The following is a 72,089-nucleotide window of genomic DNA, read 5'->3' as shown; positions in this document are numbered from 1 at the left end:
CTCTCTATCTCTCTCTGTCTCTCTCTCCCTCCTTCTCTCCTTCTTTCCCTCTCTCCCGTCCTCTCTCTAAATCTAAATCTCCCACTTTAATTCTCTTTCTGATGAACATACACACTCACACAAACATACATTGACATAAGCTGCTCAACTCATGGAACAGAGGTTAGTGTCAGCAAAGACGAGACAGGAATGAAGAAGACGAATGACAAAAGATGGGCGAGACAAGAGGAAGCTCTTTATGGTTTTCCAGGGTACATTTACACACACACACACACACACACACACACACACACACACACACACACACACACACACACACACACACACACACACACACACACACACACACACACACACACACACACACACACACACACACATGTGTGCTGTGTTCTGCTTGCATTGCATTTGTCCCTCAGCTCCTCCCAAGCTGTGAATGAGTTGCTCCTGTCCAGAGAATTCCTCCCAGCCTGGGTCTCCCCCCCCCCCCCATTTGCATGTCTATGGGGTTTGCTATGTTCACAGTAAACACATACAGATCATAACGTGCGGTACATGTGTCTGCATCAGCGTGCTGTTATTCACGTTCCCCTACCTTCCACATAATATAACACTGTGTGTAACTTTAATACTGTGTGAAACTATCATACTTTGAGCAACTGTAATACTGTGTGTAACTATGATACTGCATGTAACTAGTTCTAAGTGGTACAAAACATGACAGATGCACATCTGACATTTTCTTCCATGTGGGGTTCAATATCAAAATCCAATCACAGTGAGAATCATGTCTACCCTGACACTCGTCAGTACTGACATACACACAACTTACTGTGTGCAGGAGTGTGATCTAAATGTCCTGTTTTTAAAACAAAGTGGGCCTTTGGGGGTCTTTTTTTAAACATAATGATTAATTGAATACCTAGATGCAACTTTTATACATAATTGCTTTATGTGTCCATTTATTTCTTATTCGTTTTGTATAGTTTGGTTTTATGTATGTTTGTGTAAGGATTTGCGACATACCAAGAAACAGGTTTGGACACCAGCCCGAGTTGTCCTGAATTATTTAACATCTGAATTTTATCTCAGCATGTTACACTTTTATGTCTCTTCCCATTAATGTTTTGTGTTCTAATGTTGTGAACATTCCTTTCATGCTGCAGTGAACTTGTTGCAGCGCGAGTTTCAGTGCCGGAACCTAATCCGTCTCCTCTCAATTCACACTGCATGTAATATCCAGCGTGCTGCTCCGTTCGTTCGGCCGTAAGCATCCCGTCGCCGGAGCGGTAGTTCTGCGGAACCGCGGGCGCGTTTAGCGCGGCACACCGCCGCGTGAATCCTACTCCCCTCGCGTGCACGCGCATATAGGCGCTTCAGATGATAATCGCAATTTCCATAGTTTCTATGCACAAATAAGGACTAATTTTTAATGATCTACCACAGGAAACGATGCAGCATTATCTATAATATAGATTCTATATCCAAATAAAGACACTGATTCACGGGTGTTAAATGTTTTAAATAAAATGTAATGTACGAGATTGGTTGTTACCGTAGCACTCAGGAGGATCGAATGCCTTTCAAACTAAGAATTACGAGAACAGTAACACACTTGATATACCGAAGTTCACCTCCGACTACGTGACCTCGCCGTTTTACTTTGTTCTACGTCGTTACTGACAACCGTGCATCTTGTATATCTTAATAATGACAACCTGACTTATTATATTTTTAATAAGATAAAATATAAAATAGACAAATATTACCTACATACATATTATTATGTAGCTAGGACAAACCTATGTGCTCAGTGAACTAAGTTATAATCACAGTACTCGCACCCATCCCGATTAACAGGGGAATATACATTTGGCAATAACAGAACACCTGCCAAAGTTATACCCCCCTCATGATCTCAGGTTCGCAGTGTCATCGCTTTTGTTTTGGTGACTTATCTGCATGTGTAGGTCATACCATGTAAAGCACATGTCTCTATGTTCAACAGAGGTGGGTTTAGTATGGGGAGTATTAATTTGGCAGTACTCTTACAACACCTGCCGAAATCGTACTCCCCTCATGATCTGAGGTTTGCAGTGTCTGACTGACATGTCTTTTGTTTTGGTGACTTATCTGCATGTGTAGGTCATACCATGTAAAGCACATGTCTCTATGTTCATGTCACGTATGACCGTGCCCCCCTCCGTTAGCTGTCACTCCAAACTCCCTCGTGTCTGTGTTTCGTACCTGTTTACCCCGCCCGCTCGTTCGTCTCTGTGATTACCTTGTTTGTTACCACGCCCCGTGTTATTACCGTCACCTGCCCCTCGTTAGATTCCTTGTATTTAAGCCCCTGAGTCTCCCTTGTCCTTTGTCTGGTATTTTGTGTGATTGATTTGGATGTTTGACTGTTTGCTCATCGTATACCTGGCCGTAGTGTGTTCTTGTTTTTGATTCTTTTCTGTACTCGTGTTCCCCTGTCGTTGTTATGCCCGTGTTTGCGTGTTATACGGACTGCCCTCCTGTTATTGACCCTGCCTGGCTAAGCGACGACGATGATGGTAACTCCTTTAATAAATCTCGCTCTTCTCAGCGATTGTGTCCGTCTCCTCGCTCCGTGGCGCGAGCCACGTTACATAATACCAGACCATACAAGGACACAGCGAGAGAGCGAGACTCTGGTAAGTTCAATCGCTGTAATGAGATGTTGGCTGGTTTAATTCGGTTCGACTCTCCGGTATTACCGCGTGAACGAACCAGAGACAGGAATTCCCCTTGCGCTGTGGGTACAGGGGAGTCTCGTCGCTGTAAAAACAAGGCGAAATCACTTTCGGTTTCTAGCTTTAGCGACGAGCTCCCTGATAAGCGCTACGTGTCTGCCCGACTCGACACACGCTACAGGGAGGAGCAACCTGTAGCGCGAGATTCGGGTAGACGGAATGAATGTGCAGACGAGCGTTGGCTTGGCTCTCGGTTGGCTTTCAAAAGCCATTGTGAGCTCCCGATACCTCCGACGAGGTGGAGTCACAATGAAAGCCACCGAGAAGCAGTTGTGTCTGTATGTTCTTCCAGGCGCAGACCAGACCGGGGAAGGAAGACCACGCCCCCGGTTCAGAGCCCCGCCGCCACAGCGCATGACATCGTCGTCCTCCCGGAAGCCGCTCCCCGAAGGCCCCCCAAGAAATTTTTGGGGGGGAGTACTAGCCACTCAACCCAGGAGTGGCCGGCTCGGACCCCCGGTGACGTCAGTATGGCGGTCACGCCCCCCGAGGACGTCAGTATGGCGGTCACGCCCCCCGAGGACGTCAGTATGGCGGTCACGCCCCCCGAGGACGTCAGTGTGGCGGTCACGCCCCCCGAGGACGTCAGTGTGGCGGACACGCCCCCCGAGGACGTCAGTGTGGCGGACACGCCCCCCGAGGACGTCAGTGTGGCGGACACGCCCCCCGAGGACGTCAGTGTGGCGGACACGCCCCCCGAGGACGTCAGTGCGGCGACTCCGCCCCCCGAGGACGTCAGTGCGGCGACTCCGCCCCCCGAGGACGTCAGTGCGGCGACTCCGCCCCCCGAGGACGTCATGTCACGTCTGCGGCCTGTTCCCGCGATCCCGAGGAGGTCGTCCACGCCGGTTCCTGTCCCCGCTGCCCGTCGGCAGTCCACGCCGGTTCCTGTCCCCGCTGCCCGCCTGCCGGTTCCTGTCCCCGCTGCCCGCCTGCCGGCTCCTGTCCCCGCTGCCCGCCTGCCGGCTCCTGTCCCCGCTGCCCGCCTGCCGGCTCCTGTCCCCGCTGCCCGCCTGCCGGCTCCTGTCCCCGCTGCCCGCCAGCGGACCTCGCCTGTCCCCGCTGCCCGCCAGCGGACCTCGCCTGTCCCCGCTGCCCGCCAGCGGACCTCGCCTGTCCCCGCTGCCCGCCAGCGGACCTCGCCTGTCCCCGCTGCCCGCCAGCGGACCCCGCCTGTTGCCCTTGGGACTGTGCTGCCCCCTGTTGGGCGTGGACTTTGTGTTCCCCCTGCTCCACCATGTGCCTCCTATGTTCCGTTGCCCGTGTTCCCCTTGCTCCCTGGTCCCATCCCTGGTTTTGTTTTGGTCCCTGTCCCCGTGGTTGTGTCTGTTCGTGTCCATGTTCCTGTTCCTGTGTCTGTTTCCTGTGGTGTCATCTCTGTCCCTGTCCCCATGTCTGTTCCCCAAGTTGTCACCCACCTTGTGCCAGTGCCTGTCTCCGTTGTTCATGGTGTCTTTGCCTCTGTGTTTGCCTCCGCCCTGTCCCCTGGCCCCGCTCCCGTGTCTGTTCCCGGTCCTGTCTCGTCTGGCCCTGCCCCTATTCCTCGCCCTGGCCCTGTCGGGTCTCATTGTGTCCCCTGTTCTGCCCAGTCCCTACCCGGCTCCTGGCCAGGCTCTGCTCCCCTGTCTCCAGTCCCTGCCATGCCCCTGGTCCCTTGTCCTGTGTCCCGTGGTCCCCTGCCCTGTCTGCCCTTGCGTGCCCCGGAGTGGCACGCCTTGAGGGGGAGTACTGTCACGTATGACCGTGCCCCCCTCCGTTAGCTGTCACTCCAAACTCCCTCGTGTCTGTGTTTCGTACCTGTTTACCCCGCCCGCTCGTTCGTCTCTGTGATTACCTTGTTTGTTACCACGCCCCGTGTTATTACCGTCACCTGCCCCTCGTTAGATTCCTTGTATTTAAGCCCCTGAGTCTCCCTTGTCCTTTGTCTGGTATTTTGTGTGATTGATTTGGATGTTTGACTGTTTGCTCATCGTATACCTGGCCGTAGTGTGTTCTTGTTTTTGATTCTTTTCTGTACTCGTGTTCCCCTGTCGTTGTTATGCCCGTGTTTGCGTGTTATACGGACTGCCCTCCTGTTATTGACCCTGCCTGGCTAAGCGACGACGATGATGGTAACTCCTTTAATAAATCTCGCTCTTCTCAGCGATTGTGTCCGTCTCCTCGCTCCGTGGCGCGAGCCACGTTACATAATACCAGACCATACAAGGACACAGCGAGAGAGCGAGACTCTGGTAAGTTCAATCGCTGTAATGAGATGTTGGCTGGTTTAATTCGGTTCGACTCTCCGGTATTACCGCGTGAACGAACCAGAGACAGGAATTCCCCTTGCGCTGTGGGTACAGGGGAGTCTCGTCGCTGTAAAAACAAGGCGAAATCACTTTCGGTTTCTAGCTTTAGCGACGAGCTCCCTGATAAGCGCTACGTGTCTGCCCGACTCGACACACGCTACAGGGAGGAGCAACCTGTAGCGCGAGATTCGGGTAGACGGAATGAATGTGCAGACGAGCGTTGGCTTGGCTCTCGGTTGGCTTTCAAAAGCCATTGTGAGCTCCCGATACCTCCGACGAGGTGGAGTCACAATGAAAGCCACCGAGAAGCAGTTGTGTCTGTATGTTCTTCCAGGCGCAGACCAGACCGGGGAAGGAAGACCACGCCCCCGGTTCAGAGCCCCGCCGCCACAGCGCATGACATCGTCGTCCTCCCGGAAGCCGCTCCCCGAAGGCCCCCCAAGAAATTTTTGGGGGGGAGTACTAGCCACTCAACCCAGGAGTGGCCGGCTCGGACCCCCGGTGACGTCAGTATGGCGGTCACGCCCCCCGAGGACGTCAGTATGGCGGTCACGCCCCCCGAGGACGTCAGTATGGCGGTCACGCCCCCCGAGGACGTCAGTATGGCGGTCACGCCCCCCGAGGACGTCAGTGTGGCGGTCACGCCCCCCGAGGACGTCAGTGTGGCGGACACGCCCCCCGAGGACGTCAGTGTGGCGGACACGCCCCCCGAGGACGTCAGTGTGGCGGACACGCCCCCCGAGGACGTCAGTGCGGCGACTCCGCCCCCCGAGGACGTCAGTGCGGCGACTCCGCCCCCCGAGGACGTCAGTGCGGCGACTCCGCCCCCCGAGGACGTCATGTCACGTCTGCGGCCTGTTCCCGCGATCCCGAGGAGGTCGTCCACGCCGGTTCCTGTCCCCGCTGCCCGTCGGCAGTCCACGCCGGTTCCTGTCCCCGCTGCCCGCCTGCCGGTTCCTGTCCCCGCTGCCCGCCTGCCGGCTCCTGTCCCCGCTGCCCGCCTGCCGGCTCCTGTCCCCGCTGCCCGCCTGCCGGCTCCTGTCCCCGCTGCCCGCCTGCCGGCTCCTGTCCCCGCTGCCCGCCAGCGGACCTCGCCTGTCCCCGCTGCCCGCCAGCGGACCTCGCCTGTCCCCGCTGCCCGCCAGCGGACCTCGCCTGTCCCCGCTGCCCGCCAGCGGACCTCGCCTGTCCCCGCTGCCCGCCAGCGGACCCCGCCTGTTGCCCTTGGGACTGTGCTGCCCCCTGTTGGGCGTGGACTTTGTGTTCCCCCTGCTCCACCATGTGCCTCCTATGTTCCGTTGCCCGTGTTCCCCTTGCTCCCTGGTCCCATCCCTGGTTTTGTTTTGGTCCCTGTCCCCGTGGTTGTGTCTGTTCGTGTCCATGTTCCTGTTCCTGTGTCTGTTTCCTGTGGTGTCATCTCTGTCCCTGTCCCCATGTCTGTTCCCCAAGTTGTCACCCACCTTGTGCCAGTGCCTGTCTCCGTTGTTCATGGTGTCTTTGCCTCTGTGTTTGCCTCCGCCCTGTCCCCTGGCCCCGCTCCCGTGTCTGTTCCCGGTCCTGTCTCGTCTGGCCCTGCCCCTATTCCTCGCCCTGGCCCTGTCGGGTCTCATTGTGTCCCCTGTTCTGCCCAGTCCCTACCCGGCTCCTGGCCAGGCTCTGCTCCCCTGTCTCCAGTCCCTGCCATGCCCCTGGTCCCTTGTCCTGTGTCCCGTGGTCCCCTGCCCTGTCTGCCCTTGCGTGCCCCGGAGTGGCACGCCTTGAGGGGGAGTACTGTCACGTATGACCGTGCCCCCCTCCGTTAGCTGTCACTCCAAACTCCCTCGTGTCTGTGTTTCGTACCTGTTTACCCCGCCCGCTCGTTCGTCTCTGTGATTACCTTGTTTGTTACCACGCCCCGTGTTATTACCGTCACCTGCCCCTCGTTAGATTCCTTGTATTTAAGCCCCTGAGTCTCCCTTGTCCTTTGTCTGGTATTTTGTGTGATTGATTTGGATGTTTGACTGTTTGCTCATCGTATACCTGGCCGTAGTGTGTTCTTGTTTTTGATTCTTTTCTGTACTCGTGTTCCCCTGTCGTTGTTATGCCCGTGTTTGCGTGTTATACGGACTGCCCTCCTGTTATTGACCCTGCCTGGCTAAGCGACGACGATGATGGTAACTCCTTTAATAAATCTCGCTCTTCTCAGCGATTGTGTCCGTCTCCTCGCTCCGTGGCGCGAGCCACGTTACATAATACCAGACCATACAAGGACACAGCGAGAGAGCGAGACTCTGGTAAGTTCAATCGCTGTAATGAGATGTTGGCTGGTTTAATTCGGTTCGACTCTCCGGTATTACCGCGTGAACGAACCAGAGACAGGAATTCCCCTTGCGCTGTGGGTACAGGGGAGTCTCGTCGCTGTAAAAACAAGGCGAAATCACTTTCGGTTTCTAGCTTTAGCGACGAGCTCCCTGATAAGCGCTACGTGTCTGCCCGACTCGACACACGCTACAGGGAGGAGCAACCTGTAGCGCGAGATTCGGGTAGACGGAATGAATGTGCAGACGAGCGTTGGCTTGGCTCTCGGTTGGCTTTCAAAAGCCATTGTGAGCTCCCGATACCTCCGACGAGGTGGAGTCACAATGAAAGCCACCGAGAAGCAGTTGTGTCTGTATGTTCTTCCAGGCGCAGACCAGACCGGGGAAGGAAGACCACGCCCCCGGTTCAGAGCCCCGCCGCCACAGCGCATGACATCGTCGTCCTCCCGGAAGCCGCTCCCCGAAGGCCCCCCAAGAAATTTTTGGGGGGGAGTACTAGCCACTCAACCCAGGAGTGGCCGGCTCGGACCCCCGGTGACGTCAGTATGGCGGTCACGCCCCCCGAGGACGTCAGTATGGCGGTCACGCCCCCCGAGGACGTCAGTATGGCGGTCACGCCCCCCGAGGACGTCAGTATGGCGGTCACGCCCCCCGAGGACGTCAGTGTGGCGGTCACGCCCCCCGAGGACGTCAGTGTGGCGGACACGCCCCCCGAGGACGTCAGTGTGGCGGACACGCCCCCCGAGGACGTCAGTGTGGCGGACACGCCCCCCGAGGACGTCAGTGCGGCGACTCCGCCCCCCGAGGACGTCAGTGCGGCGACTCCGCCCCCCGAGGACGTCAGTGCGGCGACTCCGCCCCCCGAGGACGTCATGTCACGTCTGCGGCCTGTTCCCGCGATCCCGAGGAGGTCGTCCACGCCGGTTCCTGTCCCCGCTGCCCGTCGGCAGTCCACGCCGGTTCCTGTCCCCGCTGCCCGCCTGCCGGTTCCTGTCCCCGCTGCCCGCCTGCCGGCTCCTGTCCCCGCTGCCCGCCTGCCGGCTCCTGTCCCCGCTGCCCGCCTGCCGGCTCCTGTCCCCGCTGCCCGCCTGCCGGCTCCTGTCCCCGCTGCCCGCCAGCGGACCTCGCCTGTCCCCGCTGCCCGCCAGCGGACCTCGCCTGTCCCCGCTGCCCGCCAGCGGACCTCGCCTGTCCCCGCTGCCCGCCAGCGGACCTCGCCTGTCCCCGCTGCCCGCCAGCGGACCCCGCCTGTTGCCCTTGGGACTGTGCTGCCCCCTGTTGGGCGTGGACTTTGTGTTCCCCCTGCTCCGCCATGTGCCTCCTATGTTCCGTTGCCCGTGTTCCCCTTGCTCCCTGGTCCCATCCCTGGTTTTGTTTTGGTCCCTGTCCCCGTGGTTGTGTCTGTTCGTGTCCATGTTCCTGTTCCTGTGTCTGTTTCCTGTGGTGTCATCTCTGTCCCTGTCCCCATGTCTGTTCCCCAAGTTGTCACCCACCTTGTGCCAGTGCCTGTCTCCGTTGTTCATGGTGTCTTTGCCTCTGTGTTTGCCTCCGCCCTGTCCCCTGGCCCCGCTCCCGTGTCTGTTCCCGGTCCTGTCTCGTCTGGCCCTGCCCCTATTCCTCGCCCTGGCCCTGTCGGGTCTCATTGTGTCCCCTGTTCTGCCCAGTCCCTACCCGGCTCCTGGCCAGGCTCTGCTCCCCTGTCTCCAGTCCCTGCCATGCCCCTGGTCCCTTGTCCTGTGTCCCGTGGTCCCCTGCCCTGTCTGCCCTTGCGTGCCCCGGAGTGGCACGCCTTGAGGGGGAGTACTGTCACGTATGACCGTGCCCCCCTCCGTTAGCTGTCACTCCAAACTCCCTCGTGTCTGTGTTTCGTACCTGTTTACCCCGCCCGCTCGTTCGTCTCTGTGATTACCTTGTTTGTTACCACGCCCCGTGTTATTACCGTCACCTGCCCCTCGTTAGATTCCTTGTATTTAAGCCCCTGAGTCTCCCTTGTCCTTTGTCTGGTATTTTGTGTGATTGATTTGGATGTTTGACTGTTTGCTCATCGTATACCTGGCCGTAGTGTGTTCTTGTTTTTGATTCTTTTCTGTACTCGTGTTCCCCTGTCGTTGTTATGCCCGTGTTTGCGTGTTATACGGACTGCCCTCCTGTTATTGACCCTGCCTGGCTAAGCGACGACGATGATGGTAACTCCTTTAATAAATCTCGCTCTTCTCAGCGATTGTGTCCGTCTCCTCGCTCCGTGGCGCGAGCCACGTTACAGTTCAACAGGGGCTGGGTTAGTAAGGGGAGTATATTTTTGACAGTACCAATAGAACACCTGCCGAAATTATACTCTCCATACTTTATTTTTTTGGCCCACCCCATCCCCTCCATCTTTGGAGGACAACTTTGTTTTTACGTAAACATCAAATGAAAACAATAATATATAATACAGTACAACTGTATCCACACAGGAGATGAGAGAAAAGAGGGGGAGAGAAAGTAAAAAGGGAAAAGACTTAATAGCGAGGATAGAAAACTGTGACAACATTCCCCCATGAGGCCAGAGGCAGGCAGAGAAAGACCAGGGAATCCTACCTGTCCACACCCCCTACAGGAGCAGTGGAGACCCAGGGCCGCACTTGACTGGACTGGATTCCTGCTGTTCACACTAGAGCACGAGGCTGAAGTTGGTTACTTATTCGCAGTTTGAGATTCGTTTGGTTACTTATTCGCAGCTCCGTATTCGGCGGCTGAAGTTGGTTACTTATTCAAAAAGGGTGTGTTCACGATGCGTGTTTGCTGCGCACTTTGTTTAAAAGCGATAGATTAAACGTTACATTAAACGAGCGTAGGAGCAGACATTTAAGAGGTTATTGTTTCCCATACTGATTTTGTGAATGTAAAAAATAAAAATATAATGAAAGCATTTCATTTGTAAAATGGTTTCTATTTCAAGTCCTTTCAATTGTATGCAATTTGTACATGATGATTGAATTCGTCAGCATTTCTAACGTAAGGAAACATATTCTTAGATTTGAAAACTAAAAACACAGAAATGCTGTTCTAGAACACAAATAATCGGAAGAAGAAATACCAGCACACAACATGGCATATTGAGCAGTGGACAGATAGGTGAACACATTTAAAGGGGCAGTTTCAGAGGCTTATTGAAAGCCTTATTAATGGTGGGCCAGAGAAATAACAAATGCATCATGAAGACAGGTCACTCCCTAAGAGAGGAACCTGATTTTAGCCTGATCCAACATCATTTTATACCTCAAATCTAACTGGAAACACGGCATATTGAGTAGGTAAGCGCAGAGAGCGCACAGGTGAAATAGTTCAGAGGGGCAAATTCAGAGGCCTGCTGTATGCCTGTAATGTATTGGGCCGGGCAAAACTCAATTGTATCATACACAACTAGTTCCTATATGTATGAGGAACCTGTTTTTGGCCTGGCCCAGAATCATTTTATGTGTCAAATCTAACTGGAAACATGGCACATTGAGTAAAGTGCACAGGTGAAATGGTTCACAGGGGCAAGTTCAGAGGCCTGCTGTATGCCTGTAATGTCTTGGACCAGACAAATAACACATGCATCATACATAACTATTTCCTATACGTATGAGCAACCTGATTTTGGCCTGGCCCAGAATCATTTTATGCCTCAAATCTAACTGGAAACATGACATATTGAGTAAGTAGTTAAGGTGAAATGGATCAGAGGAGCAAGTTCAGAGGCCTGCTGTATGCCTGTAATGTCTTGGGCCAGGGAAAACTCAAATGCATCATACACAAATAGTTCCTATATGTATGAGGAGCCTGAATTTAGCCTGGCTCAGAATCATTTTAGCCCTCAAATCTAACTGCGAACACGGCATATTGAGTAGTTAAGCACACAGGTGAAATGGTTCACAGGCTTAAGTTCAGAGGCCTGCTGTATGCCTGTAATGTCTTGGGCCAGGCAAAACTCAATTGTATCATACATAACTAGTTCCTATATGTATGAGGAACCTGATTTTGGCCTGGCCCAGAATCATTTTAGCCCTCAAATCTAAATGGCAAAATGGCATATTGACTAAGCGCACAGGTGAAATGGTTCATAAGGTGGATTTCAGAGGCTTGCTGTATGCATGTAAGGCATTGGGCCAGGCAAATAACATATGCATCATACATAACGCTTTACTATATGTAAGAGAAACCTGATTTTGGCCTGGCCCAGAATCATTTTAGCCCTCAAATCTAACTGCGAACACGGCATATTGAGTAGTTAAGCACACAGGTGAAATGGTTCATGAGGTGGATTTCAGAGGCTTGCTGTATACATGTAAGGCATTGGGACAGGCAAATAACTATATGTAAGAGAAACCTGATTTTGACCTGGCCCAGCATAATTTAATGCCTCAAATCCAACTGGAAACATGACACATGGAGTGGTGCGCACAGGTCAAATGATGCAGAGCAGCAATTTAAGAGGCCTGCTGTATGCCTGTAAGGTCTTGGGTCAGGCAAAACTCAAATGCTTCATAAATAACACGTTACTCTATGTACGAGAAACTTGATTACACAAAACAATGAAAGTTAAAATTATGATCTCATTCTCATATTTACTTAAAAATGTCTTGCTGCACTCAAATTTAATGAATAAATATAAAACCTGACGCCGAGTTAGGGATCTTTCCTTGATTCAAGTACTTGATAGTCAACTGGCGCCATCTGGTGGATCAATCATAGTTTTTCAACTCCTGAATTCCTTTATGAAGGCTCCTTCTCCCTGTACACACCTGCCTGTTTGAGGAAGGTACATACACCGCCTACATTATTAGGGATGCCATCAGACTCCCCTCCATTACACACCCCTACCTGCTGTAAGAAGTGAATCTCACACTGACAGTCTGGTCCTCTCATTTCACATATGAGTGTTGCTTGATTTCTGAGTGGATATAAAGTGCCCTCAGCTGCAGGCTTCTTATAGCGTAAAGATTACCTGTGTGATTTAAACTCAGTGAGTGGTTGTCATGCCCTCGGTACCTGTTTCCATTTCCCATTAGTCACATGCTCCCAACTGACCCGTCAGTCCAGCACTCTCAACCAATCAGGGCCAACTCCTGTGTTCCTCCAAGATTATTGAAGATACTACACCTGCTCCTAATTATAAGTATCTATTTAACCTGTCTGCATTCACATACTCATTATGAAGAACTGTCATGTCTCCTTCATGCATACTGATGTTGGACTTTGGTTGATTTGGTGTCATTTGCATTTGTTCATAATTTGTTTATTCTGTACACACATTATTTATTATAAATGTAAATTATGAAGTTAGTGAAGAACTTGGCAGCAAACAACATGATTAATTTACATAATTCAAACATGGTTTATTAGTCATCATTGAACAAGGGGAAATAATCTCCAAAACAGTCTAGAACAGCACACTCTCACTCCTCTCAGTCTGTCAGGCAGTGGAGGTCTTTGGCTCCTCCCATCTTCAACCGGTACTACAGGAGTTTGGCTCCTTCCACCTCCCACCAGTAAAAGAGGGGTTTGGCTCCTCCCACTTTCCTCCAGCTCTGCAGGGCCTGTGCCCCTCCCACTTTCTACAGCAGTGGAGGGCTGTTGCTTTTCTGACCCTCTCTTGCAGGTCTGGAAGCCCACTGCTTCCTTCTTTGCTTTATGTTCTGCCTTCTTCTCTGCCCTTTTCTCCTCCCACTTTCTCCATTGAGCCTCCCACACCTGTCTCTTCTGCTCCTGTTTCATCAGCCGTCTCTTCTTTCTCCCACACCTGTCTCTTCTGCTCCTGTTTCATCAGCCGTCTCCTCTTCTTCTGCGGAACCTGAGCCAAGAGAAAACTTGTTGAAAACTGGTTGAAATTCATCTGCTCTCTCTTTTCTCTTTTTCTCTCTTTTTCTTCATCTAACACACTGATTCTGGGTTTTATGTGGTGCACGTTAACATACACTATGCACTGTTTAAAAAGGCCTTAATTACATCAAACTATAATGGCATAATGGATTTAAGTGGTATTAATTCTGTAGAATGACAATGTCTGTAAAGTGTTTTTTTAAGACACACTTACGGATAGAGCTAAACACGTTTCCATGTCGCCTCTACTTCCTTGTGCTTTTCTCCGTCTTCGTGTTGAGCCAACCAATCAGCCTTCTCCACTTGCTCTTGACTTTGGGCCCATCACCTTTAGCAGCTGTTGTTTGTAACAACAGTTTTCTGCTCTCTCTCGCTCTGCCTCTCTCCCCAAATGGGTTGTTTTCTTTCCTCTTTTATTTTCTTCAATTCATCAGATGTTGTTATTTCTTCTTGAATTATCTCCAAATATTTTTGCAACAAATCATCGTCCTTTTTATTTTGAAACTTCTCCCGTCTTTTATCCATTTTCTTCCTTCCTCGTCTCTTTCCTTTTCCATCCTTCTCTGCATTTCACTAATTTCCTGTTCAATCTCAACCCATCTCTCGTGTTTGATGTTCGCAATAGTGCAACCTTTTTCTTTCATAGGCCATCTTTTCATTACATATTTCCATCGTCATTATGAACTTCAGGTATTTCAACTTCATCAGTCTCTCCATCTCTGTAACAAACAGGCACTAGCGTTAGTGTTAATATCTTTACTTTCTTTTCCTGATCTACAAAAGGGATTGGCCCCTTTTGGGTTGTGCCCTATGTTACTGACTGTTCTGGCTGTGTCTGCCACTCTCTCTCTCACAGTACTGCCTCAACACCTAATACACAATAAAACATGTAATAAATACTTTAACATCACACACATTGGCACACTTGTGACTTGAACATCAGTATCACCCATCCCTTCCCTCCTTCCCTCTCTCTCTCTATCTCTCTCTCTCGCTACTGACCTGAGCGGCGTCAGTGAGGGCAGCCCTGTTCTTAATCACAATTTATACAACAATTAGTTCGCACCTCACAATCTGATTTGTTGGGAAGTGTTCTATCCGTGCTGATAACAGCACAATTCTCACACTAAATCTGTGTTAGTGATAGGCAAAACTGTTCTTTTAGATGAACTGAATCATTAGGATCAGTTCACTAAAAAGATTCGTTCAAAAGATTCGTTCACCGCTTCGCGAAGTCGCGCACCTCTCGAAGTTTGTAAACTTCGCGCGCACCGCGTTTCAGCGCAATGAACAAGTCATGTTTGCCGGTTTCATACACCTGCACTTGTACGTCACTATAAAGGTCCATTTCTATATTTCCCAGCACGTTAAACTTAACTTAGTTAAATACATATACTCGAAATTATTCGAAATAATTCGCTTTTTATCACATTATTTAAACGCCCAATCTTAACGTCTTATCTCATGTTTCGTCCTGGAATTACAAGAGGCTCGTATTTGTTAACATAATACAGGAGAACTGTTCAGTCAGACAGATATTTGTTGTGAAACCAAGTAGTTACAATTTCAAGCATTTTCTTTACTTTAGTACTTTAGCCTAAATTCCAGCACTTTTCAAACCTGAAACACAATGCAACATTAAAATTCATCAGGTAAATGTTCATTCCCCTGTTTTTGAGGGGTGTTTCTTTATACTACCACATATCGTTTCGGACAACACTGCACAGAAGTTGTGCGCGAGGTGTGCGGAGTCGCGCGCTATGGTCACTCGCGAAAGTAGCCTATCCAGCCTGAACTGATACACGGCTGAACGGTTCATGTTTCAGTTTAGTTCACGGCCTCGTGGACCAGGAGACGAGAGTGTTGTAGAAAAATTATAAATAAAAAATTGCAATTAAATGTTGGGTTTATTATAGGAAATAATTACATTACAAATACAGTAATCCCTCCTTTATCGCATTCTGGAGATTCCAGAACTACCCGCAATAACGAAAATAGAAACGGTATATTTATTTAAGTATTTATACACTATATTAAGTCTTTATAAACCCTCCCCACACCTTTACATAAACCTTTCCCATTCCCTTAATAACCGTTCCCACACTGTTCTGTGCATGTGTGCTTGTCCAGCGAGCAGTCGTGTGTACAATCTCATGTAGGCGAGTAGCGTCTCAGGCAAGTGATGCTGGTTCTCGTTTCCGAGAGTAAATATGCACTATTTACTGTCATTCCTACTATTTTATTATTTATAACATTCCTTGTTAATTGGTAGAATTGGTACTTGTAATATATTTTTATACATTTTGGGATTTTGTCATGTAAAAAAATCATAAAATATATATTTTTTCCGCCGATCGAATTCCGCAGACAACAAAAAAGTGAAAACCCACGAATTATTTTTCCCCATTAATAACTTATAAAAACCCGTGAAAGAGTGAATTCACAAAAGTTGAAGCGTGAAGTGGCGCAGGACCCCCCCCCCTTTATCAACGCGGAATCCAATAGCGGAAGTGTTCGGCGAAGCAGTGTATCACCACTTCCGGTTTTCACCAGCCGCACGTTCAACATGGCGTCGGGACAGCTTCTCAAGTTCACTCTTGACCAGTGACGTGCACACATAGACATCAGGTGGTGCTAAAGCACCACCAACTCTGCCCTTTATCAACGAAAGTGCCCTTTTGAAACTTCGTTTTGTTTAAATTTTTTATTATTATTATCATTTTACTGAGGTCGGTTTGAAATGATCTTTAGAAAACCTGAGCGATTAAAAACAATGCCCTGAAATGAGCCACCATGTCACATATGGCCGCGGCCCCTCCCCTAGCTGTCACTCCGGATTCCCTTATGTCTGTATTCCGTGCCTGTTTATCCCGCCCCGCTCGTTTGTCTCCGTGATTCCTCGTTTGTTACCACACCCCCGTGTCATTGCCCGCACCTGTTCCCTGTTTAAAGTCCTGTATATATAGTCCCTGAGTGTCCCTTGTCCCTCGTCGGTTGTTTTGACTGTTTGGATGTTTGTACATGCTGTTAGTTTGTGTACCTGATCCCGTGCTTTCGTTTTTCTGTGTTTCGCCCGTTTATTTCTTGTTCTCTGTGTCTCCCTACCTGGTTGTGTTTCCTCGTGTTCATTATGCCCATCTATGCCTGTTTCTCTGACTGCCCTCCCGTTATGGACCCGGACTGGTTTTCTGACGATGATGATGGAATATCCTTTAATAAATCTCGCTCTTCTCAGCGTTTGTGTCTACCTCCTCGCTCCGTGGCGCGAGCCTCGTTACATAACAACCGACCACACAAGGACACAGCGAGAGAGCGAGACTCTGGTAAGTTCAACCGCTGTAATGAGATGTTGACTGGTTTAATTCGGTTCGACTCTCCGGTGTTACAGCGCGAACAAACCAGAGACAGGAATTCCCCTTGCGCTGTGGGTACAGGGGAGTCTCATCGCGGTAAAAACAAAGCGAAATCACTTTCGGTTTCTGGCTTTAGCGACAAGCTCCCTGATAAGCGCTATGGGTCTGCCCGACTCGATACACGCTATAGGGAGGAGCAACCTGTAGCGCGAGATTCGGGCAGACGGAATGAATGTGCAGACGAGCGTTGGCTTGGCTCTCGGTTGGCTTTCAAAAGCCATTGTGAGCTCCCGATGCCTCCGACGAGGCGGAGTCACAATGAAAGCCACCGAGAAGCAGTTGTGTCTGTATGTTCTTCCAGGCGCAGACCAGACCGGGGAAGGAGGAAGACCACGCCCCCAGTTCAGAGCCCCGCTGCCACCACGCATGAGGTCGTCACCTACCCTGAGGAGCTCCTCCCTCCTTCGATCCTGCCAGCCTCTCCCATAGAGACGCCCAAGAATTTTTTGGGGGGGAGTAGTGGCCACTCAACCCAAGAGTGGCCGGCTCGGGCCCCCGGTGACGTCAGTAAGGCGGTCCCGCCCCCCGGTGACGTCAGTAAGGCGGTCCCGCCCCCCGAGGACGTCAGCCTGGTGGTCCCGCCCCCCGAGGACATCAGCCCGGTGGTTCCGCCCCCCGAGGGCGTCTCACCCACGCCGGTTCCTGTCTCCGCGACCCAGGAGGGGTCGTCCATGCCGGTTCCTGTCTCCGCGACCCAGGAGGGGTCGTCCACGCCGGCGCCTGTTCCCGCTGCCTGTCTGCCGGCTCCTGTTCCCGCTGCCCGCCAGCGGACGCCGCCTGTTCCCGCTGCCCGTCAGCGGACCGCGCCTGTTCCTCCAGAGACTGTGCTGCCCTCTATTGGGCCCGGACTTTATGTGCCCTCTGCTCTGCCCTGTACACCTGCCTCTGTACCCGTGTTCCCCTTGCTCCCGTGTTCTGTCCCTGGATTTGTTGGTCCCAGTTCCTATGTGTGTGCCTGTTCGTGTCCTTGTACCCGTCTCTGTGTTTGTGTCTGGTCAGTTCCTCCAGGTCCCTGTCCCCGTGTCTGTTCCCCAAGTCACGACCCGCTTTGTGCCCATGCCTGTCTCTGTGGTCCATGCTGTCTTCACCTCAGTGTTTGCCTCTGCCTTGTCCCCTGGCCCCACTCCCGTGTCTGTCCCCGGTCCTGTACTGTCCAGCCCTGCTCCTGCTCCTTGCCCTGTCCGGTCTCCCTGTGCCCCGTGTACCGCCATGCCCCAGCCCAGCTCCTGGTCAGTCTCTGGTTTCTCTGTCCCTGCCATGCCCCGGTCTCCGTGCCCTGCTTTCCCCTGGTCTGTTCCTCCGGTCTGTCCCGTGTCTGCTGTCCCTGTCCCTCGCCGTGTTCCGTGGTTCCCTGTCCGGTCCTAGTCTGGTTCCTGTCCTGTCTGCCCTCGCGTGCCCCGGAGTGGCACGCTTTGAGGGGGGGTACTGTCACGTATGGCCGCGGCCCCTCCCCTAGCTGTCACTGTGGATTCCCTTATGTCTGTATTCCGTGCCTGTTTATCCCGCCCCGCTCGTTTGTCTCCGTGATTCCTCGTTTGTTACCACACCCCCGTGTCATTGCCCGCACCTGTTCCCTGTTTAAAGTCTTGTATATATAGTCCCTGAGTGTCCCTTGTCCCTCGTCGGTTGTTTTGACTGTTTGGATGTTTGTACATGCTGTTAGTTTGTGTACCTGATCCCGTGCTTTCGTTTTTCTGTGTTTCGCCCGTTTATTTCTTGTTCTCTGTGTCTCCCTACCTGGTTGTGTTTCCTCGTGTTCATTATGCCCATCTATGCCTGTTTCTCTGACTGCCCTCCCGTTATGGACCCGGACTGGTTTTCTGACGATGATGATGATGGAATATCCTTTAATAAATCTCGCTCTTCTCAGCGTTTGTGTCCACCTCCTCGCTCCGTGGCGCGAGCCTCGTTACACACCACCTCACACACACCCGACCTCTCTCTTCCTTTAACACCAGATGCGCTGCAGCAGTTCAGTTCAGCGAGGTGAAGGAAGCGTCTTCAGCACAGCACACACGCTCACAGATAGACTTCTTCTCCCGTCCCCACCAGCCAGGTCACATACACATCAAGTCAAATCGTACCGTTTGCCCTCTAAGCCCAACGTGAAATCATTTTCTTGTGTTGTAAAATGTCTCATACAGAACTAAACTACTAAGCATTTTTAGCCGACTGGTCACCTGATAAACTAGTCGCACTAGCCCAAATCAATGATAGATAACGTGAGGACGACCACATACAAATAATTAAGGTAGAGTTTGCAAATCTATGTGTTAAGCTGAACGTCTTCAGTTGTATAGGTCTTGGTAGGCAACATAAATTACATTCATTTGTGAAAGAAGAAACGGGAAGTTCCCCATTACCTGTGAAAAATGTCCATCTGCATTCATGTAATGACAACACTCAGTAGCCTATAACTCCTTCTCCTACTTTACGGTCTTTTACTGTCTTAATTGTAGGCCTATATTGATTTACTAATTGCAAAATTTATGCAACAAGGCCTGCAGACAGTGGAGGGTAAACAGAACTTACCTGAAGGACATGACTGTATATTGGATATTAATTATATCAGTTGGATGCGTGACTTTTTCTCCATTGAAAACTCACGTTTAGAGAATGTGACAAATAAAAGTCAAATTTCATTCAACATGTACTTGTAATTTTTTTCATAATGAAGTGTTCCACGTGCGCTATAAAGTGCCCTTCACCCCCCCCCCCCCCCCCCCCCCCCCCCCCCCGGAGCACTTGCCCCCCAAAATGTCTGTGCACGCCACTGTCTGGAATTATAAGTGTGTTGCTCAGTTTTTCTGTTACCGATGTATATCCCACACTAATGATCATTTCCGCACCGCCGTATACTCCGCCTAATGGCAGTACTGTAGTTCGATCGTCACCTAACAGGTGGAAACAGCCGACGATGCTTTAGCTGGCTAACAAGCTGCTTTTATTTGAGGGCTGCGGCGGGAACAACAATACAAGGCTCCGATACAGACATGGGTAAATGTCCATTCAGTGAAGTGGCTGGAGGATGAAAAATATTGTGGCTGACTGAAACATTCCAGTGATTCGTATGAGGCGTGATATGAACTTGCCGAAAAACATTCAAACTTGGTACAATGGGCTGTAAAGCGCTGGATTCTCATATGAAATCTGAAAAACACAAGCGATATGATGGCACTCGTAATAGTAATATGCACATCGAGTCATTCGCTGCTAACTGCAGTTTAACTGTAAGTGTCAAAAATTATTTGTCTACTGCAGGGATGCTCATTACGTCGATTCCTTCGCTATCGACCAACACTTCCTTCGCGATCGACCGGTCTGCTCTGACCGCCCCGGTAAGAATTTACGTTCGCTGCTAACTGCAGTTTAACTGTAAGTGTCAAAAATTATTTGTCTACTGCAGGGATGCTCATTACGTCGATTCCTTCGCTATCGACCAACACTTCCTTCGCGATCGACCGGTCTGCTCTGACGGTTGTATATACACCGCCCCGGTAAGAATTTACGTTCGCCACCCCCCCCCCCCCCCTGAAAATTTGTGGACACCCCTGGTCTACTGTGTAGGGCGACCAAACGTCCGTATTTCCCTCTGTCCCGGGTTTTTTTTTAAGTGAGGAAATGTCCTGGTTTTTTAATTACCTTAATTGGACCATTACAATTTAAATGTAAAGGCACTTGGGCACTGCGCACGGCGCTGCACGTGCCGTAATCCCCGAGCCGCGTCAAGCTTGGTTTATACATGATGCGTCGCGACCGGTGACGGTCATAATATTGCAGGTCATAATATTACAAAGCATATTCTTCCAGTGTTACAATACATTAAGCCATTGTGCTACAGCAAGCCACATAATGCCATGTAATAGTCAAATTGTTATGATAACCATACATTTTGTTTTTGTAAGCTTATCAGTCATATTTGTAAGGAATACTTACCCTTAACAGTACAACATTTCCACACTGCACGTTTGTGTGAAGAAATGTTTAATATCTGGAGGTGTAGCGATTGTGTCCCCAAATCCAATTTTTTTTTGTTTTGCCAGTCCATCATAAAGGTGCCACTGATTTCCACTCAGTCAATGGAATGATATAAAATGAATGTTTGCTCAAAGGTTGTAGGTTACTGCAGCAGGTATGTAGCTGTGAATAAAGACATTCATTTTATTAAATTGATGTTGGTTTTGTTGTGACAATATTACCATTTACATTTCCAAAAAGACCCTGCATTTCTGTCCTGTACTTTAAATTAAAGCCAAGGTTCTCAAACCAGTCATCAGGGCCCCCCAACCATCTATGTCATTTGGCTTAAAGGAAAAATGTAGGCTATCTGGGGTTCCCATCTTGCGTCCATTCAACTGTGTCCGCTCAACTGAGTACTCTCCCCTGCGTCCGCTCAACTAAGTACTCTCAACTGTGTACTCTCTCCTGTGTCCACTCAACAGCATCTGCTCAACTGCGTACTCTCTCCTGCGTCCATTCAACTGTGTCCACTCAACTGAGTACTCTCAACTGCCTACTCTCTCCTGCATCCATTCAAATGTGTCCACTCAAATGACTACTCTCTCCTGCGTCCACTGAACAGCATCCACTCAACTGAGTGCTCTCTCCTGCGTCCGTTCAACTGCGTCCGCTCAACTGAGTACTCTCTCCTGCATCCACTCAACTGAGTACTCTCTCCTGCATCCATTCAACTGTGTCCGCTCAACTGAGTACTCTCAACTGTGTACTCTCTCCTGTGTCCACTCAACAGCTTCTGCTCAACTGAGTACTCTCTCCTGCGTCCACTCAACTGAGTACTCTGAACTGCGTACAATCTCCTGTGTCCATTCAACTGTGTCCATTCAAATGAGTACTCTCTCCTGCGTCCACTGAACAGCATCCACTCAACTGAGTGCTCTCTCCTGCGTCCATTCAACTGCGTCCGCTCAACTGAGTACTCTCAACTGCGTACTCTCTCCTGCGTCCATTCAACTGTGTCCACTCAAATGAGTACTCTCTTCTGCGTCCACTGAACAGCATCCACTCAACTGAGTGCTCTCTCCTGCGTCCATTCAACTGCGTCCACTCAACTGAGTACTCTCTCGCATACTCTCTCCTGTGTCCACTCAACAGCATCTGCTCAACTGAGTACTCTGAACTGCGTACTCTCAACTATGTCCGCTCAACTGAGTACTCTCAACTGCCTACTGTAACATGCAAGAACTAGGAGAAGGACACAAATGCTTCTGAGAGTCAGATTTATTAGTAGGAGGGGGAGTTTCCTCCTGTCTCCTACTTAGATTGGCTCGAATTACTCTTGAACGGCGAGGCATTACATTCACATAAACACTCAGAGCTTTCAGACACCGAAACTCTGTGAATGTAACAGTAAAACTCTTAGCATGTATACTAGTACACAGATTAATCAGGTAACACCTCTCAGGCACAACAGAAAATACACATATGACGAACAAGTTCTTATACAACCAACAGACAAACAAAACACACTCTAGATGAAATATACAATAAACCGAAACACCGCCAAATAGACCTTACAAAAGAGACTAACCGTACTGACTAACACTCGAAGGACCATAACGAGCGAACTCAAGAATGATCACAACACCCAACATGGGACGATCTATAAAGCAACACAAAACAAACCTGATACTATCAACCAAACACCGAACACGCAATATTCACAGTTTAAATACCAAGGACAGGTCCAAATATCAAAACACGGGGAACAGAACATACGAACACTAGCAACAGTACACACCAGAATGACTCACAAGGAAGGACTGGGCACACGGGAATATAAACCAAACAAATCAGGACATTAAACGTAAACAGCTGATTGAGACTAATAATGGGCGGTAGGATCAGGGGGCGTGACAGAAGAACACTGCGGAGATGCAACTAAAACCAAAACTAAGGAAAACAGATCTCACCCAGGTTGGGGCGGAGCAAACGTTACAGTACCCCCCACAAAAGCGTGCCACACTGGGGCACGCAAGAAAACACCCCCCCCCCCCCCAGAGAACAAAGCAGGGGCCGGGGTACATCCAGACATCGAACCACCGAAGACCAATTACACTAAACCAAGGCAGGCACAAAACAGGCCGCCAACACCAAAACAAACCCAACACACCTCAAACCACTAAGGGCAACAACCAGAGAAAAATGGAGGGCAGACAGAACCAAAACCAGAAGAGTCAGCCAAAGGTAGAAACCACGACACAGGACGTACGAACCGAGATTCAACCTTAGGGGACTGGACAGGGACAGAGCTAGGGGGACCGACAACCGACGGAAACACCGTGTGAAAAGTTGGATCAGGTTGGGGAACAGAACCTGACGAAGGGCTGGACAAACCCGAACTAGAACCAGACCAAAGGGGACAGGTAGAGCACACAGGATCCAAAACCTCAGGGGACTGGGCCGTTGCAGACTTAGACACGGAAGAACAATCATGAACAGATGAAGAAAAAACAGAGACAATAATTTCAAAAATAACAGAAACATGGACAGGAACAAACCGAGTAACAATATGAGGAACTGACATAGGAACGGGGACACAAATTACAGAACCAAACACAACCACAGGTACTGACACTTGAACTTTTACATACTCATAAACAACAACTGGAACCAACAAAAACCCAGGAATAGAACACGGTAACATAGGCAACATGGGCAAGATCAAAGAACAGGTATTCGGAGAAACAAAACCAGTCCGAAGGTCAGGTGCACAGGCAGGCAAAGCAGTCCCTGCAGGTCCCACACAGACATGAGAAGCTGGAACGGGTCCCAAACAGGCCTCAGGAAGAGACTCCGGTCCCTGATGAGCCTCCGACTCACCAACAGGCTGAAGGTCCGAGGCAGGTATAGAGGTAGACCAGGAGCCACTCGGGGCCGGCGTGGCGACGGTGGAAGCCGGGGTGACGCTGGAGAGCGCGGCAGCCGGGGTGACGCTGGAGAGCGCGGCAGCCGGGGCGACGCTGGAGAGCGCGGCAGCCGGGGCGACGCTGGAGAGCGCGGCAGCCGGGGCGACGCTGGAGAGCGCGGCAGCTGGGGCGACGCTGGAGAGCGCGGCAGTAGCAGCTGCCTTCAGGGTCACAGGAGACGTGGAAGACCGGCCATGAGTCACAGGAGACGTGGAAGACCGGCCATGAGTCACAGGAGACGTGGAAGGCCGGCCATGAGTCACAGGAGACGTGGAAGACCCGCCATGAGTCACAGGAGACGTGGAAGACCCGCCATGAGTCACAGGAGACGTGGAAGACCCGCCGTGAGTCACAGGAGACGTGGAAGACCCGCCGTGAGTCACAGGAGACGTGGAAGACCCGCCGTGGGTCACAGGAGACGTGGAAGACCCGCCGTGGGTCACAGGAGACGTGGAAGACCCGCCATGAGTCACAGGAGACGTGGAAGACCCGCCGTGAGTCACAGGAGACGTGGAAGACCCGCCGTGAGTCACAGGAGACGTGGAAGACCCGCCGTGAGTCACAGGAGACGTGGAAGACCCGCCGTGAGTCACAGGAGACGTGGAAGACCCGCCGTGGGTCACAGGAGACGTGGATGAGTTGGCCAACGGGGAGACACTGGAGGAAGTAACAGACGAGGAAGCGCCTACAAGCGCGGAAGACGAAGAAGTCCCGGAGACCGGTTCCATGGTCAACAGAGCCATCACAGAGTCTAGCTGATCAGGCAGTAAGGCAGCCTTGGAACTAGGTTTACTTGCCAAAGGAAAGTCTTTGGAATCAGACAGGGGAATAGGGGGAGCGGTTGGAGTAGGGCTGCATAACCCTCGTCTCCACCCTACGTACTGGATCGGGTCATCACCCTTAGACTGGAAAGACTTTTGGCAACACATGAGGCTACTTTCTCTTCTCCTCTCCTTTAGGGGCAAAGGTGTACAAGGGACTGCCCTGGGTTTTATCCCTTCACCACGGACAGCTGGCACAGATCCCGCACCCAAAAACCAGTCTTTCAGAAACCGAAAGAACCCATCTACCGTCAACGCCTCCTTTCCTCGATTGGCTAAAACGATATCCGCCCAGTCTCGAGCCTTTCCTCTCAGAAATGACCTCACAAAAAGGACAAGAACGTCATCCGGCGGTCTCGGACACGTCAAATTTTGCAAATAGATCTCGCATTGCATTATAAAGACGTTAATCTGACCGCTCTCGCCGCTAAAGATACTGGGGCATGCCATTACTGAGGGAAGCACGACAGGTTTACCCAGAGGATCTAATATTAATAATTCCGACTGCAATGCGTCTAATCGGTCTGTAAAAGACATTTTCTCATCAACTAAGTCGGTCTTACCCTGATACAATACGTCCGGGCTCGAGTCCTTCAACGGAGTGGCTACCAAAAGAGCGTTATGTATTTCTCCCTCCACAACCGTAGAACTAACGTCAGACTCTCGCGCTGTGTCCGAAAATGGTGAGTCATTCTGTAACATGCAAGAACTAGGAGAAGGACACAAATGCTGCTGAGAGTCAGATTTATTAGTAGGAGGGGGAGTTTCCTCCTGTCTCCTACTTAGATTGGCTCGAATCACTCTTGAACGGCGAGGCATTACATTCACATAAACACTCAGAGCTTTCAGACACCGAAACTCTGTGAATGTAACAGTAAAACTCTTAGCGTGTATACTAGTACACAGATTAATCAGGTAACACCTCTCAGGCACAACAGAAAATACACATATGACGAACAAGTTCTTATACAACCAACAGACAAACAAAACACACTCTAGATGAAATATACAATAAACCGAAACACCGCCAAATAGACCTTACAAAAGAGACTAACCGTACTGACTAACACTCGAAGGACTATAACGAGCGAACTCAAGAATGATCACAACACCCAACATGGGACGATCTATAAAGCAACACAAAACAAACCTGATACTATCAACCAAACACCGAACACGCAATATTCACAGTTTAAATACCAAGGACAGGTCCAAATATCAAAACACGGGGAACAGAACATACGAACACTAGCAACAGTACACACCAGAATGACTCACAAGGAAGGACTGGGCACACGGGAATATAAACCAAACAAATCAGGACATTAAACGTAAACAGCTGATTGAGACTAATAATGGGCGGTAGGATCAGGGGGCGTGACAGAAGAACACTGCGGAGATGCAACTAAAACCAAAACTAAGGAAAACAGATCTCACCCAGGTTGGGGCGGAGCAAACGTTACACCTACTCTCTCCTGCGTCCATTCAAATGTGTCCACTCAAATGAGCTCTCTCTCCTGCGTCCATTGAACAGCATCCACTCAACTGAGTGCTCTTTCCTGCCTCCATTCAACTGCGTCTGCTCAACTGAGTACTCTCAACTGCGAACTCTCTCCTTCGTCCATTCAATTGTGTCCACTCAACTGAGTACTCTCTCGCATACTCTCTCCTGTGTCCACTCAGCAGCATCTGCTCAACTGAGTAATCTCTCCTGCGTCCACTCATCAGAGTACGCTGAACTGCGTACTCTCTCCTGTGTCCATTCAACTGTGTCCACTCAACTGAGTACTCTCTCCTGCATCCACTCAACTGAGTACTCTCTCCTGCGTCCATTCAACTGCGTCCGCTCAACTGAGTACTCTCAACTGTGTACTCTCTCCTGTGTCCACTCAACAGCGTCCTCTCACCTGCGTAATCTCAACTGCTTACTCACCTGCATACTCTCTCCTGTGTCCACTCAACAGCATCTGCTCAACTGAGTACTCTCTCCTGTGTCCACTCAACAGCATCTGCTCAACTGAGTACTCTCTCCTGCATCCACTCAATTGAGTACTCTGAACAGCCTACTCTCTCCTGCGTCCATTCAAGTGTGTCCACTCAAATGAGTACTCTCTCCTGCGTCCATTGAACAGCATCCACTCAACTGAGTGCTCTCTCCTGCGACCATTCAACTGCATCCGCTCAACTGAGTACTCTCTCCTGCGTCCACTCAACTGAGTACTCTCTCCTGCGTCCACTAAACAGCGTCTGCTCAACTGAGTATTCTCTCCTGCGTCGACTCAACTGAGTACTCTCTCCTGCATCCATTCAACTTGTGAACATTCAACCGCGTCCACTCAACTGAGTACTCTTTTGCATACTCTCTCCTGTGTCCACTAAACAGCGTCAGCTCAACTGAGTACTCTCTCCTACGTCCACTCAACTGAGTACTCTCAATGGCGTACTCTCTCCTGCGTCCATTCAATTGTGTCCACTCAAATGAGTACTCTCCCCTGCGTCCACTGAACAGCATCCACTCAACTGAGTGCTCTCTCCTGGGTCCACTCAACTGAGTACTCTCTCCTGCGTCCATTCAACTGCGTACTCTCTCCTGTGTCCACTCAACAGCGTCCTCTCACCTGCGTAATGTCAAATGCTTACTCACCTGCATACTCTCTCCTGTGTACACTCAACGGCATCTGGTCAACTGAGTACTCTCTCCTGCGTCGACTCAACTGAGTACTGTCAATGGCGTACTCTCTCCTGCATCCATTCAACTGTGTACATTCAACTGCATCCACTCAACTGAGTATTCTCTCGCATACTCTCTCCTGTGTCCAATCAACAGCGTCTTCTCAACCGGGTACTCTCTCCTGCGTCCACTCAAATGAGTGCTCTCTCCTGCGTCCATTCAACTGCGTCCGCTCAACTGAGTACTCTCACCTGTGTCCACTCAACAGCGTCCTCTCACCTGTGTAATCTCAAATGCTTACTCACCTGCATACTCTCTCCTGTGTCTACTCAACAGCATCTGCTCAACTGAGTACTCTCTGCTGCGTTGACTCAACTGAGTACTCTCAATGGCGTACTCTCTCCTGCGTCCATTCAACTGTGTACATTCAACTGCGTCAACTCAACTGAGTACTCTATCGCATACTCTCTCCTGTGTCCATTCAACTGTATCCACTCAACTGAGTACTCTCTACTGTGTCCACTGAACAGCATTCACTCAACTGAGTACTTTCTCCTGCATCCACTTAACTGAGTACTCTCTCCTGCGTCCATTCAACTGCGTCCGCTCAACTGAGTACTCTCAACTGCGAACTCTCTCCTTCGTCCATTCAATTGTGTCCACTCAACTGAGTACTCTCTCGCATACTCTCTCCTGTGTCCACTCAGCAGCATCTGCTCAACTGAGTAATATCTCCTGCGTCCACTCATCAGAGTACGCTGAAGTACTCTCTACTGTGTCCACTGAACAGCATTCACTCAACTGAGTACTTTCTCCTGCATCCACTTAACTGAGTACTCTCTCCTGCGTCCATTCAACTGTGTCCACTCAACTGCGTACTCACCTGCAAACTCTCTCCTGTGTCCACTCAACAGCGTCTGCTCAACTGCGTACTCTCTGTTGCAGTCCATTCAACTGCGTCCACTCAACTGAGTACTCTGTCCTGCGTCCATTTAACAGTGTCCTCTCACCTGCATAATCTCAACTGCGTAATCTCAACTGCGTACTCACCTGCGTGTTCTCTCCTGTGTCCACTCAACAGCGTCTGCTCAACTGAGTACTCTCTTCTGCATCCACTCAACTGAGTACTCTCAACTGCGTACTCTCTCCTGCGTCCACTCAACTGAGTACTCTCTCCTGCGTCCATTCAACAGCGTCCACCTAACTGCGTCCTCTCACCTGCGTAATCTCAACTGCATACTCAACTGCGTACTCACCTGCGTGTTCTCTCCTGTGTCCAATCAACATCGTCTGCTCAACTGAGTACTCTCTCCTGCGTCCACTCAACTGATTACTCTCAACTGCGTACTCTCTCCTGCGTCCATTCAACTGCGTCCACTCAACTTAGTACTCACTCCTGGGTCCACTCAACTTAGTACTCACTCCTGCGTCCATTCAACATCGTCCAACCAACTGCGTCCTCATACCTGCGTAATCTCAACTGCATACTCAACAGAGTACTCACCTGCGTGTTCTCTCCTGTGTCCACTCAACAGTGTCTGCTCAACTGAGTACTCTCTCCTGCATCGACTCAACTGAGTACTCTCAACTGCGTACTCTCTCCTGCGTCCACTCAACTGAGTACTCTCTCCTGCGTCGATTCAACAGCGTCCACCTAACTGCGTCCTCTCACCTGCGTAATCTCAACTGCGTACTCACCTGCGTGTTCTCTTGTGTGTCCACTCAACAGTGTCTGCTCAACTGAGTACTCTCTCCTGCGTCCTCTCAACTGTGTACTCTCTCCTGTGTCCACTCAACAGCATCCTCTCACCTGCGTAATCTCAACTGCATACTCTCTCCTGTGTCCACTCAACAGCGTCTGCTCAACTGAGTACTCTCTCCTGCGTCCACTCAACTGAGTACTCTCAACTGCGTACTCTCTCCTGCGTCCATTCAACAGCATTCACTCAACTGCGTCCTCTCACCTGCGTAATCTTAACTGCGTACTCAACTGCGTACGCTCTCCTGTGTCCACTCAACAGCGTCTGCTCAACTGAGTACTCTCTCCTGCGTCCACTCAACTGAGTACTCTCAACTGCGTACTCTCTCCTGCGTCCATTTAACAACGTCCTCTCACCTGCATAATCTCAACTGCGTACTCACCTGCGTGTTCTCTCCTGTGTCCACTCAACAGCGTCTGCTCAACTGAGTACTCTCTCCTGCGTCCTCTCAACTGAGTACTCTCAACTGCGTACTCTCTCCTACGTCCATTTTACAGCGTCCTCTCACCTGCATAATCTCAACTGCGAAATCTCAACTGCGTACTCACCTGCGTGTTCTCTCCTGTGTCCACTCAACATCGTCTGCTCAACTGAGTACTCTCTCCTGCGTCCACTCAACTGATTACTCTCCACTGCGTACTCTCTCCTGCGTCCATTCAACTGCGTCCACTCAACTTAGTACTCACTCCTGCGTCCATTCAACATCGTCCAACCAACTGCGTCCTCACACCTGCGTAATCTCAACTGCATACTCAACAGCGTACTCACCTGCGTGTTCTCTCCTTTGTCCACTCAACAGTGTCTGCTCAACTGAGTACTCTCTCCTGCGTCCACTCAACTGAGTACTCTCAACTGCGTACTCTCTCCTGCATCCACTCAACTGAGTACTCTCTCCTGCGTCCATTCGACAGCGTCCATTCAGCGTCCACCCAACTGCGTCCTCTCACCTGCGTAATCTCAACTGCATACTCAAGTGCGTACTCACCTGCGTGTTCTCTCCTGTGTCCACTCAACAGCGTCTGCTCAACTGAGTACTCTCTCCTGCGTCCTCTCAACTGAGTACTCTCAACTGCGTACTCTCTCCTGCGTCCACTCAACTGAGTACTCTCTCCTGCGTCCATTCGACAGCGTCCACCTAACTGCATCCTCTCACCTGCGTAATCTCAACTGCATACTCAACTGCGTACTCACCTGCGTGTTCTCTCGTGTGTCCACTCAACAGTGTCTGCTCAACTGAGTACTCTCTCCTGCGTCCTCTCAACTGAGTACTCTCAACTGCGTACTCTCTCCTACGTCCATTTTACAGCGTCCTCTCACCTGCATAATCTCAACTGCGAAATCTCAACTGCGTACTCACCTGCATGTTCTCTCCTGTGTCCACTCAACATCGTCTGCTCAACTGAGTACTCTCTCCTGCGTCCACTCAACTGATTACTCTCCACTGCGTACTCTCTCCTGCGTCCATTCAACTGCGTCCACTCAACTTAGTACTCACTCCTGCGTCCATTCAACATCGTCCAACCAACTGCGTCCTCACACCTGCGTAATCTCAACTGCATACTCAACAGCGTACTCACCTGCGTGTTCTCTCCTTTGTCCACTCAACAGTGTCTGCTCAACTGAGTACTCTCTCCTGCGTCCACTCAACTGAGTACTCTCAACTGCGTACTCTCTCCTGCATCCACTCAACTGAGTACTCTCAACTGTGTACTCTCTCCTGCGTCCATTCAACTGCGTCCACTCAACTGAGTACTCTCTCCTGCGTCCATTGTCCACTCAACTGCGTCCTCTCACCTGCATAATCGCAACTGCATACTCACCTGCAAACGCTCTCCTGTGTCTACTCAACAGCGTCTGCTCAACTGAGTACTCACTCCTGCGTCCACTCAACTGAGTACTCTCAGCTGCGTACTCTCTCCTGCGTCCATTCAACAGCGTCCTCTCACCTGCGTAATCTCAACTGCGTAGTCACCTGCGTACGCTCTCCTGTGTCCACTCAACAGCATCTGCTCAACTGAGTACTCTCTCCTGCGTCCATTCAACTGTGTCCACTCAACTGAGTACTCTCTCCTGCGTCCATTCAACAGCGTCCACCCAACTGAGTCCTCTCACCTGCGTAATCTCAACTGCATACTCAACGGCGTACTCACCTGCATGTTCTCTCCTATGTCCACTAAACAGCGTCTGCTCAACTGAGTATTCTGTCCTGCATCCACTCAACTGAGTACTCTCAACTGCGTACTCTCTCCTGCATCCATTCAACTGCGTCCACTCAACTGAGTATTCTCTCCTGCGTCCATTGTCCACTCAACTGCGTCCTCTCACCTGCATAATCTCAACTGCATACTCAACTGCATACTCACCTGCAAACTCTCTCCTGTGTCTACTCAACAGCGTCTGCTCAACTGAGTACTCACTCCTGCGTCCACTCAACTGAGTACTCTCAACTGCGTACTCTCTCCTGCGTCCATTCAACAGCGTCCAACCAACTGCGTCCTCTCACCTGCGTTAACTGCATACTAAACTGCGTACTCACCTGCGTGTTCTCTCCTGTGTCCACTCAACAGTGTCTGCTCAACTGAGTACTCACTCCTGCGTCCACTCAACTGAGTACTCTTAACTGCGTACTCTTTCCTGCGTCCATTCAACAGCGTCCACCCAACTGCGTCCTCTCACCTGCGTTATCTCAACTGCATTCTCAACAGCGTACTCACCTGCGTGTTCTCTCCTGTGTCCACTCAACAGTGTCTGCTCAACTGAGTACTCTCTCCTGCGTCCACTCAACTGAGTATTCTCAACTGCGTACTCTCTCCTGTGTCCACTCAACGGAGTACTCTCTCCTGCGTCGATTGTCCACTTACCTGCAAAATCTCAACTGCGTACTCACCTGCGTGTTCTCTCCTGTGTCCACTCCAGAGCGTCTGCTCAACTGAGTACTCTCTCCTGCATCCACTCAACTGAGTACTCTCAACTGCGTACTCTCTCCTGCGTCCATTTAACAGCGTCCTCTCACCTGCATAATCTCAACTGCGTAATCTCAACTGCGTACTCACCTGCGTGTTCTCTCCTGTGTCCACTCAACAGCGTCTGCTCAACTGAGTACTCTCTCCTGCGTCCACTCAACTGAGTACTCTCAACTGCGTACTCTCTCCTGCGTCCATTTAACAGCGTCCTCTCACCTGCATAATCTCAACTGCGTAATCTCAACTGCGTACTCACCTGCGTGTTCTCTCCTGTGTCCACTCAACAGCGTCTGCTCAACTGAGTACTCTCTCCTGCGTCCACTCAACTGAGTATTCTCAACTGCACTCAATTTTGGCAGTGGTGAGACCTTCAATGTTTAGCTGGAAAAGCGCTAGTGTAGGAACTTTAGGCTGTGGACGTTGTGAAGACATTTGTTTCGCTTGAAGGGCATGCAACCTTGCAACTACTCTTCAGCTACTTGCGGGGGAGGCCACGTGGAGGCTGTCTTCGTCTCCCCCTGCATACTCACCTGCAACTCTCTCCTGTGTCCACTCAACAGCGTCTGCTCAACTGAGTACTCTCTCCTGCATCCACTCAACTGAGTACTCTCAACTGCGTACTCTCTCCTGCGTCCAATCAACTGAGTACTCTCTACTGCGTCCATTCAACAGCGTCCACCTAACTGCGTCCTCTCACCTGCGTAATCTCAACAGCATACTCAACTGCGTACTCACCTGCGTGTTCTCTCGTGTGTCCACTCAACAGCGTCTGCTCAACTGAGTACTCTCTCCTGCGTCCTCTCAACTGAGTACTCTCAACTGCGTACTCTCTCCTGCGTCCAATCAACTGAGTACTCTCTCCTGCGTCCATTCAACACCGTCCACCCAACTGAGTCCTCTCACCTGCGTAATCTCAACTGCATACTCAACGGCGTACTCACCTGCATGTTCTCTCCTATGTCCACTAAACAGCGTCTGCTCAACTGAGTATTCTGTCCTGCATCCACTCAACTGAGTACTCTCAACTGCGTACTCTCTCCTGCATCCATTCAACTGCGTCCACTCAACTGAGTATTCTCTCCTGCGTCCATTGTCCACTCAACTGCGTCCTCTCACCTGCATAATCTCAACTGCATACTCAACTGCATACTCACCTGCAAACTCTCTCCTGTGTCTACTCAACAGCGTCTGCTCAACTGAGTACTCACTCCTGCGTCCACTCAACTGAGTACTCTCAACTGCGTACTCTCTCCTGCGTCCATTCAACAGCGTCCAACCAACTGCGTCCTCTCACCTGCGTTAACTGCATACTAAACTGCGTACTCACCTGCGTGTTCTCTCCTGTGTCCACTCAACAGTGTCTGCTCAACTGAGTACTCACTCCTGCGTCCACTCAACTGAGTACTCTTAACTGCGTACTCTTTCCTGCGTCCATTCAACAGCGTCCACCCAACTGCGTCCTCTCACCTGCGTTATCTCAACTGCATTCTCAACAGCGTACTCACCTGCGTGTTCTCTCCTGTGTCCACTCAACAGTGTCTGCTCAACTGAGTACTCTCTCCTGCGTCCACTCAACTGAGTATTCTCAACTGCGTACTCTCTCCTGTGTCCACTCAACGGAGTACTCTCTCCTGCGTCGATTGTCCACTTACCTGCAAAATCTCAACTGCGTACTCACCTGCGTGTTCTCTCCTGTGTCCACTCCAGAGCGTCTGCTCAACTGAGTACTCTCTCCTGCATCCACTCAACTGAGTACTCTCAACTGCGTACTCTCTCCTGCGTCCATTTAACAGCGTCCTCTCACCTGCATAATCTCAACTGCGTAATCTCAACTGCGTACTCACCTGCGTGTTCTCTCCTGTGTCCACTCAACAGCGTCTGCTCAACTGAGTACTCTCTCCTGCGTCCACTCAACTGAGTACTCTCAACTGCGTACTCTCTCCTGCGTCCATTTAACAGCGTCCTCTCACCTGCATAATCTCAACTGCGTAATCTCAACTGCGTACTCACCTGCGTGTTCTCTCCTGTGTCCACTCAACAGCGTCTGCTCAACTGAGTACTCTCTCCTGCGTCCACTCAACTGAGTATTCTCAACTGCACTCAATTTTGGCAGTGGTGAGACCTTCAATGTTTAGCTGGAAAAGCGCTAGTGTAGGAACTTTAGGCTGTGGACGTTGTGAAGACATTTGTTTCGCTTGAAGGGCATGCAACCTTGCAACTACTCTTCAGCTACTTGCGGGGGAGGCCACGTGGAGGCTGTCTTCGTCTCCCCCTGCATACTCACCTGCAACTCTCTCCTGTGTCCACTCAACAGCGTCTGCTCAACTGAGTACTCTCTCCTGCATCCACTCAACTGAGTACTCTCAACTGCGTACTCTCTCCTGCGTCCAATCAACTGAGTACTCTCTACTGCGTCCATTCAACAGCGTCCACCTAACTGCGTCCTCTCACCTGCGTAATCTCAACAGCATACTCAACTGCGTACTCACCTGCGTGTTCTCTCGTGTGTCCACTCAACAGCGTCTGCTCAACTGAGTACTCTCTCCTGCGTCCTCTCAACTGAGTACTCTCAACTGCGTACTCTCTCCTGCGTCCAATCAACTGAGTACTCTCTCCTGCGTCCATTCAACACCGTCCACCTAACTGCGTCGTCTCACCTGCGTAATCTCAACTGCATACTCAACTGCGTACTCACCTGCGTGTTCTCTCCTGTGTCCACTCAACAGTGTCTGCTCAACTGAGTACTCTCTCCTGCGTCCACTCAACTGAGTACTCTCAACTGCGTACTCTCTCCTGCATCCACTCAACTGAGTACTCTCAACTGCGTACTCTCTCCTGCGTCCATTCAGCGTCCACCCAACTGCGTCCTCTCACCTGAGTAATCTCAACTGCATACTCAAGTGCATACTCACCTGCGTGTTCTCTCCTGTGTCCACTCAACAGCGTCTGCTCAACTGAGTACTCTCTCCTGCGTCCACTCAACTGAGTATTCTCAACTGTGTACTCTCTCCTGCGTCCATTCAACTGCGTCCACTCAACTGAGTACTCTCTCCTGCGTCCATTGTCCACTCAACTGCGTCCTCTCACCTGCATAATCTCAACTGCATACTCACCTGCAAACTCTCTCCTGTGTCTACTCAACAGCGTCTGCTCAACTGAGTACTCACTCCTGCGTCCACTCAACTGAGTACTCTCAGCTGCGTACTCTCTCCTGCGTCCATTCAACAGCGTCCTCTCACCTGCGTAATCTCAACTGCGTACTCACCTGCGTACGCTCTCCTGTGTCCACTCAACAGCATCTGCTCAACTGAGTACTCTCTCCTGCGTCCAATCAACTGTGTCCACTCAACTGAGTACTCTCTCCTGCGTCCATTTAACAGCGTCCACCCAACTGAGTCCTCTCACCTGCGTAATCTCAACTGCATACTCAACGGCGTACTCACCTGCATGTTCTCTCCTGTGTCCACTAAACAGCGTCTGCTCAACTGAGTATTCTCTCCTGCATCCACTCAACTGAGTACTCTCAACTGCGTACTCTCTCCTGCATCCATTCAACTGCGTCCACTCAACTGAGTATTCTCTCCTGCGTCCATTGTCCACTCAACTGCGTCCTCTCACCTGCATAATCTCAACTGCATACTCAACTGCATACTCACCTGCAAACTCTCTCCTGTGTCTATTCAACAGCGTCTGCTCAACTGAGTACTCACTCCTGCGTCCACTCAACTGAGTACTCTCAACTGCGTACTCTCTCCTGCGTCCATTCAACAGCGTCCAACCAACTGCGTCCTCTCACCTGCGTTAACTGCATACTAAACTGCGTACTCACCTGCGTGTTCTCTCCTGTGTCCACTCAACAGTGTCTGCTCAACTGAGTACTCACTCCTGCGTCCACTCAACTGAGTACTCTTAACTGCGTACTCTTTCCTGCGTCCATTCAACAGCGTCCACCCAACTGCGTCCTCTCACCTGCGTTATCTCAACTGCATACTCAACAGCGTACTCACCTGCGTGTTCTCTCCTGTGTCCACTCAACAGTGTCTGCTCAACTGAGTACTCTCTCCTGCGTCCACTCAACTGAGTATTCTCAACTGCGTACTCTCTCCTGTGTCCACTCAACGGAGTACTCTCTCCTGCGTCGATTGTCCACTTACCTGCAAAATCTCAACTGCGTACTCACCTGCGTGTTCTCTCCTGTGTCCACTCAAGAGCGTCTGCTCAACTGAGTACTCTCTCCTGCATCCACTCAACTGAGTACTCTCAACTGCGTACTCTCTCCTGCGTCCATTTAACAGCGTCCTCTCACCTGCATAATCTCAACTGCGTAATCTCAACTGCGTACTCACCTGCGTGTTCTCTCCTGTGTCCACTCAACAGCGTCTGCTCAACTGAGTACTCTCTCCTGCGTCCACTCATCTGAGTACTCTCAACTGCGTACTCTCTCCTGCGTCCATTTAACAGCGTCCTCTCACCTGCATAATCTCAACTGCGTACTCACCTGCGTGTTCTCTCCTGTGTCCACTCAACAGCGTCTGCTCAACTGAGTACTCTCTTCTGCATCCACTCAACTGAGTATTCTCAACTGCACTCAATTTTGGCAGTGGTGAGACCTTCAATGTTAAGCTGGAAAAGCGCTAGTGTAGGAACTTTAGGCTGTGGACGTTGTGAAGACATTTGTTTCGCTTGAAGGGCATGCAACCTTGCAACTACTCTTCAGCTACTTGCGGGGGAGGCCACGTGGAGGCTGTCTTCGTCTCCCCCTGCATACTCACCTGCGAACTCTCTCCTGTGTCCACTCAACCGCGTCTGCTCAACTGAGTACTCTCTCCTGCATCCACTCAACTGAGTACTCTCAACTGCGTACTCTCTCCTGCGTCCAATCAACTGAGTACTCTCTACTGCGTCCATTCAACAGCGTCCACCTAACTGCGTCCTCTCACCTGCGTAATCTCAACTGCATACTCAACTGCGTACTCACCTGCGTGTTCTCTCGTGTGTCCACTCAACAGCGTCTGCTCAACTGAGTACTCTCTCCTGCGTCCTCTCAACTGAGTACTCTCAACTGCGTACTCTCTCCTGCGTCCAATCAACTGAGTACTCTCTCCTGCGTCCATTCAACAGCGTCCACCTAACTGCGTCCTCTCACCTGCGTAATCTCAACTGCATACTCAACTGCGTACTCACCTGCGTGTTCTCTCGTGTGTCCACTCAACAGCGTCTGCTCAACTGAGTACTCTCTCCTGCGTCCTCTCAACTGAGTACTCTCAACTGCATACTCTCTCCTGCGTCCATTCAGCGTCCACCCAACTGCGTCCTCTCACCTGCGTAATCTCAACTGCATACTCAAGTGCGTACTCACCTGCGTGTTCTCTCCTGTGTCCACTCAACGGCGTCTGCTCAACTGAGTACTCTCTCCTGCGTCCACTCAACTGAGTATTCTCAACTGTGTACTCTCTCCTGCGTCCATTCAACTGCGTCCACTCAACTGAGTACTCTCTCCTGCGTCCATTGTCCACTCAACTGCGTCCTCTCACCTGCATAATCTCAACTGCATACTCACCTGCAAACTCTCTCCTGTGTCTACTCAACAGCGTCTGCTCAACTGAGTACTCACTCCTGCGTCCACTCAACTGAGTACTCTCAGCTGCGTACTCTCTCCTGCGTCCATTCAACAGCGTCCTCTCACCTGCGTAATCTCAACTGCGTACTCACCTGCGTACGCTCTCCTGTGTCCACTCAACAGCATCTGCTCAACTGAGTACTCTCTCCTGCGTCCATTCAACTGTGTCCACTCAACTGAGTACTCTCTCCTGCATCCATTCAACAGCGTCCACCCAACTGAGTCCTCTCACCTGCGTAATCTCAACTGTATACTCAACGGCGTACTCACCTGCATGTTCTCTCCTGTGTCCACTAAACAGCGTCTGCTCAACTGAGTATTCTCTCCTGCATCCACTCAACTGAGTACTCTCAACTGCGTACTCTCTCCTGCATCCATTCAACTGCGTCCACTCAACTGAGTATTCTCTCCTGCGTCCATTGTCCACTCAACTGCATCCTCTCACCTGCATAATCTCAACTGCATACTCAACTGCATACTCACCTGCAAACTCTCTCCTGTGTCTATTCAACAGCGTCTGCTCAACTGAGTACTCACTCCTGCGTCCACTCAACTGAGTACTCTCAACTGCGTACTCTCTCCTGCGTCCATTCAACAGCGTCCAACCAACTGCGTCCTCTCACCTGCGTTAACTGCATACTAAACTGCGTACTCACCTGCGTGTTCTCTCCTGTGTCCACTCAACAGTGTCTGCTCAACTGAGTACTCTCTCCTGCGTCCACTCAACTGAGTATTCTCAACTGCGTACTCTCTCCTGTGTCCACTCAACGGAGTACTCTCTCCTGCGTCGATTGTCCACTTACCTGCAAAATCTCAACTGCGTACTCACCTGCGTGTTCTCTCCTGTGTCCACTCAAGAGCGTCTGCTCAACTGAGTACTCTCTCCTGCATCCACTCAACTGAGTACTCTCAACTGCGTACTCTCTCCTGCGTCCATTTAACAGCGTCCTCTCACCTGCATAATCTCAACTGCGTAATCTCAACTGCGTACTCACCTGCGTGTTCTCTCCTGTGTCCACTCAACAGCGTCTGCTCAACTGAGTACTCTCTCCTGCGTCCACTCAACTGAGTACTCTCAACTGCGTACTCTCTCCTGCGTCCATTTAACAGCGTCCTCTCACCTGCATAATCTCAACTGCGTACTCACCTGCGTGTTCTCTCCTGTGTCCACTCAACAGCGTCTGCTCAACTGAGTACTCTCTTCTGCATCCACTCAACTGAGTATTCTCAACTGCACTCAATTTTGGCAGTGGTGAGACCTTCAATGTTAAGCTGGAAAAGCGCTAGTGTAGGAACTTTAGGCTGTGGACGTTGTGAAGACATTTGTTTCGCTTGAAGGGCATGCAACCTTGCAACTACTCTTCAGCTACTTGCGGGGGAGGCCACGTGGAGGCTGTCTTCGTCTCCCCCTGCATACTCACCTGCGAACTCTCTCCTGTGTCCACTCAACCGCGTCTGCTCAACTGAGTACTCTCTCCTGCATCCACTCAACTGAGTACTCTCAACTGCGTACTCTCTCCTGCGTCCAATCAACTGAGTACTCTCTACTGCGTCCATTCAACAGCGTCCACCTAACTGCGTCCTCTCACCTGCGTAATCTCAACTGCATACTCAACTGCGTACTCACCTGCGTGTTCTCTCGTGTGTCCACTCAACAGCGTCTGCTCAACTGAGTACTCTCTCCTGCGTCCTCTCAACTGAGTACTCTCAACTGCGTACTCTCTCCTGCGTCCAATCAACTGAGTACTCTCTCCTGCGTCCATTCAACAGCGTCCACCTAACTGCGTCCTCTCACCTGCGTAATCTCAACTGCATACTCAACTGCGTACTCACCTGCGTGTTCTCTCGTGTGTCCACTCAACAGCGTCTGCTCAACTGAGTACTCTCTCCTGCGTCCTCTCAACTGAGTACTCTCAACTGCATACTCTCTCCTGCGTCCATTCAGCGTCCACCCAACTGCGTCCTCTCACCTGCGTAATCTCAACTGCATACTCAAGTGCGTACTCACCTGCGTGTTCTCTCCTGTGTCCACTCAACAGCGTCTGCTCAACTGAGTACTCTCTCCTGCGTCCACTCAACTGAGTATTCTCAACTGTGTACTCTCTCCTGCGTCCATTCAACTGCGTCCACTCAACTGAGTACTCTCTCCTGCGTCCATTGTCCACTCAACTGCGTCCTCTCACCTGCATAATCTCAACTGCATACTCACCTGCAAACTCTCTCCTGTGTCTACTCAACAGCGTCTGCTCAACTGAGTACTCACTCCTGCGTCCACTCAACTGAGTACTCTCAGCTGCGTACTCTCTCCTGCGTCCATTCAACAGCGTCCTCTCACCTGCGTAATCTCAACTGCGTACTCACCTGCGTACGCTCTCCTGTGTCCACTCAACAGCATCTGCTCAACTGAGTACTCTCTCCTGCGTCCATTCAACTGTGTCCACTCAACTGAGTACTCTCTCCTGCATCCATTCAACAGCGTCCACCCAACTGAGTCCTCTCACCTGCGTAATCTCAACTGTATACTCAACGGCGTACTCACCTGCATGTTCTCTCCTGTGTCCACTAAACAGCGTCTGCTCAACTGAGTATTCTCTCCTGCATCCACTCAACTGAGTACTCTCAACTGCGTACTCTCTCCTGCATCCATTCAACTGCGTCCACTCAACTGAGTATTCTCTCCTGCGTCCATTGTCCACTCAACTGCATCCTCTCACCTGCATAATCTCAACTGCATACTCAACTGCATACTCACCTGCAAACTCTCTCCTGTGTCTATTCAACAGCGTCTGCTCAACTGAGTACTCACTCCTGCGTCCACTCAACTGAGTACTCTCAACTGCGTACTCTCTCCTGCGTCCATTCAACAGCGTCCAACCAACTGCGTCCTCTCACCTGCGTTAACTGCATACTAAACTGCGTACTCACCTGCGTGTTCTCTCCTGTGTCCACTCAACAGTGTCTGCTCAACTGAGTACTCTCTCCTGCGTCCACTCAACTGAGTATTCTCAACTGCGTACTCTCTCCTGTGTCCACTCAACGGAGTACTCTCTCCTGCGTCGATTGTCCACTTACCTGCAAAATCTCAACTGCGTACTCACCTGCGTGTTCTCTCCTGTGTCCACTCAAGAGCGTCTGCTCAACTGAGTACTCTCTCCTGCATCCACTCAACTGAGTACTCTCAACTGCGTACTCTCTCCTGCGTCCATTTAACAGCGTCCTCTCACCTGCATAATCTCAACTGCGTAATCTCAACTGCGTACTCACCTGCGTGTTCTCTCCTGTGTCCACTCAACAGCGTCTGCTCAACTGAGTACTCTCTCCTGCGTCCACTCAACTGAGTACTCTCAACTGCGTACTCTCTCCTGCGTCCATTTAACAGCGTCCTCTCACCTGCATAATCTCAACTGCGTACTCACCTGCGTGTTCTCTCCTGTGTCCACTCAACAGCGTCTGCTCAACTGAGTACTCTCTTCTGCATCCACTCAACTGAGTATTCTCAACTGCACTCAATTTTGGCAGTGGTGAGACCTTCAATGTTAAGCTGGAAAAGCGCTAGTGTAGGAACTTTAGGCTGTGGACGTTGTGAAGACATTTGTTTCGCTTGAAGGGCATGCAACCTTGCAACTACTCTTCAGCTACTTGCGGGGGAGGCCACGTGGAGGCTGTCTTCGTCTCCCCCTGCATACTCACCTGCGAACTCTCTCCTGTGTCCACTCAACAGCGTCTGCTCAACTGAGTACTCTCTCCTGCATCCACTCAACTGAGTACTCTCAACTGCGTACTCTCTCCTGCGTCCAATCAACTGAGTACTCTCTACTGCGTCCATTCAACAGCGTCCACCTAACTGCGTCCTCTCACCTGCGTAATCTCAACTGCATACTCAACTGCGTACTCACCTGCGTGTTCTCTCGTGTGTCCACTCAACAGCGTCTGCTCAACTGAGTACTCTCTCCTGCGTCCTCTCAACTGAGTACTCTCAACTGAGTACTCTCAACTGTGTACTCTCTCCTGCGTCCAATCAACTGAGTACTCTCTCCTGCGTCCATTCAACACTGTCCACCTAACTGCGTCCTCTCACCTGCGTAATCTCAACTGCATACTCAACTGCGTACTCACCTGCGTGTTCTCTCCTGTGTCCACTCAACAGTGTCTGCTCAACTGAGTACTCTATCCTGCATCCACTCAGCTGAGTACTCTCAACTGCATACTCTCTCCTGCGCCCATTCAACTGCGTCCACTCAACTGAGTACTCTCTCCTGCGTCCATTGTCCACTCAACTGCGTCCTCTCACCTGCATAATCTCAACTGCATACTCAACTGCATACTCACCTGTGAACTCTCTCCTGTGTCCACTCAAAAGCATCTGCTCAACTGAATACTCTCTTCTGCATCCACTCAACTGAGTACTCTCAACTGCGTACTCTCTCCTGCGTCCACTCAACTGAGTACTCTCTCCTGCGTCCATTCGACAGCGTCCACCTAACTGCATCCTCTCACCTGCGTAATCTCAACTGCATACTCAACTGCGTACTCACCTGCGTGTTCTCTCGTGTGTCCACTCAACAGTGTCTGCTCAACTGAGGACTCTCTCCTGCATCCTCTCAACTGAGTACTCTCAACTGCGTACTCTCTCCTACGTCCATTTTACAGCGTCCTCTCACCTGCATAATCTCAACTGCGAAATCTCAACTGCGTACTCACCTGCGTGTTCTCTCCTGTGTCCACTCAACATCGTCTGCTCAACTGAGTACTCTCTCCTGCGTCCACTCAACTGATTACTCTCCACTGCGTACTCTCTCCTGCGTCCATTCAACTGCGTCCACTCAACTTAGTACTCACTCCTGCGTCCATTCAACATCGTCCAACCAACTGCGTCCTCACACCTGCGTAATCTCAACTGCATACTCAACAGCGTACTCACCTGCGTGTTCTCTCCTTTGTCCACTCAACAGTGTCTGCTCAACTGAGTACTCTCTCCTGCGTCCACTCAACTGAGTACTCTCAACTGCGTACTCTCTCCTGCATCCACTCAACTGAGTACTCTCAACTGCGTACTCTCTCCTGCGTCCATTCAGCGTCCACCCAACTGCGTCCTCTCACCTGCGTAATCTCAACTGCATACTCAAGTGCGTACTCACCTGCGTGTTCTCTCCTGTGTCCACTCAACAGCGTCTGCTCAACTGAGTACTCTCTCCTGCGTCCTCTCAACTGAGTACTCTCAACTGCGTACTCTCTCCTGCGTCCACTCAACTGAGTACTCTCTCCTGCGTCCATTCGACAGCGTCCACCTAACTGCATCCTCTCACCTGCGCAATCTCAACTGCATACTCAACTGCGTACTCACCTGCGTGTTCTCTCGTGTGTCCACTCAACAGTGTCTGCTCAACTGAGTACTCTCTCCTGCGTCCTCTCAACTGAGTACTCTCAACTGCGTACTCTCTCCTACGTCCATTTTACAGTGTCCTCTCACCTGCATAATCTCAACTGCGAAATCTCAACTGCGTACTCACCTGCGTGTTCTCTCCTGTGTCCACTCAACATCGTCTGCTCAACTGAGTACTCTCTCCTGCGTCCACTCAACTGATTACTCTCCACTGCGTACTCTCTCCTGCGTCCATTCAACTGCGTCCACTCAACTTAGTACTCACTCCTGCGTCCATTCAACATCGTCCAACCAACTGCGTCCTCACACCTGCGTAATCTCAACTGCATACTCAACAGCGTACTCACCTGCGTGTTCTCTCCTTTGTCCACTCAACAGTGTCTGCTCAACTGAGTACTCTCTCCTGCGTCCACTCAACTGAGTACTCTCAACTGCGTACTCTCTCCTGCATCCACTCAACTGAGTACTCTCAACTGTGTACTCTCTCCTGCGTCCATTCAACTGCGTCCACTCAACTGAGTACTCTCTCCTGCGTCCATTGTCCACTCAACTGCGTCCTCTCACCTGCATAATCTCAACTGCATACTCACCTGCAAACTCTCTCCTGTGTCTACTCAACAGCGTCTGCTCAACTGAGTACTCACTCCTGCGTCCACTCAACTGAGTACTCTCAGCTGCGTACTCTCTCCTGCGTCCATTCAACAGCGTCCTCTCACCTGCGTAATCTCAACTGCGTACTCACCTGCGTACGCTCTCCTGTGTCCACTCAACAGCATCTGCTCAACTGAGTACTCTCTCCTGCGTCCATTCAACTGTGTCCACTCAACTGAGTACTCTCTCCTGCGTCCATTCAACAGCGTCCACCCAACTGAGTCCTCTCACCTGCGTAATCTCAACTGCATACTCAACGGCGTACTCACCTGCATGTTCTCTCCTATGTCCACTAAACAGCGTCTGCTCAACTGAGTATTCTCTCCTGCATCCACTCAACTGAGTACTCTCAACTGCGTACTCTCTCCTGCATCCATTCAACTGCGTCCACTCAACTGAGTATTCTCTCCTGCGTCCATTGTCCACTCAACTGCGTCCTCTCACCTGCATAATCTCAACTGCATACTCAACTGCATACTCACCTGCAAACTCCTGTGTCTACTCAACAGCGTCTGCTCAACTGAGTACTCACTCCTGCGTCCACTCAACTGAGTACTCTCAACTGCGTACTCTCTCCTGCGTCCATTCAACAGCGTCCAACCAACTGCGTCCTCTCACCTGCGTTAACTGCATACTAAACTGCGTACTCACCTGCGTGTTCTCTCCTGTGTCCACTCAACAGTGTCTGCTCAACTGAGTACTCACTCCTGCGTCCACTCAACTGAGTACTCTTAACTGCGTACTCTTTCCTGCGTCCATTCAACAGCGTCCACCCAACTGCGTCCTCTCACCTGCGTTATCTCAACTGCATTCTCAACAGCGTACTCACCTGCGTGTTCTCTCCTGTGTCCACTCAACAGTGTCTGCTCAACTGAGTACTCTCTCCTGCGTCCACTCAACTGAGTATTCTCAACTGCGTACTCTCTCCTGTGTCCACTCAACGGAGTACTCTCTCCTGCGTCGATTGTCCACTTACCTGCAAAATCTCAACTGCGTACTCACCTGCGTGTTCTCTCCTGTGTCCACTCCAGAGCGTCTGCTCAACTGAGTACTCTCTCCTGCATCCACTCAACTGAGTACTCTCAACTGCGTACTCTCTCCTGCGTCCATTTAACAGCGTCCTCTCACCTGCATAATCTCAACTGCGTAATCTCAACTGCGTACTCACCTGCGTGTTCTCTCCTGTGTCCACTCAACAGCGTCTGCTCAACTGAGTACTCTCTCCTGCGTCCACTCAACTGAGTATTCTCAACTGCACTCAATTTTGGCAGTGGTGAGACCTTCAATGTTAAGCTGGAAAAGCGCTAGAGTAGGAACTAGGCTGTGGACGTTGTGAAGACATTTGTTTCGCTTGAAGGGCATGCAACCTTGCAACTACTCTTCAGCTACTTGCGGGGGAGGCCACGTGGAGGCTGTCTTCGTCTCCCCCTGCATACTCACCTGCGAACTCTCTCCTGTGTCCACTCAACAGCGTCTGCTCAACTGAGTACTCTCTCCTGCATCCACTCAACTGAGTACTCTCAACTGCGTACTCTCTCCTGCGTCCAATCAACTGAGTACTCTCTACTGCGTCCATTCAACAGCGTCCACCTAACTGCGTCCTCTCACCTGCGTAATCTCAACTGCATACTCAACTGCGTACTCACCTGCGTGTTCTCTCGTGTGTCCACTCAACAGCGTCTGCTCAACTGAGTACTCTCTCCTGCGTCCTCTCAACTGAGTACTCTCAACTGCGTACTCTCTCCTGCGTCCAATCAACTGAGTACTCTCTCCTGCGTCCATTCAACAGCGTCCACCTAACTGCGTCCTCTCACCTGCGTAATCTCAACTGCATACTCAACTGCGTACTCACCTGCGTGTTCTCTCGTGTGTCCACTCAACAGCGTCTGCTCAACTGAGTACTCTCTCCTGCGTCCTCTCAACTGAGTACTCTCAACTGCATACTCTCTCCTGCGTCCATTCAGCGTCCACCCAACTGCGTCCTCTCACCTGCGTAATCTCAACTGCATACTCAAGTGCGTACTCACCTGCGTGTTCTCTCCTGTGTCCACTCAACAGCGTCTGCTCAACTGAGTACTCTCTCCTGCGTCCACTCAACTGAGTATTCTCAACTGTGTACTCTCTCCTGCGTCCATTCAACTGCGTCCACTCAACTGAGTACTCTCTCCTGCGTCCATTGTCCACTCAACTGCGTCCTCTCACCTGCATAATCTCAACTGCATACTCACCTGCAAACTCTCTCCTGTGTCTACTCAACAGCGTCTGCTCAACTGAGTACTCACTCCTGCGTCCACTCAACTGAGTACTCTCAGCTGCGTACTCTCTCCTGCGTCCATTCAACAGCGTCCTCTCACCTGCGTAATCTCAACTGCGTACTCACCTGCGTACGCTCTCCTGTGTCCACTCAACAGCATCTGCTCAACTGAGTACTCTCTCCTGCGTCCATTCAACTGTGTCCACTCAACTGAGTACTCTCTCCTGCATCCATTCAACAGCGTCCACCCAACTGAGTCCTCTCACCTGCGTAATCTCAACTGTATACTCAACGGCGTACTCACCTGCATGTTCTCTCCTGTGTCCACTAAACAGCGTCTGCTCAACTGAGTATTCTCTCCTGCATCCACTCAACTGAGTACTCTCAACTGCATACTCTCTCCTGCATCCATTCAACTGCGTCCACTCAACTGAGTATTCTCTCCTGCGTCCATTATCCACTCAACTGCGTCCTCTCACCTGCATAATCTCAACTGCATACTCAACTGCATACTCACCTGCAAACTCTCTCCTGTGTCTATTCAACAGCGTCTGCTCAACTGAGTACTCACTCCTGCGTCCACTCAACTGAGTACTCTAAACTGCGTACTCTCTCCTGCGTCCATTCAACAGCGTCCAACCAACTGCGTCCTCTCACCTGCGTTAACTGCATACTAAACTGCGTACTCACCTGCGTGTTCTCTCCTGTGTCCACTCAACAGTGTCTGCTCAACTGAGTACTCACTCCTGCGTCCACTCAACTGAGTACTCTTCACTGCGTACTCTTTCCTGCGTCCATTCAACAGCGTCCACCCAACTGTGTCCTCTCACCTGCGTTATCTCAACTGCATACTCAACAGCGTACTCACCTGCGTGTTCTCTCCTGTGTCCACTCAACAGTGTCTGCTCAACTGAGTACTCTCTCCTGCATCCACTCAACTGAGTATTCTCAACTGCGTACTCTCTCCTGTGTCCACTCAACGGAGTACTCTCTCCTGCGTCGATTGTCCACTTACCTGCAAAATCTCAACTGCGTACTCACCTGCGTGTTCTCTCCTGTGTCCACTCAAGAGCGTCTGCTCAACTGAGTACTCTCTCCTGCATCCACTCAACTGAGTACTCTCAACTGCGTACTCTCTCCTGCGTCCATTTAACAGCGTCCTCTCACCTGCATAATCTCAACTGCGTAATCTCAACTGCGTACTCACCTGCGTGTTCTCTCCTGTGTCCACTCAACAGCGTCTGCTCAACTGAGTACTCACTCCTGCGTCCACTCAACTTAGTACTCTCAACTGCGTACTTTCTCCTGCGTCCATTCAACAGCGTCCTCTCACCTGCGTAATCTCAACTGCGTACTCACCTGCGTACGCTCTCCTGTGTCCACTCAACAGCATCTGCTCAACTGAGTACTCTCTCCTGCGTCCATTCAACTGTGTCCACTCAACTGAGTACTCTCTCCTGCGTCCATTCAACAGCGTCCACCCAACTGAGTCCTCTCACCTGCGTAATCTCAACTGCATACTCAACGGCGTACTCACCTGCATGTTCTCTCCTATGTCCACTAAACAGCGTCTGCTCAACTGAGTATTCTCTCCTGCATCCACTCAACTGAGTACTCTCAACTGCGTACTCTCTCCTGCATCCATTCAACTGCGTCCACTCAACTGAGTATTCTCTCCTGCGTCCATTGTCCACTCAACTGCGTCCTCTCACCTGCATAATCTCAACTGCATACTCAACTGCATACTCACCTGCAAACTCTCTCCTGTGTCTACTCAACAGCGTCTGCTCAACTGAGTACTCACTCCTGCGTCCACTCAACTGAGTACTCTCAACTGCGTACTCTCTCCTGCGTCCATTCAACAGCGTCCAACCAACTGCGTCCTCTCACCTGCGTTAACTGCATACTAAACTGCGTACTCACCTGCGTGTTCTCTCCTGTGTCCACTCAACAGTGTCTGCTCAACTGAGTACTCACTCCTGCGTCCACTCAACTGAGTACTCTTAACTGCGTACTCTTTCCTGCGTCCATTCAACAGCGTCCACCCAACTGCGTCCTCTCACCTGCGTTATCTCAACTGCATTCTCAACAGCGTACTCACCTGCGTGTTCTCTCCTGTGTCCACTCAACAGTGTCTGCTCAACTGAGTACTCTCTCCTGCGTCCACTCAACTGAGTATTCTCAACTGCGTACTCTCTCCTGTGTCCACTCAACGGAGTACTCTCTCCTGCGTCGATTGTCCACTTACCTGCAAAATCTCAACTGCGTACTCACCTGCGTGTTCTCTCCTGTGTCCACTCCAGAGCGTCTGCTCAACTGAGTACTCTCTCCTGCATCCACTCAACTGAGTACTCTCAACTGCGTACTCTCTCCTGCGTCCATTTAACAGCGTCCTCTCACCTGCATAATCTCAACTGCGTAATCTCAACTGCGTACTCACCTGCGTGTTCTCTCCTGTGTCCACTCAACAGCGTCTGCTCAACTGAGTACTCTCTCCTGCGTCCACTCAACTGAGTATTCTCAACTGCACTCAATTTTGGCAGTGGTGAGACCTTCAATGTTAAGCTGGAAAAGCGCTAGAGTAGGAACTAGGCTGTGGACGTTGTGAAGACATTTGTTTCGCTTGAAGGGCAAGCAACCTTGCAACTACTCTTCAGCTACTTGCGGGGGAGGCCACGTGGAGGCTGTCTTCGTCTCCCCCTGCATACTCACCTGCGAACTCTTTCCTGTGTCCACTCAACAGCGTCTGCTCAACTGAGTACTCTCTCCTGCATCCACTCAACTGAGTATTCTCAACTGTGTACTCTCTCCTGCGTCCATTCAACTGCGTCCACTCAACTGAGTACTCTCTCCTGCGTCCATTGTCCACTCAACTGCGTCCTCTCACCTGCATAATCTCAACTGCATACTCACCTGCAAACTCTCTCCTGTGTCTACTCAACAGCGTCTGCTCAACTGAGTACTCACTCCTGCGTCCACTCAACTGAGTACTCTCAGCTGCGTACTCTCTCCTGCGTCCATTCAACAGCGTCCTCTCACCTGCGTAATCTCAACTGCGTACTCACCTGCGTACGCTCTCCTGTGTCCACTCAACAGCATCTGCTCAACTGAGTACTCTCTCCTGCGTCCATTCAACTGTGTCCACTCAACTGAGTACTCTCTCCTGCGTCCATTCAACAGCGTCCACCCAACTGAGTCCTCTCACCTGCGTAATCTCAACTGTATACTCAACGGCGTACTCACCTGCATGTTCTCTCCTGTGTCCACTAAACAGCGTCTGCTCAACTGAGTATTCTCTCCTGCATCCACTCAACTGAGTACTCTCAACTGCATACTCTCTCCTGCATCCATTCAACTGCGTCCACTCAACTGAGTATTCTCTCCTGCGTCCATTATCCACTCAACTGCGTCCTCTCACCTGCATAATCTCAACTGCATACTCAACTGCATACTCACCTGCAAACTCTCTCCTGTGTCTATTCAACAGCGTCTGCTCAACTGAGTACTCACTCCTGCGTCCACTCAACTGAGTACTCTAAACTGCGTACTCTCTCCTGCGTCCATTCAACAGCGTCCAACCAACTGCGTCCTCTCACCTGCGTTAACTGCATACTAAACTGCGTACTCACCTGCGTGTTCTCTCCTGTGTCCACTCAACAGTGTCTGCTCAACTGAGTACTCACTCCTGCGTCCACTCAACTGAGTACTCTTCACTGCGTACTCTTTCCTGCGTCCATTCAACAGCGTCCACCCAACTGTGTCCTCTCACCTGCGTTATCTCAACTGCATACTCAACAGCGTACTCACCTGCGTGTTCTCTCCTGTGTCCACTCAACAGTGTCTGCTCAACTGAGTACTCTCTCCTGCATCCACTCAACTGAGTATTCTCAACTGCGTACTCTCTCCTGTGTCCACTCAACGGAGTACTCTCTCCTGCGTCGATTGTCCACTTACCTGCAAAATCTCAACTGCGTACTCACCTGCGTGTTCTCTCCTGTGTCCACTCAAGAGCGTCTGCTCAACTGAGTACTCTCTCCTGCATCCACTCAACTGAGTACTCTCAACTGCGTACTCTCTCCTGCGTCCATTTAACAGCGTCCTCTCACCTGCATAATCTCAACTGCGTAATCTCAACTGCGTACTCACCTGCGTGTTCTCTCCTGTGTCCACTCAACAGCGTCTGCTCAACTGAGTACTCACTCCTGCGTCCACTCAACTTAGTACTCTCAACTGCGTACTTTCTCCTGCGTCCATTCAACAGCGTCCTCTCACCTGCGTAATCTCAACTGCGTACTCACCTGCGTACGCTCTCCTGTGTCCACTCAACAGCATCTGCTCAACTGAGTACTCTCTCCTGCGTCCATTCAACTGTGTCCACTCAACTGAGTACTCTCTCCTGCGTCCATTCAACAGCGTCCACCCAACTGAGTCCTCTCACCTGCGTAATCTCAACTGCATACTCAACGGCGTACTCACCTGCATGTTCTCTCCTATGTCCACTAAACAGCGTCTGCTCAACTGAGTATTCTCTCCTGCATCCACTCAACTGAGTACTCTCAACTGCGTACTCTCTCCTGCATCCATTCAACTGCGTCCACTCAACTGAGTATTCTCTCCTGCGTCCATTGTCCACTCAACTGCGTCCTCTCACCTGCATAATCTCAACTGCATACTCAACTGCATACTCACCTGCAAACTCTCTCCTGTGTCTACTCAACAGCGTCTGCTCAACTGAGTACTCACTCCTGCGTCCACTCAACTGAGTACTCTCAACTGCGTACTCTCTCCTGCGTCCATTCAACAGCGTCCAACCAACTGCGTCCTCTCACCTGCGTTAACTGCATACTAAACTGCGTACTCACCTGCGTGTTCTCTCCTGTGTCCACTCAACAGTGTCTGCTCAACTGAGTACTCACTCCTGCGTCCACTCAACTGAGTACTCTTAACTGCGTACTCTTTCCTGCGTCCATTCAACAGCGTCCACCCAACTGCGTCCTCTCACCTGCGTTATCTCAACTGCATTCTCAACAGCGTACTCACCTGCGTGTTCTCTCCTGTGTCCACTCAACAGTGTCTGCTCAACTGAGTACTCTCTCCTGCGTCCACTCAACTGAGTATTCTCAACTGCGTACTCTCTCCTGTGTCCACTCAACGGAGTACTCTCTCCTGCGTCGATTGTCCACTTACCTGCAAAATCTCAACTGCGTACTCACCTGCGTGTTCTCTCCTGTGTCCACTCCAGAGCGTCTGCTCAACTGAGTACTCTCTCCTGCATCCACTCAACTGAGTACTCTCAACTGCGTACTCTCTCCTGCGTCCATTTAACAGCGTCCTCTCACCTGCATAATCTCAACTGCGTAATCTCAACTGCGTACTCACCTGCGTGTTCTCTCCTGTGTCCACTCAACAGCGTCTGCTCAACTGAGTACTCTCTCCTGCGTCCACTCAACTGAGTATTCTCAACTGCACTCAATTTTGGCAGTGGTGAGACCTTCAATGTTAAGCTGGAAAAGCGCTAGAGTAGGAACTAGGCTGTGGACGTTGTGAAGACATTTGTTTCGCTTGAAGGGCAAGCAACCTTGCAACTACTCTTCAGCTACTTGCGGGGGAGGCCACGTGGAGGCTGTCTTCGTCTCCCCCTGCATACTCACCTGCGAACTCTTTCCTGTGTCCACTCAACAGCGTCTGCTCAACTGAGTACTCTCTCCTGCATCCACTCAACTGAGTATTCTCAACTGTGTACTCTCTCCTGCGTCCATTCAACTGCGTCCACTCAACTGAGTACTCTCTCCTGCGTCCATTGTCCACTCAACTGCGTCCTCTCACCTGCATAATCTCAACTGCATACTCACCTGCAAACTCTCTCCTGTGTCTACTCAACAGCGTCTGCTCAACTGAGTACTCACTCCTGCGTCCACTCAACTGAGTACTCTCAGCTGCGTACTCTCTCCTGCGTCCATTCAACAGCGTCCTCTCACCTGCGTAATCTCAACTGCGTACTCACCTGCGTACGCTCTCCTGTGTCCACTCAACAGCATCTGCTCAACTGAGTACTCTCTCCTGCGTCCATTCAACTGTGTCCACTCAACTGAGTACTCTCTCCTGCGTCCATTCAACAGCGTCCACCCAACTGAGTCCTCTCACCTGCGTAATCTCAACTGTATACTCAACGGCGTACTCACCTGCATGTTCTCTCCTGTGTCCACTAAACAGCGTCTGCTCAACTGAGTATTCTCTCCTGCATCCACTCAACTGAGTACTCTCAACTGCGTACTCTCTCCTGCATCCATTCAACTGCGTCCACTCAACTGAGTATTCTCTCCTGCGTCCATTGTCCACTCAACTGCGTCCTCTCACCTGCATAATCTCAACTGCATACTCAACTGCATACTCACCTGCAAACTCTCTCCTGTGTCTATTCAACAGCGTCTGCTCAACTGAGTACTCACTCCTGCGTCCACTCAACTGAGTACTCTCAACTGCGTACTCTCTCCTGCGTCCATTCAACAGCGTCCAACCAACTGCGTCCTCTCACCTGCGTTAACTGCATACTAAACTGCGTACTCACCTGCGTGTTCTCTCCTGTGTCCACTCAACAGTGTCTGCTCAACTGAGTACTCACTCCTGCGTCCACTCAACTGAGTACTCTTCACTGCGTACTCTTTCCTGCGTCCATTCAACAGCGTCCACCCAACTGTGTCCTCTCACCTGCGTTATCTCAACTGCATACTCAACAGCGTACTCACCTGCGTGTTCTCTCCTGTGTCCACTCAACAGTGTCTGCTCAACTGAGTACTCTCTCCTGCGTCCACTCAACTGAGTATTCTCAACTGCGTACTCTCTCCTGTGTCCACTCAACGGAGTACTCTCTCCTGCGTCGATTGTCCACTTACCTGCAAAATCTCAACTGCGTACTCACCTGCGTGTTCTCTCCTGTGTCCACTCAAGAGCGTCTGCTCAACTGAGTACTCTCTCCTGCATCCACTCAACTGAGTACTCTCAACTGCGTACTCTCTCCTGCGTCCATTTAACAGCGTCCTCTCACCTGCATAATCTCAACTGCGTAATCTCAACTGCGTACTCACCTGCGTGTTCTCTCCTGTGTCCACTCAACAGCGTCTGCTCAACTGAGTACTCACTCCTGCGTCCACTCAACTGAGTACTCTCAACTGCGTACTTTCTCCTGCGTCCATTCAACAGCGTCCTCTCACCTGCGTAATCTCAACTGCGTACTCACCTGCGTACGCTCTCCTGTGTCCACTCAACAGCATCTGCTCAACTGAGTACTCTCTCCTGCGTCCATTCAACTGTGTCCACTCAACTGAGTACTCTCTCCTGCGTCCATTCAACAGCGTCCACCCAACTGAGTCCTCTCACCTGCGTAATCTCAACTGTATACTCAACGGCGTACTCACCTGCATGTTCTCTCCTGTGTCCACTCAACAGCGTCTGCTCAACTGAGTACTCACTCCTGCGTCCACTCAACTTAGTACTCTCAACTGCGTACTTTCTCCTGCGTCCATTCAACAGCGTCCTCTCACCTGCGTAATCTCAACTGCGTACTCACCTGCGTACGCTCTCCTGTGTCCACTCAACAGCATCTGCTCAACTGAGTACTCTCTCCTGCGTCCATTCAACTGTGTCCACTCAACTGAGTACTCTCTCCTGCGTCCATTCAACAGCGTCCACCCAACTGAGTCCTCTCACCTGCGTAATCTCAACTGCATACTCAACGGCGTACTCACCTGCATGTTCTCTCCTATGTCCACTAAACAGCGTCTGCTCAACTGAGTATTCTCTCCTGCATCCACTCAACTGAGTACTCTCAACTGCGTACTCTCTCCTGCATCCATTCAACTGCGTCCACTCAACTGAGTATTCTCTCCTGCGTCCATTGTCCACTCAACTGCGTCCTCTCACCTGCATAATCTCAACTGCATACTCAACTGCATACTCACCTGCAAACTCTCTCCTGTGTCTACTCAACAGCGTCTGCTCAACTGAGTACTCACTCCTGCGTCCACTCAACTGAGTACTCTCAACTGCGTACTCTCTCCTGCGTCCATTCAACAGCGTCCAACCAACTGCGTCCTCTCACCTGCGTTAACTGCATACTAAACTGCGTACTCACCTGCGTGTTCTCTCCTGTGTCCACTCAACAGTGTCTGCTCAACTGAGTACTCACTCCTGCGTCCACTCAACTGAGTACTCTTAACTGCGTACTCTTTCCTGCGTCCATTCAACAGCGTCCACCCAACTGCGTCCTCTCACCTGCGTTATCTCAACTGCATTCTCAACAGCGTACTCACCTGCGTGTTCTCTCCTGTGTCCACTCAACAGTGTCTGCTCAACTGAGTACTCTCTCCTGCGTCCACTCAACTGAGTATTCTCAACTGCGTACTCTCTCCTGTGTCCACTCAACGGAGTACTCTCTCCTGCGTCGATTGTCCACTTACCTGCAAAATCTCAACTGCGTACTCACCTGCGTGTTCTCTCCTGTGTCCACTCCAGAGCGTCTGCTCAACTGAGTACTCTCTCCTGCATCCACTCAACTGAGTACTCTCAACTGCGTACTCTCTCCTGCGTCCATTTAACAGCGTCCTCTCACCTGCATAATCTCAACTGCGTAATCTCAACTGCGTACTCACCTGCGTGTTCTCTCCTGTGTCCACTCAACAGCGTCTGCTCAACTGAGTACTCTCTCCTGCGTCCACTCAACTGAGTATTCTCAACTGCACTCAATTTTGGCAGTGGTGAGACCTTCAATGTTAAGCTGGAAAAGCGCTAGAGTAGGAACTAGGCTGTGGACGTTGTGAAGACATTTGTTTCGCTTGAAGGGCAAGCAACCTTGCAACTACTCTTCAGCTACTTGCGGGGGAGGCCACGTGGAGGCTGTCTTCGTCTCCCCCTGCATACTCACCTGCGAACTCTTTCCTGTGTCCACTCAACAGCGTCTGCTCAACTGAGTACTCTCTCCTGCATCCACTCAACTGAGTATTCTCAACTGTGTACTCTCTCCTGCGTCCATTCAACTGCGTCCACTCAACTGAGTACTCTCTCCTGCGTCCATTGTCCACTCAACTGCGTCCTCTCACCTGCATAATCTCAACTGCATACTCACCTGCAAACTCTCTCCTGTGTCTACTCAACAGCGTCTGCTCAACTGAGTACTCACTCCTGCGTCCACTCAACTGAGTACTCTCAGCTGCGTACTCTCTCCTGCGTCCATTCAACAGCGTCCTCTCACCTGCGTAATCTCAACTGCGTACTCACCTGCGTACGCTCTCCTGTGTCCACTCAACAGCATCTGCTCAACTGAGTACTCTCTCCTGCGTCCATTCAACTGTGTCCACTCAACTGAGTACTCTCTCCTGCGTCCATTCAACAGCGTCCACCCAACTGAGTCCTCTCACCTGCGTAATCTCAACTGTATACTCAACGGCGTACTCACCTGCATGTTCTCTCCTGTGTCCACTAAACAGCGTCTGCTCAACTGAGTATTCTCTCCTGCATCCACTCAACTGAGTACTCTCAACTGCATACTCTCTCCTGCATCCATTCAACTGCGTCCACTCAACTGAGTATTCTCTCCTGCGTCCATTATCCACTCAACTGCGTCCTCTCACCTGCATAATCTCAACTGCATACTCAACTGCATACTCACCTGCAAACTCTCTCCTGTGTCTATTCAACAGCGTCTGCTCAACTGAGTACTCACTCCTGCGTCCACTCAACTGAGTACTCTAAACTGCGTACTCTCTCCTGCGTCCATTCAACAGCGTCCAACCAACTGCGTCCTCTCACCTGCGTTAACTGCATACTAAACTGCGTACTCACCTGCGTGTTCTCTCCTGTGTCCACTCAACAGTGTCTGCTCAACTGAGTACTCACTCCTGCGTCCACTCAACTGAGTACTCTTCACTGCGTACTCTTTCCTGCGTCCATTCAACAGCGTCCACCCAACTGTGTCCTCTCACCTGCGTTATCTCAACTGCATACTCAACAGCGTACTCACCTGCGTGTTCTCTCCTGTGTCCACTCAACAGTGTCTGCTCAACTGAGTACTCTCTCCTGCATCCACTCAACTGAGTATTCTCAACTGCGTACTCTCTCCTGTGTCCACTCAACGGAGTACTCTCTCCTGCGTCGATTGTCCACTTACCTGCAAAATCTCAACTGCGTACTCACCTGCGTGTTCTCTCCTGTGTCCACTCAAGAGCGTCTGCTCAACTGAGTACTCTCTCCTGCATCCACTCAACTGAGTACTCTCAACTGCGTACTCTCTCCTGCGTCCATTTAACAGCGTCCTCTCACCTGCATAATCTCAACTGCGTAATCTCAACTGCGTACTCACCTGCGTGTTCTCTCCTGTGTCCACTCAACAGCGTCTGCTCAACTGAGTACTCACTCCTGCGTCCACTCAACTTAGTACTCTCAACTGCGTACTTTCTCCTGCGTCCATTCAACAGCGTCCTCTCACCTGCGTAATCTCAACTGCGTACTCACCTGCGTACGCTCTCCTGTGTCCACTCAACAGCATCTGCTCAACTGAGTACTCTCTCCTGCGTCCATTCAACTGTGTCCACTCAACTGAGTACTCTCTCCTGCGTCCATTCAACAGCGTCCACCCAACTGAGTCCTCTCACCTGCGTAATCTCAACTGCATACTCAACGGCGTACTCACCTGCATGTTCTCTCCTATGTCCACTAAACAGCGTCTGCTCAACTGAGTATTCTCTCCTGCATCCACTCAACTGAGTACTCTCAACTGCGTACTCTCTCCTGCATCCATTCAACTGCGTCCACTCAACTGAGTATTCTCTCCTGCGTCCATTGTCCACTCAACTGCGTCCTCTCACCTGCATAATCTCAACTGCATACTCAACTGCATACTCACCTGCAAACTCTCTCCTGTGTCTACTCAACAGCGTCTGCTCAACTGAGTACTCACTCCTGCGTCCACTCAACTGAGTACTCTCAACTGCGTACTCTCTCCTGCGTCCATTCAACAGCGTCCAACCAACTGCGTCCTCTCACCTGCGTTAACTGCATACTAAACTGCGTACTCACCTGCGTGTTCTCTCCTGTGTCCACTCAACAGTGTCTGCTCAACTGAGTACTCACTCCTGCGTCCACTCAACTGAGTACTCTTAACTGCGTACTCTTTCCTGCGTCCATTCAACAGCGTCCACCCAACTGCGTCCTCTCACCTGCGTTATCTCAACTGCATTCTCAACAGCGTACTCACCTGCGTGTTCTCTCCTGTGTCCACTCAACAGTGTCTGCTCAACTGAGTACTCTCTCCTGCGTCCACTCAACTGAGTATTCTCAACTGCGTACTCTCTCCTGTGTCCACTCAACGGAGTACTCTCTCCTGCGTCGATTGTCCACTTACCTGCAAAATCTCAACTGCGTACTCACCTGCGTGTTCTCTCCTGTGTCCACTCCAGAGCGTCTGCTCAACTGAGTACTCTCTCCTGCATCCACTCAACTGAGTACTCTCAACTGCGTACTCTCTCCTGCGTCCATTTAACAGCGTCCTCTCACCTGCATAATCTCAACTGCGTAATCTCAACTGCGTACTCACCTGCGTGTTCTCTCCTGTGTCCACTCAACAGCGTCTGCTCAACTGAGTACTCTCTCCTGCGTCCACTCAACTGAGTATTCTCAACTGCACTCAATTTTGGCAGTGGTGAGACCTTCAATGTTAAGCTGGAAAAGCGCTAGAGTAGGAACTAGGCTGTGGACGTTGTGAAGACATTTGTTTCGCTTGAAGGGCAAGCAACCTTGCAACTACTCTTCAGCTACTTGCGGGGGAGGCCACGTGGAGGCTGTCTTCGTCTCCCCCTGCATACTCACCTGCGAACTCTTTCCTGTGTCCACTCAACAGCGTCTGCTCAACTGAGTACTCTCTCCTGCATCCACTCAACTGAGTATTCTCAACTGTGTACTCTCTCCTGCGTCCATTCAACTGCGTCCACTCAACTGAGTACTCTCTCCTGCGTCCATTGTCCACTCAACTGCGTCCTCTCACCTGCATAATCTCAACTGCATACTCACCTGCAAACTCTCTCCTGTGTCTACTCAACAGCGTCTGCTCAACTGAGTACTCACTCCTGCGTCCACTCAACTGAGTACTCTCAGCTGCGTACTCTCTCCTGCGTCCATTCAACAGCGTCCTCTCACCTGCGTAATCTCAACTGCGTACTCACCTGCGTACGCTCTCCTGTGTCCACTCAACAGCATCTGCTCAACTGAGTACTCTCTCCTGCGTCCATTCAACTGTGTCCACTCAACTGAGTACTCTCTCCTGCGTCCATTCAACAGCGTCCACCCAACTGAGTCCTCTCACCTGCGTAATCTCAACTGTATACTCAACGGCGTACTCACCTGCATGTTCTCTCCTGTGTCCACTAAACAGCGTCTGCTCAACTGAGTATTCTCTCCTGCATCCACTCAACTGAGTACTCTCAACTGCGTACTCTCTCCTGCATCCATTCAACTGCGTCCACTCAACTGAGTATTCTCTCCTGCGTCCATTGTCCACTCAACTGCGTCCTCTCACCTGCATAATCTCAACTGCATACTCAACTGCATACTCACCTGCAAACTCTCTCCTGTGTCTATTCAACAGCGTCTGCTCAACTGAGTACTCACTCCTGCGTCCACTCAACTGAGTACTCTCAACTGCGTACTCTCTCCTGCGTCCATTCAACAGCGTCCAACCAACTGCGTCCTCTCACCTGCGTTAACTGCATACTAAACTGCGTACTCACCTGCGTGTTCTCTCCTGTGTCCACTCAACAGTGTCTGCTCAACTGAGTACTCACTCCTGCGTCCACTCAACTGAGTACTCTTCACTGCGTACTCTTTCCTGCGTCCATTCAACAGCGTCCACCCAACTGTGTCCTCTCACCTGCGTTATCTCAACTGCATACTCAACAGCGTACTCACCTGCGTGTTCTCTCCTGTGTCCACTCAACAGTGTCTGCTCAACTGAGTACTCTCTCCTGCGTCCACTCAACTGAGTATTCTCAACTGCGTACTCTCTCCTGTGTCCACTCAACGGAGTACTCTCTCCTGCGTCGATTGTCCACTTACCTGCAAAATCTCAACTGCGTACTCACCTGCGTGTTCTCTCCTGTGTCCACTCAAGAGCGTCTGCTCAACTGAGTACTCTCTCCTGCATCCACTCAACTGAGTACTCTCAACTGCGTACTCTCTCCTGCGTCCATTTAACAGCGTCCTCTCACCTGCATAATCTCAACTGCGTAATCTCAACTGCGTACTCACCTGCGTGTTCTCTCCTGTGTCCACTCAACAGCGTCTGCTCAACTGAGTACTCACTCCTGCGTCCACTCAACTGAGTACTCTCAACTGCGTACTTTCTCCTGCGTCCATTCAACAGCGTCCTCTCACCTGCGTAATCTCAACTGCGTACTCACCTGCGTACGCTCTCCTGTGTCCACTCAACAGCATCTGCTCAACTGAGTACTCTCTCCTGCGTCCATTCAACTGTGTCCACTCAACTGAGTACTCTCTCCTGCGTCCATTCAACAGCGTCCACCCAACTGAGTCCTCTCACCTGCGTAATCTCAACTGCATACTCAATGGCGTACTCACCTGCATGTTCTCTCCTGTGTCCACTAAACAGCGTCTGCTCAACTGAGTACTCTCTCCTGCATCCACTCAACTGAGTACTCTCAACTGCGTACTCTCTCTTGCGTCCATTCAACTGCGTCCACTCAATTGAGTATTCTCTCCTGCGTCCATTGTCCACTCAACTGCGTCCTCTCACCTGCATAATCTCAACTGCATACTCAACTGCATACTCACCTGCAAACTCTCTCCTGTGTCTATTCAACAGCGTCTGCTCAACTGAGTACTCACTCCTGCGTCCACTCAACTGAGTACTCTCAACTGCGTACTCTCTCCTGCGTCCATTTAACAGCGTCCTCTCACCTGCATAATCTCAACTGCGTAATCTCAACTGCGTACTCACCTGCGTGTTCTCTCCTGTGTCCACTCAACAGCGTCTGCTCAACTGAGTACTCTCTCCTGCGTCCACTCAACTGAGTATTCTCAACTGCACTCAATTTTGGCAGTGGTGAGACCTTCAATGTTAAGCTGGAAAAGCGCTAGAGTAGGAACTAGGCTGTGGACGTTGTGAAGACATTTGTTTCGCTTGAAGGGCATGCAACCTTGCAACTACTCTTCAGCTACTTGCGGGGGAGGCCACGTGGAGGCTGTCTTCGTCTCCCCCTGCATACTCACCTGCGAACTCTTTCCTGTGTCCACTCAACAGCGTCTGCTCAACTGAGTACTCTCTCCTGCATCCACTCAACTGAGTATTCTCAACTGTGTACTCTCTCCTGCGTCCATTCAACTGCGTCCACTCAACTGAGTACTCTCTCCTGCGTCCATTGTCCACTCAACTGCGTCCTCTCACCTGCATAATCTCAACTGCATACTCACCTGCAAACTCTCTCCTGTGTCTACTCAACAGCGTCTGCTCAACTGAGTACTCACTCCTGCGTCCACTCAACTGAGTACTCTCAGCTGCGTACTCTCTCCTGCGTCCATTCAACAGCGTCCTCTCACCTGCGTAATCTCAACTGCGTACTCACCTGCGTACGCTCTCCTGTGTCCACTCAACAGCATCTGCTCAACTGAGTACTCTCTCCTGCGTCCATTCAACTGTGTCCACTCAACTGAGTACTCTCTCCTGCGTCCATTCAACAGCGTCCACCCAACTGAGTCCTCTCACCTGCGTAATCTCAACTGTATACTCAACGGCGTACTCACCTGCATGTTCTCTCCTGTGTCCACTAAACAGCGTCTGCTCAACTGAGTATTCTCTCCTGCATCCACTCAACTGAGTACTCTCAACTGCGTACTCTCTCCTGCATCCATTCAACTGCGTCCACTCAACTGAGTATTCTCTCCTGCGTCCATTGTCCACTCAACTGCGTCCTCTCACCTGCATAATCTCAACTGCATACTCAACTGCATACTCACCTGCAAACTCTCTCCTGTGTCTATTCAACAGCGTCTGCTCAACTGAGTACTCACTCCTGCGTCCACTCAACTGAGTACTCTCAACTGCGTACTCTCTCCTGCGTCCATTCAACAGCGTCCAACCAACTGCGTCCTCTCACCTGCGTTAACTGCATACTAAACTGCGTACTCACCTGCGTGTTCTCTCCTGTGTCCACTCAACAGTGTCTGCTCAACTTAGTACTCACTCCTGCGTCCACTCAACTGAGTACTCTTCACTGCGTACTCTTTCCTGCGTCCATTCAACAGCGTCCACCCAACTGCGTCCTCTCACCTGCGTTATCTCAACTGCATACTCAACAGCGTACTCACCTGCGTGTTCTCTCCTGTGTCCACTCAACAGTGTCTGCTCAACTGAGTACTCTCTCCTGCGTCCACTCAACTGAGTATTCTCAACTGCGTACTCTCTCCTGTGTCCACTCAACGGAGTACTCTCTCCTGCGTCGATTGTCCACTTACCTGCAAAATCTCAACTGCGTACTCACCTGCGTGTTCTCTCCTGTGTCCACTCAAGAGCGTCTGCTCAACTGAGTACTCTCTCCTGCATCCACTCAACTGAGTACTCTCAACTGCGTACTCTCTCCTGCGTCCATTTAACAGCGTCCTCTCACCTGCATAATCTCAACTGCGTAATCTCAACTGCGTACTCACCTGCGTGTTCTCTCCTGTGTCCACTCAACAGCGTCTGCTCAACTGAGTACTCACTCCTGCGTCCACTCAACTGAGTACTCTCAACTGCGTACTCTCTCCTGCGTCCATTCAACAGCGTCCTCTCACCTGCGTAATCTCAACTGCGTACTCACCTGCGTACGCTCTCCTGTGTCCACTCAACAGCATCTGCTCAACTGAGTACTCTCTCCTGCGTCCATTCAACTGTGTCCACTCAACTGAGTACTCTCTCCTGCGTCCATTCAACAGCGTCCACCCAACTGAGTCCTCTCACCTGCGTAATCTCAACTGCATACTCAACGGCGTACTCACCTGCATGTTCTCTCCTGTGTCCACTAAACAGCGTCTGCTCAACTGAGTACTCTCTCCTGCATCCACTCAACTGAGTACTCTCAACTGCGTACTCTCTCTTGCGTCCATTCAACTGCGTCCACTCAATTGAGTATTCTCTCCTGCGTCCATTGTCCACTCAACTGCGTCCTCTCACCTGCATAATCTCAACTGCATACTCAACTGCATACTCACCTGCAAACTCTCTCCTGTGTCTATTCAACAGCGTCTGCTCAACTGAGTACTCACTCCTGCGTCCACTCAACTGAGTACTCTCAACTGCGTACTCTCTCCTGCGTCCATTTAACAGTGTCCTCTCACCTGCATAATCTCAACTGCGTAATCTCAACTGCGTACTCACCTGCGTGTTCTCTCCTGTGTCCACTCAACAGCGTCTGCTCAACTGAGTACTCTCTCCTGCGTCCACTCAACTGAGTATTCTCAACTGCACTCAATTTTGGCAGTGGTGAGACCTTCAATGTTAAGCTGGAAAAGCGCTAGTGTAGGAACTAGGCTGTGGACGTTGTGAAGACATTTGTTTCGCTTGAAGGGCATGCAACCTTGCAACTACTCTTCAGCTACTTGCGGGGGAGGCCACGTGGAGGCTGTCTTCGTCTCCCCCTGCATACTCACCTGCGAACTCTTTCCTGTGTCCACTCAACAGCGTCTGCTCAACTGAGTACTCTCTCCTGCATCCACTCAACTGAGTACTCTCAACTGCGTACTCTCTCCTGCGTCCAATCAACTGAGTACTCTCTACTGCGTCCATTCAACAGCGTCCACCTAACTGCGTCCTCTCACCTGCGTAATCTCAACTGCATACTCAACTGCGTACTCACCTGCGTGTTCTCTCGTGTGTCCACTCAACAGCGTCTGCTCAACTGAGTACTCTCTCCTGCGTCCTCTCAACTGAGTACTCTCAACTGAGTACTCTCAACTGTGTACTCTCTCCTGCGTCCAATCAACTGAGTACTCTCTCCTGCGTCCATTCAACACCGTCCACCTAACTGCGTCCTCTCACCTGCGTAATCTCAACTGCATACTCAACAGCGTACTCACCTGCGTGTTCTCTCCTGTGTCCACTCAACAGTGTCTGCTCAACTGAGTACTCTATCCTGCATCCACTCAGCTGAGTACTCTCAACTGCATACTCTCTCCTGCGCCCATTCAACTGCGTCCACTCAACTGAGTACTCTCTCCTGCGTCCATTGTCCACTCAACTGCGTCCTCTCACCTGCATAATCTCAACTGCATACTCAACTGCATACTCACCTGTGAACTCTCTCCTGTGTCCACTCAAAAGCATCTGCTCAACTGAATACTCTCTTCTGCATCCACTCAACTGAGTACTCTCAACTGCGTACTCTCTCCTGCGTCCACTCAACTGAGTACTCTCTCCTGCGTCCATTCGACAGCGTCCACCTAACTGCATCCTCTCACCTGCGTAATCTCAACTGCATACTCAACTGCGTACTCACCTGCGTGTTCTCTCGTGTGTCCACTCAACAGTGTCTGCTCAACTGAGGACTCTCTCCTGCATCCTCTCAACTGAGTACTCTCAACTGCGTACTCTCTCCTACGTCCATTTTACAGCGTCCTCTCACCTGCATAATCTCAACTGCGAAATCTCAACTGCGTACTCACCTGCGTGTTCTCTCCTGTGTCCACTCAACATCGTCTGCTCAACTGAGTACTCTCTCCTGCGTCCACTCAACTGATTACTCTCCACTGCGTACTCTCTCCTGCGTCCATTCAACTGCATCCACTCAACTTAGTACTCACTCCTGCGTCCATTCAACATCGTCCAACCAACTGCGTCCTCACACCTGCGTAATCTCAACTGCATACTCAACAGCGTACTCACCTGCGTGTTCTCTCCTTTGTCCACTCAACAGTGTCTGCTCAACTGAGTACTCTCTCCTGCGTCCTCTCAACTGAGTACTCTCAACTGAGTACTCTCAACTGTGTACTCTCTCCTGCGTCCAATCAACTGCGTACTCTCTCCTGCGTCCATTCAGCGTCCACCCAACTGCGTCCTCTCACCTGCGTAATCTCAACTGCATACTCAAGTGCGTACTCACCTGCGTGTTCTCTCCTGTGTCCACTCAACAGCGTCTGCTCAACTGAGTACTCTCTCCTGCGTCCTCTCAACTGAGTACTCTCAACTGCGTACTCTCTCCTGCGTCCACTCAACTGAGTACTCTCTCCTGCGTCCATTCGACAGCGTCCACCTAACTGCATCCTCTCACCTGCGTAATCTCAACTGCATACTCAACTGCGTACTCACCTGCGTGTTCTCTCGTGTGTCCACTCAACAGTGTCTGCTCAACTGAGTACTCTCTCCTGCGTCCTCTCAACTGAGTACTCTCAACTGCGTACTCTCTCCTACGTCCATTTTACAGCATCCTCTCACCTGCATCTCAACTGCGAAATCTCAACTGCGTACTCACCTGCGTGTTCTCTCCTGTGTCCACTCAACATCGTCTGCTCAACTGAGTACTCTCTCCTGCGTCCACTCAACTGATTACTCTCCACTGCGTACTCTCTCCTGCGTCCATTCAACATCGTCCAACCAACTGCTTCCTCACACCTGCGTAATCTCAACTGCATACTCAACAGCGTACTCACCTGCGTGTTCTCTCCTTTGTCCACTCAACAGTGTCTGCTCAACTGAGTACTCTCTCCTGCGTCCACTCAACTGAGTACTCTCAACTGCGTACTCTCTCCTGCATCCACTCAACTGAGTACTCTCAACTGCGTACTCTCTCCTGCGTCCATTCACTGTCCACCCAACTGCGTCCTCTCACCTGCGTAATCTCAACTGCATACTCAAGTGCGTACTCACCTGCGTGTTCTCTCCTGTGTCCACTCAACAGCGTCTGCTCAACTGAGTACTCTCTCCTGCGTCCACTCAACTGAGTATTCTCAACTGTGTACTCTCTCCTGCGTCCATTCAACTGCGTCCACTCAACTGAGTACTCTCTCCTGCGTCCATTGTCCACTCAACTGCGTCCTCTCACCTGCTTAATCTCAACTGCATACTCACCTGCAAACTCTCTCCTGTGTCTACTCAACAGCGTCTGCTCAACTGAGTACTCACTCCTGCGTCCACTCAACTGAGTACTCTCAACTGCGTACTCTCTCCTGCGTCCATTCAACAGCGTCCTCTCACCTGCGTAATCTCAACTGCGTACTCACCTGCGTACGCTCTCCTGTGTCCACTCAACAGCATCTGCTCAACTGAGTACTCTCTCCTGCATCCATTCAACTGTGTCCACTCAACTGAGTACTCTCTCCTGCGTCCATTCAACAGCGTCCACCCAACTGAGTCCTCTCACCTGCGTAATCTCAACTGCATACTCAACGGCGTACTCACCTGCATGTTCTCTCCTGTGTCCACTAAACAGCGTCTGCTCAACTGAGTACTCTCTCCTGCATCCACTCAACTGAGTACTCTCAACTGCGTACTCTCTCCTGCATCCATTCAACTGCGTCCACTCAACTGAGTATTCTCTCCTGCGTCCATTGTCCACTCAACTGCGTCCTCTCACCTGCATAATCTCAACTGCATACTCAATGCATACTCACCTGCAAACTCTCTCCTGTGTCTATTCAACAGTGTCTGCTCAACTGAGTACTTACTCCTGCGTCCACTCAACTGAGTACTCTCAACTGCGTACTCTCTCCTGCGTCCATTCAACAGCGTCCAACCAACTGCGTCCTCTCACCTGCGTTAACTGCATACTCAACTGCGTACTCACCTGCGTTTTCTCTCCTGTGTCCACTCAACAGCGTCTGCTCAACTGAGTACTCTCTCACCTCCTTAGGTATGCATGTGTCAGTGTGGTGTGAGAGCTGGATGTATGTGTGTGTGTGTGTGTGTGTGTGTGTGTGTGTGTGTGTGTGTGTGTGTGTGTGTGTGTGGATTGTGTATGAGAGGTATGTGTGTGTGTGGAGTGTGCATGAGAGAGATGTGTGTGTGTGTGTGTGTGTGTGTGTGTGTGTGTGTGTGTGTGTGTGTGTGTGTGTGTGTGTGTGTGTGTGTGTGACTGTGTGGAGTGAGTATGAGAGAGAAGTGTGTGTGTGTGTGTGTGTGTGTGTGTGTGGATTGTGTATGAGAGGTGTGTGTGTGTGTGGAGTGTGCATGAGAGAGATGTGTGTGTGTGTGTGTGTGTGTGTGTGCGCGTGTGTGTGTGTGTGTGTGTGTGTGTGTGTGGTTTATATGTGTGACTGTGTGGAGTGGGTATGAGAGAGATGTATGTATGTGTGTGTCTGTGTGGTGTATGTGGAGTGGGTAAGAGAGAGATGTGTGTCTGTGTGGTGTATGTGTGTGTATGTGGAGTGGGTAAGAGAGAGATGTGTGTCTGTGTGGTGTATGTGTGTGTATGTGGAGTGGGTATGAGAGAGATGTGTATGTGTGTGTGTGTGTGTGTGTGTGTGTGTGTGTGTGTGTTGTGGGGGGAGAGACATTCAAAAATAACTGTCTATCTCTACTTCTCTGAGTGGAGAAGCCTTGTGATTTGCACCCTCCGAACAAACAGTCGTAGTTCGGGACATATTTAACTTATCGCTTAAATGAAGAGATTGCATAAGAGAGGACCCCTTGCTGATGATTTTGGTGTAATTGTGTGTGGTTTGACCCAATACTGTCTGATTTATGAAAAGTTAAACACAGAGGCAAATTGTGAAAAAGCCAATTCTGATTTTAAGAAATTAAAATGGGAGCTAATGGAGCAGTTTTCTGTGCCTAGTGCCAAACAAATGCTCATAACTCTAAAAGTAATTGATCAAATGATTAGTTATCTTGGCGTACCAATGGTAAATGGATCTTCCAGGTGAAGGTTTAAGGATTTTACAGCAGTTTATCCAGGAGGGTTTGATCATTTTTCATGACTACACACACTCTAACCGGCAGTTGTAATTTGAAATTCTGAACATTCCGCCATTCATTTTAAGGGGGGGGGGGGGTTAAAATTTTTAAACTTAAATTTATTAAAATCTATAAATCCTATCGACTCAAAAAACTAGCACAAGTCCAGAGTAATGACATACATTACTATCGGGGATTTCGGGATTTCCCCGGTGGGCCGATGGGTTTAGTGGGCCGTAGTCACGCTGCTGTTTAACGGTGTTATTACCTCCCCCGCTCCAGTCAGACTAACCTGCTCAGCGCGCGGCCGCGGACTGAGCCTGTAAACACATGAACGAGTTGGACCGGGCCGCGGACTGGACCAGCTGGTGCGGGCTGACGGTATGTAGCGGAGATCAGAAAAAAACCAACTTGTCCCAGAAAATCCTGGCCGGATTACGAAAATGTACAGCAGCTGTGTCACTTATTAATACAAGTAGTCACGAACTGGAAAAGCCCGTCCATACTAATGCCACATTCATATCTCCCTGTTTGTATCCCACGAGTGACGAGAGAGACGTTAGTTGCACACTGACTCTACTGAGGGTCTAACTCATCACGTGATCCCTCCGCGACACGCTTCACACTACTGAAACGTGAAAAAGTCCGAATGTTTGAATGGAGTCTGTACGTTAAGCGGTTCGGGCTGTATTAAACGCACAAATAGTGATAAGAAGAAAAATAAGAAGCAGTTGGATAACACTAATGAAGTAGGACACACTCACAGGTTGAGGTCCGTATCAGTTCTGTGTTTCAACAGGAAAGCCTTGAAGTTCAGTGCAGCCTGTTGCCTGTGGTTGTTTATTTGTCCTTCGGGAGTTTCCATTCTGCGTTGGGTCAATTCAAAACGAAGCTTATCCTTCTGTTTCGGTGTAGTTTTAATCTAGCTACCTTCCTATAGCGATAACATCTAGATAAAGACAAGATCAGTTTTAGTCGTCTACTTTTATACGCTGTCAAGTATAAACAAATCGGTTGCCATGACGCCTGCAGTTCATGAATCTGATTGTCTAGAAGGGAGACCCCCCCTCCCCCCACGCTCGCGAGATTAGTAAAGGAATGATATACCTGATATTCATAATTGAAGAAAGCATAAACAAATCGGTTGCCATGACGCCTGCAGTTCATGAATTTGATTGGCTAGAAGGGAGACCCCCCCTCCTCACGCTCGCGAGGTTAGTAAAGGAATGATCAACGTGTTATTCATAAAGGAAGATCAATATTTTCGCATCTGTGGTTTAAAAACAATGTTCCGTTCATACACCAGTTACTTGATGATAATTATCATTTTTACACACTATGAGTTTTGGTAACAGATTTGATCAGCTCATATGCCGATTTTAGGAAGGTAAATCGATCCCGGATGGTCTTCTCTCGTTAGAGGGAATCACGAAATCGCAAAGGATTTCTCTACACAGAACGGTGATATCTCTGTTAACGGTTGATATTATGGAGAAAAAATTTAACAATGTTGTTATAAGGAAGCTGATATAAAAAAAATCCACGTCATTATTACTTATTATTAATGGTCAGCTGGACATAGACAAAACAGCCATTTGGGACTTTTTTGATGTATTATTACTAACAAAAAATAAAGAGCTGCTTTATAAAATACTGCATAGATTCTGTCCTGCTAATGGTGCTTTGAGCAAATACCTCGATACGAGTGATGCCTGTGTCTTTTGTAAAGGATCCAACGAACCCCTTTTTTTTGTGTATTTTCACTTCTTCTGCACTGAAAAAAATGACTCTTTGAATTTACTTAATATTTTTTCGTCAAAGGGTTGCATGAAATTAAATTCAGAGATATAATTTGAGTAACATTTATTCTTTACATATAAGTATTGTTAGCTTAATTATATTTTGTAGAATTTACTTCAACGTTGTAAATCTAACTAAATTTAATCATGTTCATTCTACTTACATTTACGGCATTTGGCAGACACCCTTATACAGAGCGACTTACATTTTATCTCATTTTTATACAAGTGAGCAATTGAGAGTTAAGGGCCTTGCTTAGGGGCACCTCAGTCATGGCCTCAGGTCTGGGAATTGAACCCACGACCCTCCGGTCACAAGACCAGTTCCCTACCGCCAGGCCATTACTACCTTTTCATTTCATGGTATACAAGAAAAGTATAACGTTTTTTAACATTGCTTATTATTATTATAGTTTTTCTCAGTCGATTCGGTTCATTTCTCAGATCAGATTGAAATTCTCAGAACAGTTCATTCAGTCTCCACATCTCGTTGTCACTTGTGCACATCATAATTGAATTTCTCCTTGTGTTTAACATTTTGCAAATGCTTTTGTACATATTGCAAATGGACATGGACAGTTGTCTGTTGTTTTTTACATTATGTATTGCTTATGTCATGTTTATCAAAATGTGTTGTATGGATTGTCTGTTGAATTGTCTTACCCTCCCAAACATTTAGTCTTTAGGTCATCGCCTAGGTCATTATATGCAAAAGTGCTGAACATGTTGTCATAATCTCTAAGGCATCTTCACTTTTTCGCCGGTTGTCTGCGGAATTCGATCGGCGGAAAAAAATATATATTTTATGATTTTTTTACATGAAAAAATCCCAAAATGTATACAAATATATTACAAGTACCAATTCTAACAATTAACAAGGAATGTTATAAATAATAAAATAGTAGGAATGACAGTAAATAGGGCATATTTACTCTCGGAAACGAGAACCAGCATCACTTGCCTGAGACGCTACTCGCCTACATGAGATTGTACACACGACTGCTCGCTGGACAAGCACACATGCACAGAACAGCGTGGGAACGGTTATTAAGGGAATGGGAAAGGTTTATGTAAAGGTGTGGGGAGGGTTTATAAAGCCTTAATATAGTGTATAAATACTTGATTGCGCTGAAACGCCGCTGAAACGCCGCGCGCGCGAAGTTTACAAACTTCGAGAGGTGCGCGACTTCGGAAGCGGTGAACGAATCTTTTTAGTGAACTGATCCTAATGATTCAGTTCATCTAAAAGAACAGTTTTGCCTATCACTAACACAGATTTAGTGTGAGAATTGTGCTGTTATCAGCACGGATAGAACACTTCCCAACAAATCAGATTGTGAGGTGCGAACTAATTGTTGTATAAATTGTGATTAAGAACAGGGCTGCCCTCACTGACGCCGCTCAGGTCAGTAGCGAGAGAGAGAGATAGAGAGAGAGAGGGAAGGAGGGAAGGGATGGGTGATACTGATGTTCAAGTCACAAGTGTGCCAATGTGTGTGATGTTAAAGTATTTATTACATGTTTTATTGTGTATTAGGTGTTGAGGCAGTACTGTGAGAGAGAGAGTGGCAGACACAGCCAGAACAGTCAGTAACATAGGGCAGAACCCAAAAGGGGCCAATCCCTTTTGTAGATCAGGAAAAGAAAGTAAAGATATTAACACTAACGCTAGTGCCTGTTTGTTACAGAGATGGAGAGACTGATGAAGTTGAAATACCTGAAGTTCATAATGACGATGGAAATATGTAATGAAAAGATGGCCTATGAAAGAAAAAGGTTGCACCATGTAGTTGCGAACATCAAACACGAGAGATGGGTTGAGATTGAACAGGAAATTAGTGAAATGCAGAGAAGGATGGAAAAGGAAAGAGACGAGGAAGGAAGAAAAATGGATAAAAGACGGGAGAAGTTTCAAAAGAAAAAGGACGATGATTTGTTGCAAAAATATTTGGAGATAATTCAAGAAGAAATAACAACATCTGATGAATTGAAGGTAAAGGAGACAGCGCTGAACGACATAGATGTGGAACTCCAGAAAATAAAAGAGGAAAGAAAACAACCCATTTGGGGAGAGAGGCAGAGCGAGAGAGAGCAGAAAACTGTTGTTACAAAGATGGAGAGACTGAGGGCCAGAATGCAGGCAATATATAAAGAAAGAAAACTGGCCAATGAAAGAGAAAGGTTGTATTTTGATCTTGAGAAGTTCAGAGGCAATAAATGGCTTGAGAATCATTGGAAAAAGCAAAAAACCATGAGAAGGATTGACAAGATAAAAGAAAGAACTAGCACAAAACTGGACAAAAGATGGCAGAAGTTTCTGGAGAAACAGGAAAATGATTTGCATCAAAAATATATGGAGATACTTAGAGAAAATGAAGAAGAAATAATAATTGCTGAATTGAAGGCAAAGAAGAGAAAGTAGAAACACGGACTCCCGATAATAAAAGAGGAAACAGAGCCACCCATGGGGGAAGAGAGACTGACCTTATTTACCAGCAGATCAGCAGAAAACCGTTGAATGTATCAGCCATGCCTCTTTATTGGATGGAGTTCAGCGCTGCAGTGCACTTGCTAAGCCTCAGACCTCTAGTGGGCCAAAGGAGCAGAGCATGGAGGCTCAGCCCACAGCTGCTAAAGGTGATGGGCCCAAAGTCAAGAGCAAGTGGAGAAGGCTGATTGGTTGGCTCAACACGAAGACGGAGAAAAGCACAAGGAAGTAGAGGCGACATGGAAACGTGTTTAGCTCTATCCGTAAGTGTGTCTTAAAAAAACACTTTACAGACATTGTCATTCTACAGAATTAATACCACTTAAATCCATTATGCCATTATAGTTTGATGTAATTAAGGCCTTTTTAGACAGTACATAGTGTATGTTAACGTGCACCACATAAAACCCAGAATCAAGTCAAGTCAAGTCAAAGTTTATTTGTATAGCGCTTTTAACAACTCAAGTTGTCGCAAAGCAGCTTTACAGGATTTACAAGGTTAACAATACTATGGGTCCTAATGAGCAAGCCAAAGGCGACAGTGGCGAGGAAAAACTCCCTATGATGGTGGGGAATAGGAAGAAACCTCGGGAGAACCAAGACTCAAAAGGGAACCCATCCTCCATTGGGCGGCCCGTTAACACACAAATACACAAGTCACACATAATTCACACAATCAGACTAGGTAAAAGGTAGAATTGAAAGTTCTGGGTTTTGATATTGTCACTGTAAATGTCTGTTGATGAATGCCAGGCTTTCATTCCGTGTCGGAGCAGTGATGCTGGTATTGTAGGCTCCGACTGCAGTGTTAATCCCCAGGTGAACCCCGGTATCAGCACATCCACCGGCAGCCAGACCATCCCCCAGGTGCCTGCAGGTGCCTGTATCCAATCGTCAATCGAATCAGTGTGTTAGATGAAGAAAAAGAGAGAAAAAGAGAAAAGAGAGAGCAGATGAATTTCAACCAGTTTTCAACATGTTTTCTCTTGGCTCAGGTTCAGCAGAAGAAGAAGAGACGGCTGATGAAACAGGAGCAGAAGAGACAGGTGTGGGAGGCTCAATGGAGAAAGTGGGAGGAGAAAAGGGCAGAGAAGAAGGCAGAACATAAAGCAAAGAAGGAAGCAGTGGGCTTCCAGACCTGCAAGAGAGGGTCAGAAAAGCAACAGCCCTCCACTGCTGTAGAAAGTGGGAGGGGCACAGGC

The 72,089-nt window shown here is 50.0% G+C and overlaps 1 long non-coding RNA gene across 2 annotated transcripts; it reads right to left on the bottom strand.

The window, feature by feature from the left end:
- Positions 1–12,871: 12,871 nt before the first annotated feature.
- Positions 12,872–67,529, bottom strand: LOC143518179 (uncharacterized). Of its 2 annotated transcripts, none has more exons than XR_013132075.1 (3): positions 67,365–67,529; positions 13,427–13,931; positions 12,872–13,183 (listed from the first exon to the last, which is right to left on the bottom strand). It is a non-coding gene; the product is annotated as an uncharacterized LOC143518179 (long non-coding RNA). The 2 variants fall into 2 exon arrangements; XR_013132074.1 differs by lacking the exon at positions 67,365–67,529 and adding an exon at positions 20,562–22,538.
- Between the last annotated feature and the right edge of the window lie 4,560 nt (positions 67,530–72,089).

The sequence above is a fragment of the Brachyhypopomus gauderio genome, chromosome 7 (assembly GCF_052324685.1).
Source record: "Brachyhypopomus gauderio isolate BG-103 chromosome 7, BGAUD_0.2, whole genome shotgun sequence".
Lineage (NCBI taxonomy): Eukaryota > Metazoa > Chordata > Actinopteri > Gymnotiformes > Hypopomidae > Brachyhypopomus > Brachyhypopomus gauderio.
The sequence above is the reverse complement of the archived record's forward strand: the minus strand, read 5'-3'. Positions and strand labels throughout refer to the sequence as shown.